At 38.5% G+C, this 72,089-nt stretch overlaps 3 protein-coding genes across 3 annotated transcripts; 1 reads left to right on the top strand and 2 right to left on the bottom strand.

The window, feature by feature from the left end:
• The first annotated feature begins 18,254 nt into the window (after positions 1 to 18,254).
• Positions 18,255 to 40,938, top strand: LOC110713313 (DNA mismatch repair protein Msh3-like). The gene is made up of 6 exons (XM_021891772.1): positions 18,255 to 18,395; positions 37,569 to 37,649; positions 38,812 to 39,001; positions 39,243 to 39,317; positions 39,787 to 40,071; positions 40,310 to 40,938. The coding sequence occupies exons 1-6, from the start codon at positions 18,255 to 18,257 to the stop codon at positions 40,936 to 40,938; spliced, it is 1,401 nt and encodes a 466-aa protein (XP_021747464.1).
• Positions 40,939 to 47,715: 6,777 nt separating this feature from the next.
• Positions 47,716 to 48,918, bottom strand: LOC110713312 (protein FAR1-RELATED SEQUENCE 5-like). The gene has a single exon (XM_021891771.1). It carries the CDS (start codon positions 48,916 to 48,918, stop codon positions 47,716 to 47,718), a length of 1,203 nt encoding a protein of 400 aa, XP_021747463.1.
• Positions 48,919 to 48,927: 9 nt separating this feature from the next.
• On the bottom strand, positions 48,928 to 49,989 carry LOC110713311 (protein FAR1-RELATED SEQUENCE 5-like). Its single transcript, XM_021891770.1, has one exon. The coding sequence runs from the start codon at positions 49,987 to 49,989 to the stop codon at positions 48,928 to 48,930; it is 1,062 nt and encodes a 353-aa protein (XP_021747462.1).
• Positions 49,990 to 72,089: the final 22,100 nt, after the last annotated feature.

Here is a 72,089-nt window from a genome sequence, read left to right as displayed (position 1 = left end):
GACGAGCCGAACTCGTACGTCCTACCACCTCCTAAAGGAGTCAATGGCATGCCTCCCTAGCCTGCTGACCTAGTCTGTGCACTATCAGATGAAGATCCCGAACCATACGGTCTCTGAAGAGGAGTCGTCTCTGACCGGCCACCCTCACCCCTAGACAAGGTACGACGACACCTCGTGCCGGACCTCTCTTTCCTATCCTTAAGTCTCGACCGAGTATGAGAAGGAATGGGTTGCCTCTACAAAAGTAAGTCATGTCAGATGCAAAATGAATAAATGAAATCATAAACTAAGAGTAAAAAAGATAACTCTGTAGTGTCGTCACAACGATAAGAAGCCCAATCCCTCAATATCACCAGCTGCTGACAAAAGGCGTCTAAGCCCCTAGCCATCATCGTCACCACCTCCCAAGAGAACTGTTAAAAGACAAGTCAATAGCTATCAACAATATATATGTAGATAAAAAAAGGCAAATAAATCACTCACCCAAGTCTGGCGTCGTGGTATCGATTGCTCAATAAAGTGACGATCTGGAGGAGCTAGAGGAATCATCTCCTCAACAGGGTCATACACCCCTTGATAGGTGATGGACATAGGTGGAGCGACAAACTCCGCGTGCGCATCCTACAAGATAAATTGAGTAGTTAGCATTTACTTGGGGGCTACACAAAACACAAATGCGCAAAATAAGCAATACCTCCTCTCCTCCCTCTGGAAAAACAGGTGGTGGAGCTAAAAGAGGCAGCAAGGCCTCCATATAGCACAACTCTAGATTAGCGTGCGTCCGCCAAGGCGTTCCCTCTAATGCCCTACTCACCAAAGTCCTCAACCTCACCTTATCAAATATATGTCGAGGTGGGCGAATTGGAACAACAAAGGCCTCCGAGGAGTGATGAATAGCCACTCTCTCGGCAAGATACACCGTAGCCTCATACGTCCCCTGGAAATAGCAACGCTGGGCGGTGTATTGCGCAGCAAGCGATAGGATTTCAAAATCGGCCTATGGCCAAAACTCTACGGCCGGCTCCTACAAAATGCATACTCATGAGACAAGATCCTATTAAAGGTATAAAAGGGCAAGCATCTAAAAAAAGAAAAACATACCGAGAAAATCAACTCTCGAATGCGCCTAGAAGTGACCTCTGCACTGTGACGACCTCCCTAACTAGCAGTATTAGGGAGCTCGCGAGGTGATGGTCTCGCCGGCACAAGAGATGGAAAGTACTCGTAGAACAAGACCTACGAAAGCAAAAGATGTGTCAACAGATGCTAAAATAAGGCTATAGCTAACTTTAGAAGGATTAAAATGTACCTCTACACTCTCCAAATTCTGGAAAATCCAATATCTCCCTAAAAGGATCTGTGACAGCTAGAAAGCCGCAGTCCAACCAGGAAGTCAGCATAGGCCAAGCTGGCCCAATCATACGACCCGACTAAAGCGAGGTCACGAACAACAGGTAGGTAGTAGAGCAGCACTCGACCACCTGTGTCAGGAGAAAAAGTCCCTGACAAAAGGATCAGAGCAAAAATGCGCACCCGCTGCTCTAGGGTGGTCGTAAGATCTTGAAAAGCAATAGCAAGCGTGCTCCGGCGGATGCGTCTAGTGTTGAGCTGCGTCAGGGTCAGCCTTAGCACGAGCCCGAATAGTAATAGGGCCCAACAGCTCCAGCACCTCCGGAGAGAAGACGGTGATATCGCTATCAAAAGGGAGAGGGACAAAAGTGAACTCCAATCCCGTAATAAGACTGAAGTCGGTAAAGGTTACACTCAGCTCACCCCATGGAAAGTGAAAAGTGTTGGTGGTTTCCTAAAAAAACTCCACCAAAGCTCAGACTACAAGGTTGCCATGTCTGAAAGAGTACATAGCCCGGGTGGCTCGCAGCAAAGGAGTCAGGCCACATGACTCCCATAGATGACGTAGACTGACATTGTCACAAAAATAGGTATCGTACAGAGAGTCGATGGTCGTGTTTCCTGAGCCATGGCTATGGACCCTCCCGCTGAGAATCCCTCGACGAACACGCTCTGAGATGTGGAATAACGGCGCGAAATATAGAGTGTGCTCATCCCACTCTGGAAACTCCCTTAGAGAAGAGGAGGTGCCTACGGGGTCAACCTCCCAACGAGTCTCCCTAGAAAGAGAACGAGAACCCGAGCCTCGTTGTCTAGCCAAGCTATATTATGCAAAATACCAAAAAATTAAAGTACTATAGTATCTAAGGTTCGCCTAGCCGCATGATACTATGTTGGAAAAAACAGAGCACAATTTCAATTCGAGCATAAATAGCAAATTTCAGCAATCAAACAATTTCTTGCAATATTATGATAAATATTGTGACAAACTTTGATAAAAATAGCGAGCCAAAATGCAAATAACAGGCCACATTGTTCTCACGAACTCAAGAGGGTCAACAATGGAAAATTGCTCGTTTCTTCACCAAATTGAGTGAAACAAGTCTCAAAACACTCTAAACATGATATACAAACATAATCTAGCAATTTCAAGGCATAAAATTTGATAAACAAAGCAAATTAAGCAAAAATGGGTTTGAAATTTTTTAATACCCGCGCAAGAAACACATCCGAATTCAGCCAAAATTGGATTAAATTTGAGAAAAAACTTACATGGATCCGGAAAATAGATAAAAACAAGCTTTGATTTGCAACAAGTTTGAGTGAATTTGGTGCACAAACGCGAGGACGAGTGATTTGAAGTTCCAAGCGAAAACGAATAGCAACAACAACGTTCACGACAAATGGGGAAGAAAGGGGTTTTATTGTGAAAACCCGACTCTATCGCCAGGCGCTGGTCTTCGTTGCTAGGCGACGGAGCGAAAATGCGACGACGATGCTTTCCAGCGTGCGCTGGTGTGGTGACTAAACACGTGGACCTCATAAATGATTATGTGGACCTTTTGTGGCAATTTTTGGGTTCCTTGGTACGCTAGTTATCTCATATAAGCAATTTGACATGATTAAGTAATCGGTTCGATTATAATCATATTACATAAATGACCTAATGAAAGATAGTCTCACTTAGCTTAAAGAAGCTAAACATTGGCTCATCGGGGAGGCACCGACATAATGGTTCATAAAAAGAAAAGGCACCGACATAATGGTTCACAAGAAGCAAAAGCGCCGACATACTGGCACTGCGAAAAATCCAACAAATATCACGGCAGCAAAGTTCAAGCAAGCTTTAAGGATCGACAGGCGTTGATCTACAATTATTTTCTTCGGAATATTATTGCAACAACTAAGGATGGCTTCGGGCGAAGCAATCTTTGATCATGTTCCCAGGCTTGCAGAATATGGTCACAAGGCGGCAGAAGATCATTTCGGGCGAAGAAATCTTTGATCATATTCCCTGGTTTGCGGAAGATGGTCATAAGGCAGTAGAAGATCGTTTCGGGCAAAACATTCTTCGATAGTGTTCTCTGTCTTGTAGAAAACTATCACAGCGGAACATGGAGGCAGTTACGGGTGCAGCAGCCTTCCGGCGGTATTCCCTAACTTGAGGAAGATCGTCAAACAAAAAAGAAGCTCTTTGTTTAGAGACGCGTGGACGTAACAAAAATCTCTTTTGTTTTGAGACGAGTGAACACCAACAACGGCAAAACAGGAAGATGGCGTTCCCTAGCTTCTGGAAGGTTGTCACAACAACAACCGCAAAAAATGTGTTACTATAAAGACGTGTGCTCGACGGTGCAAGATACGCGTTTCTTAACTCTCTTGTCTGTTTTAACAAACGCTAGTTTGCAGAAATCAGCGTTACAAGAATTATTTATGATCGCAGAACGTTCTGAATCATTCTCTGTCCCTATCGTTACTTTGACTTTTGTTTTTGAAACTTGCGTTTCTCCAAACTCAGTCAAAGTGAGGGCATCTGTAGACACCTAAATGTGTATCCCCAAAACCGAACCCGGTGATGAATACCTTTCGCGTCATTTGATTATCAAACGAGGTGAAAGTGTTGAAAGTCTAATGATGAGGATGTGATGTGTTTATTTTATATAGTATTTTACCCCCGTCCCTTAGTCATAATTAGTAGTGTTTTTGGCTCTTTAGAGCCACTTTTATTACTAATTGGTGTTTTCTAGTGTTTTCGTAGATTTAGTTGACTTTTGCAGGGATTTATGCTTTTGGAGTATTTTCCCGAGATACTTTGGTGCAATCACGAACATTGGAGAAGCACGACAAAATTCTATAGCCCAGGGCTGGTTAGAGCCATCGAACAGGTGATTAAGGGCTCGGTATAAGTGATACTAGGGCATTTGGACTGAGTATTCAAGACCAGAAGAGGAAACCCAGATTGGCCCAAAGAATTGGAGCCTAATCGTAGTCCAAATAGTGGCCCAAGTGAGCCGCCCGGCTAAAGAGGCTGGCGCCCGGAGGCGCGCCCGGTCGGGCGGGAGAAGTTAAGGCTGGCGCCCGGTGACGCGCCCTGCCGGCCGCGAGATTGGTATTAGAGAGCAAAAAGGCGCGCCCGATCGGGCGCGTGTATTTAGTAGGAGACGATTAGCGTCGTTTTAGTTGGTTTTAATTTAGGATTTGTACGGAGTATAAATACTCCTCCGTAATAAGATTTTAGCTCCCTCCCTTCTTCCTTTTTACTTTTTCTTTACTCTCTTAATTGTTTTCTTAGATTTCTCTCTCTTAAACCTTTGTTCTTAATCCATTCTTAATTCCATATTTGTTTGGTAACTATTTATCTTCTCTTTATCTTAGTTATTTATTTTATCCCTTTAATTATGTCTTACTTTATTGCTTTTATTAGTTTAGTTTCTATTATGTGTGAGTAGTTTTATTTCTAGGGTTTATGGGGATCCTTAAATAATATGAAGGGGTAATTTATGGTTGTTAATTATCAATGCTAGATTAATTTCCTATTGGTTGATTTAATGCTCTGTGACTAGATTAGGCCTGATCTTTTATAAATGAGTTTTATTTCTAGAGAGATGAGAATCGATGTTTAGGTCTAGTTTCAATAGGCAGGTTAATTTATAAATGGTTAAGTCGTGATTCGAGAGATGAGATTTAATATCGGTAAATTAATTGTGTGATTGTAGAGAAAGCCCTTTATAATCTGATTGATGTATGCATTGATGAATGATTATTATATTCTACCCTGGAATATTATTTACTGGTGAACCTATGCCCTAGATCCTTTTATATATTATTTTCTCCTTATTCTTGATCTCCGTAGCTTAGTTTATCATTCAATTATAAATATTGGTTACTTCATAATCTAGATTATATTAGTTAATTAGGAATAGAAATATCCGTTTCTCTGTGGATTCGACCCTACTTCCCTATCTACTTTAGTTAGAGGATTTAGGAATTACTTTTGATTTGGGAATCCTACAGGATTTGCTAACAAGGGGAAGCATAGTGTTGACTCTGTATCCTTTTTGCAAGCTCAGCTGACCTCTATTAGCAAAAAATTAGATAATCTGAGCACTGCTAATGTAGCTAATGTTTCTGCGATTAATAATAATTCTAATGAGGCTATCTGTGAAAATTGTGGTATTATAGGTCATTAGGAACAAGATTGTAGGAGTTCCGTGGAGCAAGTTAATGCCTTTTAAGCCTATAGGCAAAATAACCCATACTCCAACACCTACAATCCTGGGTATCGGAACCATCCGTGCCTTTCCTAGAGGAGTACTAATGTTCAAAATCCACCACCACAAGAACCACATGCGCCACAACAACAGCAACAGATATATTACCATCCCAATGCTGGCCAGTAGAACCAACCACAACAAACCTCCTCATCTTTCGACCCTTCTTTGGTGGAAATTAGAGTAATGTTGGTTAATATGCAAAAGCACATGGAGAGTAGAGATGCGACAATTGATCAAATTCTAGCACATAATAAAATTATAGATAACCAAATTGCGCAACTTTTCGCTACTCTACAAGCCCGCCAACAGGGAGCTTTGCCGACACAACCCACCAGACCTACAGATCAAGCATATGAAATTACTCTAAGGAAAGGTTCAAATTATGAAGGGCCCCCTATGCCTAGAGTTGATGAACCCGATTTATTAAATAATGCTAAGCTTGATTCCGTTAAAACCAAACAATGTAGTTAATAGCCCTGTAGGGCTAAAGAATAATGCTAACATATCTAATTCTACATTGTAGGGTACGACTCCAGAGAAGGTGGCTACTCCAGACAAGAGCAATAATGCTCCAAAGCCAATTATCAAACTTCCATTCCCCAATCGTCAATTGAAGGCAAACTTGGATAAGCAGTTTGGTAAGTTCCTGGAGATGGTAAAAGATTTGAAGGTAATAGTTCCCTTCACTAAGCTAACAAATTCTTTCATATGCAAAATTTATGAAAGAAATATTGACAAGGAAAAGGTCTATTAGTGAGGTAGAGACAGTAGCTTTCACTACAGAGTGTAGTGCCATACTTTAAAATAAGTCTCCTCCTAAATTAAAAGATCCGGGTAGTTTTTCTATCCCTTGTCATATAGGAAATCTAATGATTGATAATGCATTGTGTGATTTGGGTGCTAGCGTTAGTGTCATGCCATTATCTGTGTGTTCCAAACTGAATATGGGTAAACTAAAAGCTACCAATATTACTCTACAAATGGCCAACCGTTCTTTTAAATACCCCTTAGGTGTTTTAGAGGATGTCCCCGTTAGAGTAGGTAAATTTTATATACCTGTTGATTTTGTTGATCTTGAAATGGCTGAGGATGTGCAAACCCCAATTATTTTGGGTAGACCATTCCTCAACACTGCAGGAGCAATCATAGATGTGAGAAGTGCTAAGTTAACACTATCAGTAGGGGATGATAAAGTTATTTTTAATCTTAATAATACCCTTAAAAGCTCCTAGACCGAGGAGAAATGTTTTAGTGTTAATGTGGTTGAGAATTATTCTAACAAGCCCCAAGCTCTTGAAAAAGATCCCTTGGAGGCGGTATCTTGTGTTGCATCCCTTTCAGATGAGATAGACAAATGGCAGAAGGAAATCAATGCAATACAAAGAGCACTCTATACTGTTGGTCTTGGTTTTGAGGATGAAAAGGTGGAACCGATAAAGCAAGTTGTGCGATTAAAACCTACGGTAAGTGTTCCGCTAGATCGAGTTGCAAGTGTTGAATGCAATGACAATTTGATTTGGTACATAGCTTTGAAGAATACCTTACCCAAGTCAAGGAGGATCCACCCGATAAGGTGAATTGGCGTCCCACAGGGTATGTCAGGAAGTCGCGTTGTAGCCTAAACACCGTTAGACCGGGTGAGAAACCACCCGATCAAGCGTTAGGCCAAGGGTCCTAGTTATTATACTGTGGTAAGAGGGTCGTGCGGGACCTAGATAAACAGGCGCTTTGCGGGAGGCAACCCGTATATTTAATGCTTTTTAGACTAGTTTTTATTTCCTTTTTCTTATGAGAGGAGAGATGAGGGAATTTAACGAGTTTTATGATTGTTTGTACAGGTTTGAAGGAAAAGAGTTAGCCAAATTTTGGAAGAAGGAAGAAAATAATAATTCGACGATTTAGCCTCGGGCGAAGCTCGCCCGACCGGGCGCGAGAGCAAGGCTTCAAAGTAAAGTAATTTCGCCCAGCCGGGCGATGGGCGCCCGACCGGGCGCGAAACTCGTCGTATACGGACTAAATTGTCCGCCCGATCGGGCAAGCCTCGCCCAATCGGGCGCGAGAAGGGGCGAAATTTGGAGCGATAGATCGCCCGATCGAGCGAAAGGCACCCGACCGGGCGCGAGAGTTGGAGAAAATCGGGCATTTAGATCGCCCGACCGGGCGCAAGAGCACAACAGAAATACTCATTTAGATTGCCCGACCGGGCGAGCCCCTGCCCGACCGGGCGCGACGCCCCGACCCTTTCTTCTTCTTCTTTCTTCGTCTCTTTTTCTCATTCTTTCTTCTTTCTCCATTACTTTCTCTCTCTAAAACTCTAATTCTCTCTACCTTCTCTCTAAGATTTCTCCTCCATCTCTCACCCAAATTCAAAAAATTTTACGTATTTGTAATCCCCTCTTCATTTTCTACATTTCCATGTAAAAATTTTCAGATTTTATTCAAAAAAATTTCATACCCATTTTCTACCATGGCTTCAAAGAGGGCTAGGTCTATTTTCGGTAGGAGCTCCAGTTCGAGGGAGGAATACGACCCGTATTTGCAACTTCCGTACTGGCCGACGATCCGTATTGCTAGCCGAGAGCAAAAAGAGAGGCTAGAACACTTAATCGGTCGTGAGGTAATTCCTTCTCGGTGGTTACACCGCCCTACGTTGGAATCATTTGGTTTGTATGATTTTGTAAAACGATTTTTAAATGACATTGGCATGAGAAAATTTGATGATATGCACTATCCTACATTCCGAGAACTTACTTGTGAATTCTTGTCTTCTTTACATGTTGTTAGTAGTAGAAATGGGCCAATTTTATTTTTTAGATTGAACAATAGAAATATTAGTTTAACTATTATAGAATTTTGTAAATTATTTGAATTAAATTCTGAACTAACTCACCAATGGCATGCGGACTATAAAATGGGTGACATATATCATGCTTTGAATGGTTTGCCTACTTCCGACCCCCAACATGCTAGTACCAAACCTATTCACCATCCTGTCCCAAAAATCTGGCAAAGATTTGTGGGTTTGTGTTTTTTAGGTAGGAACGAGCCCCAAAATGCCTAATCTAACGAACTAGCTGTCATAGGACACTATGTGTATGGGTTCGGGAAATTTAACATAGGTACGTTTATTGTTCACCATTTGATTAGGCATGCCAAGGCCAGCACCACATCAAAAACCCCCATCCGTTTAGGAGGCCTTATCACTCGGATAGTAGTGAAAAAGGTCGGTTTTGTAGTGGACGGACCCCACCAGCTGACCAACTATGGACCAGATACCTATATGACTTCTAAGTATTTTGAGGAGTTGGGGTGGGTTCGACCGGATAGTGAGCAGACACCCTTTTGGTGTATTAGGACTGGGAGCGAGCAACCTTTGCCCATCTTTCCCCTACCCAGTCCTGACTTGACCGCCTTTCCCCCAGGGCAACCATCATACACTTATGATGTTTTAGTTGCCAACGCTAGGGGGAAGGCACCACCACCACCAGTTCCACCACCTCAGCCTCAGCCCGAGGTGGCATTCTCTCCACCTCGTATGTCTCACTCCGTTCCTCATGTTGACTCTCACCTAGTTTGGGACCTTCAGAGTATAGGTCAGGCCTTAGGACGTATTGAGCATTCCCATACTGACCTTAGGAGGATGTTTGGCTCCATAAACCATAGGTTAGGGTACCTGGAGAGGAACCAAGGTAGAGCTCTCTACCTTATGTATGATGATTATGCTCGTCGGGGCAACATTCCCGACGACGCTATTCACCGTGACTGGTTTCAACCTCCACCCCAGGGATACGATAGGGATCCTACTACCCATGGTATTTACACGGACTATTCTTCCTTTTATGGGTACGGCCAGGACATTCCTTTTAGGGTACCGGCGAGGGGGAGTTTTCATGCTGATTATTTTAGTGGTAGCTCTTCTGGTGCAGGTGGTGCAGGTGGCAGTGGAGGTGCGGGCTTCGGCTCGATGGATGAGGATGATCAGGACTAGCTATGCTAGGCTAGTTCCCGAGCCAATGAGGACATTGTCTGATTTTGGCTTGGGGGAGATTTTGGTTTGGTATATTTCTTTTCCTCTTTTCTTTTATTTTTGGTGTGTTTTCTTAGGTTAGATTTCTTGCTTTTTAGGTTAGTTTTATTGCTTTCTTATAGATGAAAAAAAATATTAAAAAAAAATCCAAAAGTACGTTCCAATGAATTGTAAATTATGCTTCCCTGTGCCCCTCACTTGAGAAAATTGTTTTGATTCTTGGTATTTGATGATAAGCATTGTGGATTAGTTGATCATGATTTGATGTTTGATTGCCTTGAAACCTTAACATGCGTCAATTTTGTCCAACTACTTGTGAATATAGTGCTTGACTAGTTGATTTGGTTAGGAATGTGTGATAGTTCCATAGTTCTTGGTATGTCAAAGAATTTGAGTATTTGTTTGCAACTATTAGTAATATTTATATGATTCATTATTATGCACATTGTGGAGGACGAAGGCATTTGTTCTTTTAGGTAGCCTCCAGATATTATATATACATTTGTTCCCTTCTTGCTACCCATGTTGTTGCCTTGACTTTTTGTTGTTTTATTAGCCATATTACAAGCCAATTTTTCCCCATTGGTTACTAGTCCCAAGATTGGCTTGGGGGAGCTATTAGTGAGTGAGGTGAGGGAGTTTCTAGTGTGCTTATTATTTGCACAGCTTGGGTGGGCTTTTGAGAAGTTGTTTGGTTGTTGATCATGTTTATTTTTGATGAGTTTGAGAGTTATATTTGATTGAAAAAAAAAATAAAGCATGATGTTATGAAAAAAAAATATGTTGAAAAAACTAAGTGAACTTAAAAAGAAAAAAAAGTGTTCAATGTTCAATTGTTTTAGTTGGAGTTGATCAAAGGAAAAATAATAGAGCTTCAATGAAAATTCAAGTTTGGAAAATAAAGTTTTTTTATTCACTCCACTTCTTCATTATTATGTTTTTATGAGTGATGTGTAAGAGTTAGGATTGTTTATTATGATTGGAGTATATTTGGTTGATGTTAGAGTTGGTTATGTAGGAGATGTTGATCATTATTTATTTTGATCATGGGTTTTGATAAGATTTGCTCCCTTAAGCATAGCTTTTCTCTCACTTGTTCCAAAATGATTCCTGCCCTTTACCCTAGCCTTACACTACAAGCTTTAAAGACCTTCCGACCTTTGTGCATAGAATTGTATGAATGTGAAAGTGTTGTTTATCAATGCAAGTTATGATTTGACATATTTCGAGTCGACTAGTAGGATTGAGCGTTCATTGTTTTATACACACGAGAGTGTGAGTTGGGAGGGCATTGTTCACATAAAGGGGTTGGATGGAGAGCGATCGAGTACATCTTTTACTCGCCACAAAAATGAGAGTTGATTGCGTGAGCACTAGTCTTAAATTCTATATGCTCTTGTGGTTTGCTCTGTTTGACAATTGTTAGGGAAGATTGGTAATTAGATGGATTTGATTTGTTGATTTTGAAGCATGTATATTTGATTTACCCTGGATCGTTTGTGCTTTATTTTTACTTTTTGGGGTGAAGCATATTTATTGATTCATTGATGAGATCTTTGCTTAGGGACAAGCAAAGGTTTGGCTTGGGGGAGTTTGATGTGTCTATTTTATATAGTATTTTACCCCCGTCCCTTGGTCATAATTAGTAGTGTTTTTGGCTCTTTAGAGCCACTTTTATCACTAATTGGTGTTTTCTAGTGTTTTCGTAGATTTGGTTGACTTTTGCAGGGATTTATGCTTTTGGAGTATTTGCCCGAGATATTTTGGAGCAATCACGAACATTGGAGAAGCACGACCAGATTCTATAGCCCAAGGCCGGTTAGAGCCATCGAGCAGGTGATTAAGGGCTCGGTATAGATGACACCGGGGCATTTGGACCGAGTATTCAAGACCGGAAGAGGAAACCCTGATTGGCCCGAAGAATTGGAGCCCAATCGTTGTCCAAATAGTGGCCCAAGTGAGCCGCCCGGCTAAAGAGGCTGGCGCCTAGAGGCGTGCCCGGCCGGGCGGGAGAAGTTAAGGCTGGCGCCCGCTGACGCGCCTGGCCAGGAGCGAGATTGGTATTATAGAGCAAAAAGGCACGCCCGATCGGGCGGTGCCTCGCCCGATCGGGCGCGTGTATTTATTAGGAGACGGTTAGCGTCATTTTAGTTGGTTTTAATTTAGGATTTGTACGGAGTATAAATACTCCTCCGTAATAAGATTTTAGCTCCCTCCCTTCTTCCTTTTTACTTTTTCTTTACTCTCTTAATTGTTTTCTTAGATTTCTCTCTCTTAAACCTGTGTTCTTAATCCATTCTTAATTCCAGATTTGTTTGGTAACTATTTCTCTTCTCTTAATCTTAGTTATTTATTCTATCCCTTTAATTATGTCTTAATTTATTGCTTTTATTAGTTTAGTTTCTATTACGTGTGAGTTGTTTTATTTCTAGGGCTTATAGGGATCCTTAAATAATATGAAAGGGTAATTTATGGTTGTTAATTATCAATGCTAGATTAATTTCCTATTGATTTATTTAATGCTCTGTGACTAGATTAGGCCTGATCTTTTATGCATGAGTTTGACAATATTGATTCGAGATTCGAGAGATGATAATTGATGTTTAGGTCTAGTTTCAATAGGCAGGTTAATTTATAAATGGTTAAGTTGTGATTCGAGAGATGAGATTTAGTACCGGTAAATTAATTGTGTGATTGTAGCGAAAGCCCTTTATAATCTGATTGATGTATGCATTGATGAATGATTATTATATTCTACCCTAGAATGTTATTTATTGGTTAACCTATGCCCTAGATCCTTTTATATATTATTTTCTCCTTATTCTTGATCTCCGTAGCTTAGTTTATCATTCAATTATAAATATTGGTTACTTCATAATCTAGATTATATTAGTTAATTAGGAATAGAAAGATTCGTTTCTCTGTGGATTCGACCTTACTTCCCTATCCACTTTAGTTAGAGGATTTAGGAATTACTTTTGATTTTGGGATACGACTTTTCCTTGTCAGGATGTTTTTATTAAATATTTCACTTTCTTTTTTCTAAATATATTTCTTTTCTTACTCTTGTTTATGAAAAATAGCCAGTCCAATTTGATTTGATCCATAATAAAGGTCCAATAGTAGTGTAGTTAAATTGGGCTCGAAAAGGGCTTTACAATGATATGTTATAGGCCCAATTCCAATGACTTATGCGGAAGTTATGGATTTAAATTAGATTAGGCCCAATGATTTTCAAAGGTGGCCCGATGATCTAAAGGGGGGCCTATTAATTATTATTTTAAAAATAATGTTTTATTTAGAACAAAATATATTAAATCTGATTTCGATAACTGCTCGGACACATAATTACTACAACCGGTGTTGAAGGTGATTACACGTGGAAAATAGCGTTGAGTTTTGGACCATCACAAGACGACGGAGTCGTCGCTAGGCGCTGACCTTCGTCACCTTGCGACGAGCTCGTCATTTGGCGCTGGCTCCTGTCATTGCGACAGGAGGATTTTTATTCAGAATATGAATTTCTTTGATCCCGTGCTATTTTTCTTATAAATAGGGGTCGTTTCTCCCTATTTTCAAATCATCAACACCTAGAATTATTCTCTCTCTCTAAAAGCTAGAAGCTTTCTCTCTCTCTTTTCTTTTTCTAAACCTTCCCTCTCACAAAATTCCTCATACATTAGCTTTAGAAACACCTAGCGAAGTTCGAAGTTGCCTTCGCCCTAGACGTGAAAGGTTTGATATTTCTGAGGGTTTGGTCCCTGTAGACACCCATTTGTATCTCTTCAAAACAAACAAAACGCAGTGATGAATACCTTTCACATCATTTGATTATCGATTAAAGCGAAAGTGTGGAAGGTCTAGTGTTGCGGATACTTTTTATTTCTTTTCTTTCTCTCTGTTTTTGAAAACCTATTTTAAGAAAACAACCAATCCAGTTTGGTTTGATCCATGATAAGGGTCCAATAATAGTGTAGTTGAAAAGAGCTTTCCAACGATATATTATAAGCCCAATTTTGATGAATAATGAGGAAGTTATGGCCAAATTACTAAACTGGGCCCGGTTTGATCTTTACATGCGGCCCAATGATCGAGAGGAGGGCCTAATATTGATTTATCATTCCTAATGCAATTAGAATTGATTTTAGTCTTCTAGATTCTTCTAGATGGTTCTTTTCATTCCTAATTCAATAAGCATTGATAAATTGAATTTGGTTGACTTTTTAAAGTTTTAATCAGAATAAAAGAGTGTTTTTAAGGAAAAAACGATTTTGTCCTTCTATACGGCTAAATTTTATCAGAACTAAGAAAACGCGTAAAATAATTACTAGCGCCTAACGACAGGGATTAGCACCTGGCGCTAATGCTTGGCGCCTGGCGCTAGCCTTAGCGCCTAACGCTAATGTCCAGTGTCTGGCGCTAACCTGTTTTATTCTCGTCGAAACTCTGATTTGTTTTTCTATCCGTCCGGCTGACTTTCTCTATAAATAGCCTCCTAAAACCTCCATTTTTAATCATCAACTCTCTAGTTTACTAATTCTCTTCTCTCTCTAAGCTAAAACTTATTCTCTCTCTCTTTTCTAAACCAACCCTTTTGCATACAAAATTCCGCATTCACAAGACTTTGAAGCACCTAGCCAAGTTCGAAGTTGCCTTCGCCCTAGACGCGAAAGGTTTTAATTTTTGAGGGTTTGGTCCCAAATCTCTATTTCAATTATTTAATTTAATTGTTTATATTATATTTTCCTTGAAGTTACTAACGTGTGTATTTTGTTATTAAAAAGAGGTACGAGGCATCCAAGTAAGTGCTTTATTTGATAATTGTTATTATGATATAGAAATCATGTCTAGGTTGTTATTATGATTCCTAGTATCATGTTAGGGCGTTTTGATCTTCCTAGTATCATATTTAGGGTAATAACTATATTTTCTAATATCAAATATGACAATCGTTGTTCCTGCGATGCTTCCTATTTTCTTCCTAATATCATGTTAGGGTTAAAGCTTTGATTTTTATTGCTTAGTGACATGCTAGGGTTTATTATTAATCTTGTTAGTATCATGCCTAAGATCTTGCTATAATTTTGCTTTAACATGATTATGATGATGATTATTTTTGTGATTTATGATTATCATTTATTTATTATTATGTTGCTTGTTATTTATTCGTTATTGCTTGATCACGCCTTTTATGCATTTTTAAAGGGAATTGGTACTTGTAATCACGCTTAATAAGATATTTAATAATCTTGTTTAGGGTTAATTTGATTAGAATTCAAGTGATTGCCAATATTAGATTTATTTGTGCATTAATATTCAACCAACATAGATAAACAGGTTTAGGGTTAATCCTATTGATTGAATGTTAGTCAGAAAGCGCACATGAATACGAGAAGAATAAAGTAGAGGCCTATTATTAGGGCAAGTTCAATCTCTTTTAGGTTGGATTTGTACCTTCATCCCCGAACTACCAGTCATGGTTCAAGACATATTGGAGTTGATGATCTCCTGGATCGTTAAGGGGTGTAACCTTCACCCTATGAACGGTTTATAAGTTCCTAAAACTTGTTGGCGACTCTTTTTCTCTATCTTCCTTCCCTTTGGACGCCACCGTACTTTAGTGCATGATCACAATGGGGTACAAGCTAGGTATAATGCTTGAAATATTCCCTACTATTTTTGGAGACTCCATTGGGGAGGATTTCTATTTTAATTCCTGAAATTTATTTCGGCAATAGTTTAGAATGAGTGGATTAGACTCGAAAAGTTCTAAGTATTTCATGTGCGTAATTTTAATTAACATTGTTGTCATATGCATAAAAAATATCTCATTGGAAAGACCATCCGTAATGAGTTAAAATATAGGATTTTTACATGTTGGAAATTTGAGGAATATCTTTCACAACTAGAATCGAAATAATGTTGCGCGAAACTGGAAAATTTTATCGAGCACAGAAAGCTGCTGAGGCATGTAGGAACTAACGTTAGAAAACAGAGTTTAGCGCCACTGATTTGACTCTGGCTCCAGGCGACAGCTTCTGTCGCCAGGCGCTAAAGCCAAATTGTGGCGCCGGCCTCTGTTTGCTGGCGCCAAGTTCTTCCAATACCGAGCCAGAAATATGCGTTGTAATTTTGACCAATTTTTAGCACTGTTTGCTCGATCCTACTTCCTGATTGAGTTTTTCTCACTTTTCTGAAACCCATATATGTTCTACATATGGACATAACCCTCTGGGAATTCATGCTCCATGTACCTGATTGAACGCTTTGTGCAACAAACGGTACATCCAAGAATGTTGAATTCACCAAACCATGGAAGCGAGTTTTTTAACTTGCGTAGTCCCATCCACTCGCACCAACCCTTCACGGTTAGGCTTTCGCGCGGTGCATCTGGACAATTAACCATGGACCCTCTTTGACTAACCCATATCCCGAACTTTAGAGAACTAGAGCCATGGTTAAGTTGCAAACTCATTGCATCATGTTGTGCCTACTTGACTAATTGTGCATTATTTGTTATGCATACTCTATGTGTTTTTCCTAACTGTTTGTTTGACTTGTGTTAAGACTAAATAAACTGATTAATGAGAAAAAGAACTTTTCCTAATTAATTAATTAATTAATTAATATGAGTAATTAAAGTCTAATAATTTAATCAGAGTTGACTTAGTACGACTTTAGGCATACCTTGTAGAGTAATAATACCGAAAGCAATTCTAGATCGACGTTTCAGCAATGGCGCCAAGATTTAAACTGCAGCGCCACTGTGTGGAGCGTAGCACCAGGCGACAGTCCTGTCGTCTGGCGCTACACTACAAAGAAAGGCGTCAGTTTTGTCGTTTTGGCGACAGTTCGGTTTATTGCTCGAGTCATCACCTTGTGTCTAATTGAACAACTTTCTAATCAATTCGGTTAATTTTTATTAATAATAATACCGTGTCAAGTCCTTAATCGAGTCTAGGCACTAAGTCCCATGGTATTACACAAGAGTCAAAGCATGTCACTTGCACTCACTATATAAAGCACACACTAATATGTATGCACACTTTGACCATATCTAAGATAGTCTTATGTGGGCGTATTTTCCGTCATTTTTTTAGGAGGGTAAGTCAGATATTAATCCTCCAATTAAACCACTTGTTTGAACCCTATACTTAATTCCCAAAAATATACACCTTATTTTTGCCAAAATATATGCACCTATTTTTGCTTTTTTTCTTTTTACAAACCCGTAAAGTCAAAGTCAATTTGAGTCAAGTCATTAAAACAAAAATGGTTTAATTTACAGCGCGTGGTCAAGAAAGGAAGGGTGTTTGATCAAAGACAACCTTTTTATTCAAGTTCAACTTTTCGACAAACCAATCACTTGAAAAAGGAAAGCTAAGAAGATAATGGCAACTCAAGAGGAAGTTAATGAGCTCAGGAACCAATTGATTACTGTGACTGAGACGTTGAAGGTTTTAACCCTCAAAATCGATGATCTTGTGAAGCAACAACAGATGGACCTCATGCAAGAAAGTTTAAGCAAGTTGTCTAGTGACTACAAGTTTCAAGGAATTAGCTCACAAGGGGTCTCGGTGGACAAGGATCTTCTTCCGCAGAAGTTCAATGCCAACGGCATCCCGAAATTCAAAGCGACTGACAACCCTTACTTTCATCTAAGAGCTTTCGAAACGATAATGAGTATTAAGTTTATTGACAAGAAGGTGTTTCCCTCTTTGTTTTCTCTATCTCTTGAAACCATTTGCCAACAATGGTTCTTCTCTCTTGAAAAAGAAAGAACCTCTACTTGGGAGTCAATAGTAAACGCTTTCATTGCAAATATTCAAGTTGAAACTGACTATAGGGAACTTGAAATTCTCAAGCAGAAGGAGAATGAAGGTTTCACTTCTTTCTTCAACAAATGGAGAGAAACCTCTGCTAAGATGATTGAAGTACCAAGCGAGAAAGAGTTTGTGAGGTTGTTCATCAAGAACCTTCAAGAGAAGTACTACAAGCATCACAAGTACCAAAATAATCTGAGTGAAGTCGAAGACGACCTGGCTAAGCTGGCTAAGCTGAAAGCTGCTAACAGTAACTCCAACAGTGGCTGGAAAGGCCAGAAGAATGACAATCCTTCTTCTTCCAAAACCACCCACTCAAACAATGTTAGCACTTTTAATTTGAGTGAAATCCTTTCTATGAATAACCAAGGGCAAAAGAAATCATTTAGGAGGAACTTTACTCCTATAGGTATGAGTTTTGACACCGCATTTGAGCGACTTAATGCAAAAGGTCTTATAACTCCTATTGGACCATTTGGGGACCCACTAGTTAAGAAGAAGACAGCTAACTAGAACCCCAATGCACATTGCAAATATAACCAAGGTAGGGGCCATCTTACTGAAAACTGTTGGAAGCTTAAGGAAGCTATCCAAGATTTAATTGATAACAACAAACTGCCATTGCCTCCTGCCAGTAAGTAGCCAAGCATTGACAATGCACCTCTCGCTCATTCCTTGGCTATCTCTGATGAAGAAAATGAGGTTGATCCCTCATCTCTCATCAAACCTATTGAAGAAATTCATGCTATCGATGAAGAGGAGGAGTTCTTTTTCGATGCCATGGATGACTTTCCTGAACCAGCAAGCCAAGAGGATGTACGGGTGCTTATATGGTCCATGTGGGAAGGATCAAGCTTGCTACGTGAAGCTCTTAAAGTCGCAAAGAAACAATTAGAGGAGCTTCAGAAAAAGTGTGACAAGGTCCCACCTTTTTGGGGGTAAAAATATCCCCTATATATGTGGACCAATGCCACCTCGACACGTGTCCGCAAGCTCAGCGCTCAATGAGCCAATTAGAGCATGACACGTGTCACTCAATGATAGAAGGGTGAAAATGGGCTCTAAGTCCACAACCCTAGAAATCGTAAAACGGTGGGAAGCCATTCTACTTAGGTTAAATAACCTAAGAGGCACATATCCCAATGCTCTATAAATACTGATCATTACATCAGCTTTAAGGGATCCAATTCTCTCTCCAAGGGCAATGCCCCCCACATTTACTCTCCCTTCTCTCTACTTTCTCTCTCTAAAATACATTATTTCGGTCACTGACTTGATCGTCGGAGGCGGACCTCCGGCCCCCCCAGGGTCCGTTGTTTTGCAGGTGATCGGGCCGTTCGAGTGTTGCATTGCAGATCTGTCTCCCGAGGGACGTACACACCCTCCATTCGGGTACGTACAAATAACCCCAAAACATTTGGCGCCGTCTGTGGGGAGACACATCTGTAATGGCACAACGGTTGTGGATCACGGACTCAAGAGAGGAGCCACCTTTGGGAGGCAGCAGGCATCATGAGGCCGGATGTCAAGTACAGCAGGCGTCATGAGGCTGAATGTCGAGAGTCAGGCGGCCAAAAAGGAGTGCCAGACTAAGTCATGCATATTTGAAGGTTAAAGGGCAATGTCGTTTAATCTTAATTTTATTAGGGGAGAGACGGCTAAATTGGCCAACTCCAATACTTTAATCCGACTCATTTAATGAGCGGCCGCATGCTATGGCCACCCAGCCGGATCATACAGCCGGCCTTAATGCTATCTTTGATTGTTAGTTTGATACTATCAACATCAAATCAATTGTATTATTATATACATAATATTATACAATTGATTTTCAAGAGTAAACTCTTGTAATTAGTGGGGTATATGCATGCGGCAAGTGTACTCATGCATTTCCACACTTCCAAAATTGTAATACAAGAGATACGGCCAAGCTTGCAAGCTATATATCCTTATTATCAAATCGTTATTATGATTGTATAAATAAGAAGCTAGGCGGCAAGCGGTCTATTAAATTATTTAATGAATTAATTGCTTGTTGCTAATGAAATAACATGAGCCTACAATTAAATGTTTTGCATAATTGACAGTATCATGCGGCATTTACATACGGTAAGTGAGATACATTTCCATACTTCAAGTTTTTGACAACTATCAAAGTCTAATTTATTAAACTCCACATTCTACTCTTGAGTGGACTCAAGAGAATAATATAGGCGCTCATGAGAATAATTGATAGTATCAATATGCTTTTTGATAAGCTTGTATGTATGAACTCGTGTGTGTTAGCAAGCGTGAGGTGGCCGAATCTCAATGAAACCAAAGCAAGAGAACCACCAAGCGGCCAAGCTTCTTTCTTGTGTTAGCACACACAAGCGGCCAGGCTTTTTCTTGTGGTAGCATATACAAGTGGCAACCATATGCAGGCGGCATGGGGAAGCTTTGCTCCAATGGTGTCAGCCAGTGATTGCTAGCAATGGTGGCAGCCGGTAAGAGCCATGATGATAAACGGCTGCCATGGCTGCATTGCGCTTCAATTTTTCCCGGCTATAAGGGCAGCCTTACTCCCTAATTAAGCCCGCCTGCAGGGGTGCTTTGTTCATTCCCAAGCCCAGCCATGAGGGTTTCTCTATGCTTCAATCAGACCCAGCCGTAGGGTCTGCTTCTTGATTGCCTCATTTATGCCCGGTTGCCGTGGTTGCTTTGTTCAACCTCAAAGCCGGTTGCAATGGCTGCTATATTATTCATCGTTATTATTATATAGCTACTCCATTTCTTCTTCTTGCCTTAACAAGTCAGACTCGGCAATTATAGCTAACTAGCAGAGGTGGTTAGCAAGGATGGAGCCGGTCAGCATCATCAAACATAGTGTTCGATTTAAACCTTGTACAAGCGGCAAGAAGCGTTTGGTGTGTGCTTGGCCCCAAACTACTGTGAGTATCAATAGGGTCAGCCGGTTACAATCATCAAGTTATTAACCCGGGTGCAGCACACTCCATACCGCCTGGGTTGTAGCCAATTAAACCCGGCTATGGGGGTTGCTTTGAACAACCTCAAAAACGGCTGTGAAGTGAGCTAGCAAGAGCATTGTAAAATTTTTCAAGCGGCAGCCAACCTAAGCAAGGGTCAGACGGCATAGAAAGCCGCATGTGTGATCAGAGCAAACCTATTTCTCGAGCTAAAAACTTTTTGACATCTCATGCTCGCTTGTCATCATTTGAAGAGCTCATTCTCATGAATCAAGCAAAGGGCAGTTTTCTCCATCAAATTTAATCCGGCTGTAGTTGCAACTCTCTTGGCCAATTTACCCTGGTTGCCAAGGCTCAAGTGCTCGTCAAATATACCCAGCCGTGGGATGCTTTGTTCATTCTCAAGACCAGCCGAAGGGGCTGCTTGGTTGTTCATTAAGAGCGGTTGTGTCTTTGATTCTTTGAGCTCCATGACAGGGGCTGCGTTGTTCATCAACACATCCCCCTGTTTTGATTAAAAAATCATCAAGCATTGTCTCTTCTTCGGCTGTAGTGGCAGCTTTGCTCATCACAAAAGCTGGCTGTATGGGCATCCATGCTCAATAATTTACCCCGGTTGTATGGGCACCCAGGCTCATCAACTAATTCCGGATGTAGGAGTTGTTTCCGGCCTCAAAAAAACCGGCTATGAGGCTTCTTTATGCCTCAACTAAGCCCGGCTGAAGGGGCTGCTGCATTCAACCTCAAGAACGGCTGCAATGTCATGAAGAATTAACGGGTGTATCACACCTTATGCAGCGTTTGTGCGTGAAGCCTAGTTGGGCTACCATGCAAAATTGCAAATCATTATTATGATTTCAAAAAAAAAAATAAAAAAATAAAAAATAAAAAAAAATAATAATCAACCTGATCATTCAGGTGGGAAAGGCCGTCTGTCTACATGATCATTTTGGAGGAAGAAAAGAGTTTGACAAGCCACATACGACACTTTGACAACAAACTTGCTGTTACATGATGAGAATAAATACAACTCACTCAAAAACAAAAAAAGCTTGCTTGGAGTTTTCTTGAGACGGACAAACAACATCAATGTCGGGCTGCCTTGTGCATCCTCAAGCCTGCCTGCAGTGGCATTGTTGCTCATCAAGTAAGCTGGTTGTGGGGGCTGCTGTTCTCCTTTGTTCACCAATAAAATCTGGCTGCCATGGCTGTTTTGTTCAACCTCAAAGCCGGCTGCCATGGCTGCTTTGTTCATTAACCAAGGCCGGCTGTATGTGCTGCTAGGGGCTGTTAAAGTTTGCCCGACTGTAGGGGCTGCTTGGATCAAGCGCCTGACACTACCCATTACCCAAAGCAGCTACAAACAAGAGAGTTCTATTGTAAGCTTAGTCTATTCAAGCAAAAGCCGCAAGACACTACAGCAAAGAGCTTGTAATATCTCCGGCTGTGATTGCATATGCTCGTGAGGCATTTAAAGAGCCAGAAGCTTAAGCATGCCAAGCGGCATATATAGGTTTAAGCCTAGCTGAATGTATATGGACTTAAGCTTGTAAATTTTGGCATTGAAATTCCATCTAAGACCAAGAGGAATTAATTTATGCGGCACCCTCACCGACACTAAGAAAGCCGCCTCTCAAGTTCATGGCAGTCAAGTATGGAATGCTATTAATTGTTGCCCCATGCTGCCAAGTTAGGCGTGTTATGAACAAATGTGGCATGCAAAATACAAGTATATGTCAAGGTGCTTTGTAACTATTGAGCTGGTACCATCAAGCCCTAACGAGGTAACTTTTTATTATTGTTAGTATTGACATTATTGAATATTAATTAATTGAATAAATTAAGTTATAAACTTAGTAGCGAAATTAACGTTCAAGTGACGTGAGGCCAATGGCCGGATAATAAACTAAGTTTGAAACTTAGTAGCTAAACAAACGTCCAAGTGACGTGAGGCCAATGGCCGAATAATAAACTAAGTTTGAAACTTAGTAGCGAATTCAACGTCCGAGTGACATGCGGCCAGTGGCCAGATAACTAAATTAGGCACAAAACCGCTTAGTGGCTATACAGCCGGTCTCAACCTAGACCAGAGGCCAATGGCCGGATGGTTGCTTTTTTCATAAAATCGTCTGTCCCAACATGGACAATGGCGTCCGGCGACACCCCTCCGGGTTCAATCGTCGTAGAAAGCACTCTATCGTTTGCTTTACGTACGCATGCAGGCGGCAAAAATTGAACGACCTCATTGGTCAACTCATAGCCGCCTGACCTAGGTAATCTAAAGAACGACCAAGTCTTCGGGAACCGGATGTCCAAAAGACATCAGCCGGTGATCGACCAAAGTTCTAACCTAGATTACCTTCCGAAATTATACAAGTCCTCCCAATGGGGTAGAAGGACATTGAGAGTATAATTGGATTACAAACACCCCAGGCGGCCACTTGCCTCCTGCCCTATGAATAGTCAGGCGGCCATTTGCCTCCTGCCCCCAGGCGGCCATTTTCCTCCTGCCCTGTGAATAGTCAGGCGGCCATTTGCCTCCTGCCCTATGAAGAGTCAGACGGCCATTTGCCTCCTGCCCCCAGGCGGCATTTTCTTCCTGCCCTGTGAAGAGTCAGGCGGCCATTTGCCTCCTGCCCTATGAATAGTCAGGCGGCCATTTGCCTCCTGCCCTATGAAGAGTCAGACGGCCATTTGCCTCCTGCCCCTAGGCGGCATTTGCTTCCTGCCTTGTGAAGAGTCAGGCGGCCATTTGCCTCCTGCCCTATGAATAGTCAGGCGGCCATTTGCCTCCTGCCCCCTGGCATCCATTTGCCTCCTGCCCTGTGAATAGTCACGCGGCCATTTGCCTCCTGCCCTGTGAATGGTCAGGCGGCCATTTGCCTCCTACCCTATGAATAGTCAGGCGGTCATTTTCCTCCTGCCCCCAGGCGGCCATTTGCCTCCTGCCCTGTGAATAGTCAGGCGGCCATTTGCCTCCTGCCCTCAGGCGGCATTTGCCTCCTTCCCTATGAAGAGTCATGCGGCCATTTGCCTACTGCCCCCAGGCGGCCATTTGCCTCCTGCCCACCAGGCAGCCATTCGCCTCCTGCCTTATGGGATGTCAAACGTCTCAAAAATATTCTAAGTCTCTCAAAGGTCATATGACCACCATAGTGGGGCTAAAAGAAATAAAAGTCGTCATCTATCTAGTTCAGGCGGCAATCATTATTATGATTGATTAACTTAGAAAATATCATACCATTTAAGGTATCAGATTTTCCAAGTTAATCAAATCCCTCTTTTATTGAACTAGACATATGCCGCCCATAGAGCTTTTGAACAAGCGGAAAATAAAGCCTTGATTTCGAAAGGAGTAATTCCTCTTGAAAGAGAAATTACCCCTTCCGAGGGGCTAATGTTTGGGGGTAAAAATACCCCCTATATATGTGGACCAATGCCACCTCGACACGTGTCCGCAAGCTCAGCGCTCAATGAGCCAATTAGAGCATGACACGTGTCACTCAATGATAGAAGGGTGAAAATGGGCTCTAAGTCCACAACCCTAGAAATCGTAAAACGGTGGGAAGCCAATCTACTTAGGTTAAATAACCTAAGAGGCACATATCCTAATGCTCTATAAATACTGATCATTACATCAACTTTAAGGGATCTAATTCTCTCTCCAAGGGCAATGCCCCCACATTTACTCTCCCTTCTCTCTACTTTCTCTCTCTAAAATACATTATTTCGGTCACTGACTTGATCGTCGGAGGCGGACCTCCGCCCCCCCCCCCTCCCCCGGGGTCCGTTCGAGTGTTGCATTGCAGGTTTGTCTCCCGAGCGACGTACACACCCTCCATTCGGGTACGTACAAAAAACCCCAAAACACCACCCACAAAGAAGAAACCCTTCTCTCTACAAGTAACTGGAAGAACAATAATAAACTCTATACTCCAATTAGTTCTTCATACGCTAAAATGTTCAACATGCTCTCCGAGAGTGGCAAGGTCAAACCTCTCGAACCGAGACCATTTGAATCACTAAAGAGGACAGATAGGTTCTACTGTCAATATCATTAATCAGGGGGTCACACTATTGAAAATTGTTTTAAATTTAAAGATTTAATTCAGAAAATGATTGATGATAAAAAGCTAGTCCAAATTCCACAAGAAGAAGACATTAGTATCAATGGGGTTTGGGACAGCAACGATGAAGACATCTATCTTAAGGATATAGAAGAACCTCTACTTTAATTTATATACCCAATAAGCGATTTTTGGGAGGAAGAGGATTCATCTATAGACGTCCTCACAAGGTCAAGGAGAATGCAACCTCCCATCTCAACGCAACCTATACCGACTACGCAGCAAGTTCCCATACCTATCATAGAAGACAATGATATTGTCAAACAGTTCAAGAAAACCAAGGATTTTAATGTGCTATTGGCTGAAGACCGAACCTGGAAATGACAGACTACACAGCAAGAAAACCAAACAGTTTAAGACTATCATCAAGAAAATGACAGAAAATTACAAGGATTGGCCTAACAAACTCCATTTCGCACTATGGGGTTATCGCACGTCAATTCGCAAATCAACAGGAAATACGCCATTTTCCTTGGTTTATGGAATGCATGTCATACAACCTGTAGAGCTAGAGATACCATCTCTACGTATTGCATTAGAAAGCAAACTCGATGAAGTTGAATGAACTAGGGCGAGATATGAGGAGCTAATTCTACTTGATGAAAAACGACTAGAAGCTCTACATCATACTCAATGCTATCAAACTCGTATGACTAGGCATTTTAATAAGAAGGTTAAGACAAGAAACATCAAAGTAGGACACTTGGTGTTAAAAGCATTAAGGAAGAATGTTTTAGATCCAAGGGGTAAATTTAGGCCTAATTGGTCTGCACCCTATATTGTTAAAACAATCCTATCAGGAGGTGCAGCAAAATTAACTGATATGGATGGCAATAAGTTCTCGAACATGAAAAATCTTGACCAACTTAAAAAGTACTACCCATAACTACTTGAGTAGGACACTCAAGAGAGCTACGTTTAGACTGATTCCTTAAGAAAGGATACGTAGGCAACCCTTTACGGGTGCGGCCACTTAACTTTTTGCAAACCTCGCATCCCAGATTTAAAAATGAATTCGAAAGAAATTCGACGAAGCATCGGCGTCACGGAAAAAGTTCCGTCGCCAGCCAATTAACCTTAGTGTCAGACGACAGTGTCCGTCGTCTGACGCCAGACTGCCGCAGCGCCATTTTTATGGGAGCACTTGGGAATATTTCGGTGATTTTCGAAAAAATTTCGATTTCCATACTCGAAAAATTTTATGTGAAATGAAGTTTTCTGTTTTCATTGCTTTAATAAATTAAATTTAAAGGAGATTATTTAATTAAAAAACTGAAATTTCATTAATAAAACAAACTAACAAATTACATTATTGATGGAATTTAAATAAAGCTTAATAAAACAAATTAACTTTAAATTTAAACCTAAGTCTAATAATTGAAAGTTAAGCAATGCTTCAATCTTCCTTCTCTTTCTTTGCTCTCTTCTAATTTTTGTCTGCATCCTCTTCATCTTCCATGACTTTAGCTAGTAGGCATCCTTTAGTGGACCTACATTCAATTTTGGAGTAAATAGTTCTCCCTTAGCTAGACTCCATGCTTCTTCTCTACCCAAGCCTTCTTCTTTGAAGTATCAGCTTTTCTTTTCCCTTTATCTTTTGTAGAGCTCTTCTTCTTAGGCATCGTAGGTGTTTTGAATTCAACCTTTTTCACCCAAACGTTCCTTAACGGGAATCACTTTGTCACCTAGATGACTCTTCACATCAGTATTACTCTGATTTTTCTTCAAGTCTTTTGAAGGTTTCTTGAGAAGCCACCTCTTCACATCATTGGGCAAGGAAGGAGGAACCTTTTGGGTAATCACTTCCCATAAAGGTCTAGCGCTCCAATAAGCATCAAATTTTTCTATTTCTTGAGAAACAGGGAATTCATAGGGACGACAAAGATCCCCAGAAAGAATTGTTTGAAGTAGGTCGTATTATCTTTTTACCCTGCAGGGATAATAAAAAGTCATCTTGGTTAAGCTTGGAAGACGACAGAAGGGTTGCTTGTTGACACCAACCATCTTCTCTATTTTCCACCAAGGGATGGAGGCAAAGACTTTCTTCCATCATGGCGCCCCATCTTAGAGAAGCGTTTCTTTCTTCTCACATTAGCGTTTCTTGGAGTGTATTTTTCAACATTGTCAGGAGGACTAATTAATTCTAGTCTCTCCATTAGCCACATCTGCAAATAAATTCAATGCAAATAAATTAATATTACTATATACAGAAATATGTTTTTTGATTTCTGTAATTAAAAATATTATTTTTCTACCTGTTATAAAGTTGGAGAGCCCCAAAAAGGTGCTTTTGGATTCCTCTTCAATTCATCAAGACTAAGCATAGTCTCTCCAACAATTAATGGCATTGGATTTCTCCCAGATTCAATTTGCTCCAAAAAAGTTGATATAATTGCTTGACCCTCATTAGTCTACCACTAGTGAGAAGATATTGGTTAAGAATGCAAAAGAGAAAAGCCCTTCTTCTATAAACATGAAAAGATTCAGAATAAGGTCTATCAAAATAACGGCGTGCAAATTCTTTCATGTTAACTATGCTACCATCTACTATATTTGTTAGATCTTTGTCTTTTAATTAAAGAAGCGCTCAAAATCCTTATAATATTATTCATTTATTCTAGGGATTACTGCAAGATCTAATGCAGGGAAGCCTAAAATAGAACCGAACTCCTCCGGTAAAGGGCTAATTTCATCACACCCTAGCCTAAAACAATGAGTATCCACATCCCAATATTCTTAGGCGGTATGAATGAAGTCTATATCAAGATCTACCCCCTTGACACTATAAATACCCCCCATATGAAAAAAGTCCAATTCTTTTCTTTCCTTGGCAGTTACAGACCGACACCATTCATGAGTGAAGTTGGTAAAACTTTTAGTGATTAAAGACATGATTATTTATTTTTTTCAAAAGCTAAGACTATATTTAGTCTGCTGAAATTATGAAGAAAATCGGCAGACCAGGGGGCTATTTATACACAACATCGACACAGTTTCAATCCGGAAAGGATTCGAAGTCAGCGCTCATCAGCGCTAGACGACAAAGTCTGGCGCCTAACGCCAGGCGTCCAGCGCCAAGCAGTAGCGTCTGGCGCTAACTCAATATGCGTGGCGCCAGGTGGCACTGACATGTCTTATCGAGCGAGTTTTCAAAAATCGCGTTTTTCTGGCTGATTCGAGTCTGAACAATGGCTTTATGATTTTTTTATCCTTTTTATACCCTTTTTCTTAATTAAATATATTGATTATATTAATTATATTTTTTTGGGTTTTATTTGTAAGTCCAATATTTTTATTTTTTATTTTTCATTTTCTTTTTTTGGGCGAGAAAGTTGGATACCCTCCTTCAATAATAAAAATGACAAAAATTTTGCGCAAAATTATTAATTATCACAATTCTTTGCACACACAAATATGCACAAAAAAATGAAAAATAAATGCTAAATAGATAAACTCATAATAACATGTATATACAAATATGTCTAATAAGTGAGTCAATTAGGCAAAGTTCTATACAAGTCAAAAATAAAATAAAACACAGGCATAAACTACGACGCAGGAGGACGCAGATGACGAGAGACGCCCATCATGTCATAAAATTGCGTTGTACGAGGAGTAACCTCTCCACCAGCTCTAGCTTTAGTCTCCTCGGGAGGTGGAAAACTCAACTCAGGACCCGTCCACCCAAGATCGCCCTGAGGCTGAGGCTGAGGAGGCTGCAGCGATGACGAGCCGACCTCGTACATCCCACCACCTCCAAGAGCCGAGGTAGCCTCTCCCTAGCCTACTGGCTCAACACGTGCACCCTCAGATGAAGTGCCCGAGCCCTCCACCGCCTCGGTCCGAGCGGCCTCAGAGCAACCACCCCGACCGCCAGAACCAGTACGGCGACGTCTCGAGATAGACCTCGCCGGGTCTCTCCGGACCTCAGGTCTCATCCGGGTACGAGAAGGAATGGGCTAACCCTGCAAGAAGAAACTAAGTCAGAAACAATTAAAATAGACATAACAATGTAGAAATAAGAAAGAAGGCTACCTCCTGAACGGCGTCGTCGCGACGACACGTAGCCATATTCCTCATCCGAACGAGCTGGCTACGGAAGGCATCTATACACCATGCCATCGTCGTGACCACCTCGCGTGAGACCTGCCAAGGAAATAAAGTCAATAACAATGCATAACACACATGAACAAAATTGCAAATAAATAAAGCTTACCCGAGTCTGGTGGCGAGGAATCGACCGCTCCAGAAAGCGCTCGTCCTCAGGAGCCGGAAGAATCATCTCCTCGATCGGCCCGTATGCCCCCTGGTAATGGATAGACATACGAGGTGGCACAAACTCAATAGGCCGAGCCTGACGAAAGCAAATCAAAGTCAGTAAAATATCACTTGGGGGCTACTTAACGAAAAATAAAAGAAGAAAATCATACCGCCACCTCCTCAGCCAGAACAGGGTCTGGAGCTAACAGCGGCAGCAGCTCCTCCTCATAGCACCACCCAGGGATCGTATAAGATCGCCAAGGGGTGCCAGCCTCTCTGACATGCTCACCAGCCTCGCGCCATTGAACATATGACACGGCGGGGGAGCAGGAACGACAAAAGTGACTGAGGAATGCTGAATAGCAATCCTCTCTCCAAGATATGCAATCGCTCCATATTTCCCTAAGAAGTAGCGACGCTTAGCGGTGTACTGCGCAGCTAATCCAAGGACAACCAAGTCGATCCACGGCCGGTACTACACGTCATGCTCCTACGAAGAATGCCTATGAGATAAGAATCTACTAAAGGTAATACGAAAGCGTTCCACTATGCAAAGAATCATATCGAGATGATCTAATTTCGGACATAAGTAGTAGACATCCCAACGCGGCGGCCTCCCCAACAGGCGCTCACCAGAAACCCGCGTGGCGACGGTCTTGCCGGCGCAACTAAAGGAAAGAACTCGTAGAACCAGATCTACAAAAGGCAAAAAAATATCAGCAAATGCTAACCAAAGCTTAGAGCTAAACTTTATGGGATATAAAGTATACCTTTACTACTCTCCAAAAGCCGGACAAAGCGACGTTTCCCGTGAAGGACCAGTGTCGACACGAGTCTCGCAACGCTCGGACAAAGTCTGAATAAGCCAAGCTGGCCTAGTCATAAGTCCCGATCAAGTGAAGATCACGGACCGCAGGTAGGTAGTAAAGCAGTACTCTACTACCCTTGTTAAGGGAAAACGTCCCTGACAGTAAGATAAGCACAAAGATGTGCACCCGTTGCTCTTAGGTGGTCGCATCATCCTCGAAAGCCGCCACCAGAGTCGATCGGCGAATGCCCATAGCAGTAAACCAAGTTGACTCTGCCTCAGCACGAGCCCAAACAGCAATCAGACCCAACAGCTCCTTTACCTGAGGAGAGAAGACACTGATCTCGCTACCGAACGGCAGCGTAGTAGAACTAAACTCTAATCCTGTAATGAGACCGAAGTCGGCCAGGGTGACCATCATCTCGCCCCAAGGGAAGTGGAAAGTGTTGGTGGTGTCCCAGAAGAACTCCACCAGGGCGCGAGCCATGTGGTGACCCCCGTTAGAGGCAATCATGGCCTCCGAGATCTAGAATAGCGCAATCAACCCGCAAGACTCCCAGAGAAGTAACACCTCTCCATCGACGCCGATGTGCATCTTGTACAGGTCGCCCAGGGTATCGCAACCCGAGCCATGGTAACGTGTCCTACCAACCGTGATCCCATGTCGCACCCTCTTAGAAATGTAGTGGTCGGGGGAGAAGTACAGAGTCCGCTCATCCCACTCAAGGAGGGGACCAAGAGAAGTGGACGGGTCAGCGTCCTCCTCTACGGGATCATGCTCCCGTCACTTGTCTTGGGACCGTGAACCCGAACCTCGCTATCTAGTCATGCTACATTGTGCAGAATCATCAAGAATTAAGGTTCTATATTATCTAAGGTTCGCCTAGCCGCACGATACTATGTTCGCGAAAAAAACAAAGTACGTAGTACTAAAACAGAGCACAATTTCAAATTGAGCATACACGAAATTTTTCAAGCATCCAAACAATTTCTTGCAATACTATGGTAATTATTGTGACAAATTGGATAAGAATTGCTAGCAAAAACATCAAGAACAAACTACAATGTATTCCCGACCTTAAGAGGTCCAACAATGGTGATTTGTTCTTTTCTTCACCAAATTGAGTTAAATAAGTCTCAAATTACTTCCAAGGCAATATATAAACATAATCAATAAATTTCATGGCATAAAATTTGACAAACAAAGCGAATTTAGCAATTTAAATTTCGAATTTTTAAAACATTCGTGGACAAAACTTAGATAGATCGAGAAAGTAGATGAAAGAAGCTTTGATTTGAAACAAACTTGAGCGAATTCAGTTGAGAAACGAGCAAGAATGAGTGAATTGAAGCTCAGCGGCGATTATCGAACAAAAATGAGCAGCAGCAGCGGAAATGACGAAGATGAGGGGTATATATAGAAAACCCAACTCTAGCGCCAAGCGACAGGCCTTGGCGCCAGACGAAAAGGTCTAGCGCTTAGCGCTAGTTTCAGCGTCTGGTGCTAGAGCCAAATTTGTGGCGCCAGTAGAATTTAAGCGGCGACAGCACGCTCAGCCACTCAGAAGCGGTTACTTCGACCTTTTACAGCAATTTTGGGTTCCTTGGTACGCCAGTTAGCCCCTCTAAGCAATTTCACATGATTTAGTAATCGGCTTGATTACAATTACAAAAATTGATCGACGTGGTGAATGATCGTCTCACTTAGCTTAAAGCGCCTAAGCATTGTCTCATTGCAAAAAGCACCGACATAATGGTTCATACAGCAAAGGCACCGACATATTGGTTCACAATTTAGAAGGCACAGACATATAGGTTCAAAAGAAGCAAAAGCATCAACGTACTAGCATAGCGGAAGCAAAGTTTAAGCGAGCTTTAAAGCTCGACAAGCGTGGGTCTTCGATAATTTTTCCTCGGAATATTATCGCAACAAATGAGGATAGCTTCCGGCGAGGATATCTTCGACAACGTTCCCTAGCCTGCGGAGAGTTGTCACAAACAACTGGAGGTGATTTCAAGAGAAGTTATCTTCGATTGTGTTCCCTGGCTTGCGGAAGATGATCACAAAGCGCTAGAAGGTCATTTCAAGCGAAGCAATCTTCGATGGGGTTCTCTAGCTTGCAGAAGTCTATCACGGCGGAATTGGAGGCAGTTACGAGCGTAGCAATATTCAGGAAGCATTCTCTAGCTTGCAGAAGATCGTCAAAACAAACAGCAGGATGGCGTTCCCTAGCTTGCGAAAGGTTATCACAACAATAGCAAATGCAGCAACAAATCGGTTACCTCAGAGACGTGTGCTCGATGTTGCAAGATACGCATTTCTTGAATCTCTTATATGTTTCAAACTAATGCTAGTTTTGCAGGTATCGGCGCTACAAGAGAGATTTAGGAACGCAGAACGTTCTGAATTATTCTCCGTCCCTATCGATACTTTGACTTTTGTATTCGAAACTTGGGTTTCTCCAAATTCAGTTGAAGTGGGGGCTTCTGTAGACACTCATTTGTGTCTCCCTAAAACCAAACCCGGTGATGAATACCTTTCACTTCATTTGATTATCGATTAAAGCGAAAGTGTGGAAGGTCTAGTGTTGGGGATAGTTTTTATTTCTTTTCTTTCTCACTGTTTTTGAAAACCTATTTTAAGAAAACAGCCAATCCAGTTTGGTTTAGTCCATGATAAGGATCCAATAACAGTGTAGTTGGGTCGGGTTTGAAAAGAGCTTTCCAGCAATATATTATAAGCCCAATTCCGATGAATAATGAGGAAGTTATGGCCAAATTACTAAACTGGGCCCGGTTTGATCTTTACATGATGCCCAATGATCTAGAGGAGGGCCTAAATATTGATTTATCATCCCTAATGAAATTAAAATTGATTTTAGTCTTCTAGATTCTTCTAGAAGGTTCTTTTCATTCCTAATTCAATTAGCATTGATAAATTGACTTTGGTTGACTTTTTAGAGTTTTAATCAGAATAAAAGAGTGTTTTTCAAGAAAATACGATTTTGTCCTTCTGTACGGCTAAATTTTATCAGAACTAAGAAAACGGATGAAAATAATTACTAGCGCCTGACGACAGGGATTGGCGCCTGGCGCTAATGTCCAGCGTCTGGCGCTAACCTGTTTTATTCTCGTCGAAACTCTGATTTGTTTTTCTATCCGTCCGACTGATTTTCTTTATAAATAGCCTCCTAAAACCTCCGTTTTTAATCATCAACTCTCTAGTTTTCTAATTCTCTTCTCTCTCTAAGCTAAATCTTATTCTCTCTCTCTTTTCTAAACCAACCCTTTTGCATACAAAATTCCACATTCACTAGACTTAGAAGTACCTAGCTAAGTTCGGAGTTGCCTTTGCCCTAGACGTGAAAGGTTTTAATTTCTGAGGGTTTGGTCCCAAATCTCTATTTCAATTATTTAATTTAATTGTTTATTTTATATTTTCCTTGAAGTTACTAACGCGTGTATTTTATTATTAGAAAAAGGTACGAGACCATCCAAGTAAGTGCTTTATTTGATTTATTGTTATTATGATATAAAAATCATGTATGGGTTGTTATTATGACTCTTAGTATCATGTTAGGGAGTTTTGATCTTCCTAGTATCATATTTAGGGTAATAACTATACTTTCTAATATCAAATATGACAATCATGATACCTGCGATGCTTCCTATTTTCTTCCTAATATCATGTTAGTATCATGTTAGGGTTAAAGCTTTGATTTTTATTGCTTTGTGACATGCTAGGGTTTGTTATTAATCTTGTTAGTATCATGCCTAGGATCTTGCTATTATTATGCTTTAACATGATTATGATTATGATTATTTTTGTGATTTATGATTATTATTGATTTATTATTATGTTGCTTGTTATTGATTTGTTATTGCTGGATCACGCCTTTTATGCATGTTTAAAGGGAATAGATACTTGTAATCACGCTTAATAAGATATTTAATAATCTTGTTTAAGGTTAATTTGATTATAATTCAAGTGATCGCCAATAATAGATTTATTTGTGCATTAATATTCAACCAACATAGATAAACAGGTTTAGGGTTAATCCTATTGATTGCATGTTATTCAGAAAGCACACATGAATACGAGAATAATAAAGTAGAGGCCTATTATTAGGGCAAGTTCAATCTCTTTTAGACTGGATTTGTACCTTCATCCTCGAACTACCAGTCATGGTTCCAGACCTATTGGAGTTGACGATCTCCTAGATCGTTAAGGGGTTGTAACCTTCACCCTGTGAACGGTATACAAGTTCCTAAAACTTGTTGGCGAATCTTTTGCTCTATCTTCCTTCCCTTTGGACGCCACCGTACTTTAGTGTATGATCACAGCGGGGTTCAAGTTAGGGATAATGCTTGAAATATTCCCTACAATCCCAAATCTCTATTTCAATTATTTAATTTAATTGTATTGTTTATTTTTTTTCTTGAAGTTACTAACGTGTGTATTTTGTTATTAGAAAGAGGTAGGAGGCATAAAAGTAAGTACTTTAATTGTATAACTATTCCTTTTATATAGAAAACATGCTTAGATTGTTTTATTGATTCCTAGTATCATGTTAGGATGTTTTATTTCTTCCTAGTATCATGTTTAGGGTAATAATTAATATTTCTAATATCGAGTATGATTAAAAGAATGCTTCCTACATAATATCATGTTAGTATCATGTTAGGGTTAAAGCTTTGATCTTTGATGTTTAGTGACATGTTAGGGTTTGTTATTAATCTTGTTAGTATCATGCCTAGGATCTTGCTAATAATATTATGTTTTAACATGATTATTTTAATTATGATTATGATGATGATTATGATTTATGTTGCTTGATATATTATTGTTATTACTTGATCACACCTTTTATGCATGTTTAAAGGGGACTTGTACTTGTAATCACGCTTAATAAGATAATTAATAATCTTGTTTAGGGTTAATATGATTATAATTCAATTTATCGCCGATAATAGATTTATTTGTGCATTAATATTCAACCAACATAGATAAATAGGTTTAGGGTAAACCTATTGATTGTATGTTAGTCAGAAAGCGCACATGAATACGAGAAAAATAAAGTAGAGGCCTATTTTTAGGGCAAGTTCAATCTCTTTTAGGTTGGATTTGTACCTTCATCCCCGAACTTCCAGTCATGGTTCCAAATCTATTGGAGTTAACGATCTCCTGGATCGTTAAGGGGTGTAACCTTCACCCTGTGAACGGTTTACAAGTTCCTAAAACTTGTTCGCGACTCTTTTACTCTAGCTTCCTTCCCTTTGGACGCCACCATGCTTAAGTATATGATCATGTACGGAGGGTGATCCCATCGTAGGGGATCCTTCCTTAGATGCCCATGGCCGCTTAAAAGCCTAGGACATTACACTTGTTAGGGTGTATTAGGATTTGAATTCCTGACTGTTTGGGAGACCTTGAATTAGAAATGATACTCTCATCACGCTTTTTTGTAAGAAACAAGTAGGAGTCGCCAATGAGTTTTAGGATAACTCAAAACCTCGTTCTTGCCTTTCTCCCAGGTAGAGTTCAAGGGATAATTAGCACGAATCATAAGTTTACCCATGGCCAAATTGGTCTACATAAACCAAAAATGATTTCGGGAGCGAGGGTACTAAAATAATGTTCCTGTTAGGGAGGAATCGCTATTCTGGCCCTATTACGGCCTCTACTAGCTCTTCCTTTTTCACAATTTCATTACCAAACAATATATGCAACGTGATATCTAAAGACTAAGTTAGTTGATTTTATTTACAAGCATTAATCACGTAAGAATTACATTGCAAAAGTCGTTATTCTTATTTAATAATATTCGTGAAAGAACAATAAATAAACAAGATTCGCCTTGTCTTAAGTGATAAAACAACAATTAATTATTCCAATTCTAGTCTCCGTTTAATGTGAATTAATTAATTAAAATTTTGTTTAAAGTGATAAAATAACACAAATTAATCAATTAAAGTTATTTAAACAATAAAGAAAAGTGATTTATCTAAGTGCTTAGGAAACTAACCGTCGTTCTTTTATGTTAAATCTCGGTTTAATGTGTTTATGGACTTTCTTTCTTCTTTGTACCTCCAAGGACTTCAATGGATTCAATTAGGGTTGGAAAGTATTTGGGAAGAGAGAAGAAAAAGTAGTATGATAGTAAGAGAAGTTGAGAGATTAGGGTTTTGAGAATACTAGGGTTTTTTCTGATTTTTTTCCGGTCCTAGTAATGCTGAACGAAGACCCCTATTTATAGGGGTAGGGATCTTGGTTTAGGGTTTTAGAGTCGCACCGTCAGGTCGCAACTCTTTGAGTCGTGCTGGGTGTCGCGCGCATCTCAATGAGTCGCGCGCGCCAGGCGCTCGCAACTGATTGAGTTGCGCTGGTTTGCGGTTTACGAAAACACATTTTTTAAACTTCCATAACTTTTGATTGCAAAGTCGGATTAAGGCGTGTGAGATATCACTGGAAAGCTCTGAATGTCTAATTTCCAATTCCATTAAAATTAGGTTAAAATATATTGTTTATAAAAAGTTATGGCAATTGGAGTGCAAGGGTGTCGGTTTTAGGGCTTGGTTTAGTGTTTTGATCATAACTTCTTTGTTTTGGCTCGGAATTGGGCTTATAATATACCGTTGGAAATCTCTTTCAAAGGTTTATCCATCTTTATAGGCATTTCATGGGAAATTTATAGTTTGTTCAATTGTTTGTCTCGGTTTTTCAACAATGTAGGTTCCATTTGATCCAATCATTGCACTTGACACATTTGGGTCCGTTATTAATCAAGTTTAAACATGTATGAATACGTTTTAGGCCTAATTAGTAATCGGACAAGGCTCTAAGATAACTTGGTCTCAAATATGGGTTTTAACTTACTTCATCCATAAACATTTCAACTTTGATCTAACATGAAGAACGGATTTTTGTAAGATCATCATACTTCCTTTCGGGACAAGAGGCCAAAAGTAGGTGTCTACAGATCATAGTGGGGATCAAGTGTGGGATGGATTGAAATATTCCCTACAGAGCTGAGGTTTCAAAAGAGGAGGGAATTCAACTACAGTGAAATGAAAAAAGAAAGGGGAAAGTGAAGGAAAAAGTAAGGGGCGGTTTTTTTTGTTTAATTGCCACCGGTTTGAACCGGTGGCCTTTAATACGTATGGAATCGGTTTGGGTTGAACCGGTGCCAATTACTCGGTGCCCATTTTTGCCCCACAGGTTTTTAAAAACCAATGGTCATTACTCAGTGCCAAATTGACTTTTTCTACTAGTGCTACTTTTATATGTATGGGTCAAATACATATATGTAGACAAATACATGACATTATAGGTTTCTATATGTGTCAAATTAACAAACTAATCTAGTAATTAAAATATTATTTTCTTTAAATCAGAATTCTACAAAGTTTTAATCTACTGTAATGATTTGATTAATGCACATATCTATCGAAGTTTATCAAAACTTTGATTTCTAATATTTTTTTTCTTTTTTAGCTCCAAAATGTCGAAATCAAGAGGAAAGACTCTTTCAAATTAAAGAAGATTACATAACTGAAAATGAGTATGAATTACAAAGACTCAAGATAATTGAAGCTAACAAGACGAGGATGAAACGTTGGGCATAAAGCGCATTGCTGCTTCTTTAACAAGCGTAGTAGATAGCTCAAAAGTTAAGAAAAGTAAACAAAGGTGTAATGCATCTCTTGAGAAAGAGATTGATTTACCCGATGAGAATGAGGAAGTTGAGTATAAGAATGAAACTCAAAATTCTTGGACACTATCTAATAAGTAATAATTATACATTATCTTTTATTTGGGTACCTACTCTTTGTTATAAAAAATTTCAAGTTCAAATTAATCAGATCAAAGAAAGGGGTCGAAGGAACAATCTCATTCCACCAATGTCATTGCATACTAATTGTGAAATTGAAGGTTAATGATAACGCCGATGACGATAAGGATGATGATGAGAATGACATTGAGAATGACGATGAAGAGGATGATCAAATGCAAGTAGATGAAGAGGATCTAGGAGAAGAGGGGCGCAATATGACGGCTCATATTCTTTCAGACAAATTAAATGCAAAAATTCATTTCAGCGCCTTTTCTCTCTCCTCTCTCTCTCTCTCTCTCTCTCTCTCTCTCTCTTTCTTTCCGCATTTTTCTCTCGATTTCCACCATTTTCTCACTCTTCCACGCCATTTTCAACTGCAAAAACCTTCGAAAACTGCCATAACCGTAAAAATCAACTGCTTAATTTTGCTATAAAGTAACAATTTCACGTTCAACTGTCTTCATTTTCAATTTTGGAACAAAAATTTTCGAAAATTGGCGAAAATTGACGAAAATAAGGTATTTTATCACAACTTCGAAGTTCATACTATTTTGTTTATTTTTGTTGCAATTTTTTACTTATATTTGTGTTTTTTGCTTGATTATGTTGAAATTGAAGTAGCAGAACTTGAATCGGAGAAATTCGAAGTTCAATTTTGGTGTTTTTAATTCGATTTCTTCATAATCAGGTATTATTGCAAATTAGTTCATTTTTATTCAAATTATGATTAATATACTTATCATTTTTTGCAAAATTTATTGTAATTTAGGTTAAAATCGACATGCATGAGAAAATTATTCAAATTTTTACTTATATTTGCATTTTTTTTTTTTTTTGCTTGATTATGTTGGAATTGAAGTAGCTGAACTTGAATCGGAGTATTTGAAGTTTAATTTTAGTGTTTTCTTTTCGATTTCTTCATAATCAGATATTATCGCAAATTCGTTCATTATTGTTCAAATTATGATTAATTTTATTTAAGCTCATACTAATTTATAATAATTTTGTTTAATTTATGAGCAATTTTTTACTGCATTATTGTTGCTATAATATTTGTGTTCTACTTGAGTGTCAGAAATTTGCTAAGAGTAAATAAAAAATTATTAAAAGTAAGTAAAAATTAACTAAAAGTAAATTATAAGTAGTTGTTTGAGTTTATATAGTTTTGAGAGTATAATTTTTTAAAAGTAGTTAGAAATTTGTAAAAAGTAGATAGAAATGTGTTAAAAGTATACAGAAATTGAGTAAATGTGTATATCAAAAATGATGTTAATCTTTGCTCATTGCATTAACCTATACATAATTCTTGATCATATTATATTTGTTTTGAATTGCCCACAGATTAAAATGGCCAAAAGAACAAAGAAAAAACAAGATCCACCAAAGGATATTGCTTCACCAAAGAAGGCTGCTGCAAATAAAAAAGTTACTGCAGCAAAGAAAACTCTTGCACCCAAGAAATCTCCTGCAGCCAAAAAGAGTCCTACATCCAAGAAAGTTCCTGCAAATACAAAGCAATCTCCAATTAAAGGTATATAATATAAAGTAAATGGAGACTGTTATAAAGTGAATAGAAACAGCTATAAAGTAAATCATTTATCTGTATAAATCTGTGTTACAAATAATGCATACTATTACATTATTGAATATAAAAAGTAAATGGTTAGTGTAGTAAAGTAAATAAAAAAAGCTTATAAAGTAAATGAATATGTTTTAAAAGTTTATTAATATGTCTATACTTATAAACTGATTGTGTAAACTAAATGTAATAGGTGCTAAGCTTCAAAGGATTTCAAAAAAGCAAATATTGATAAAGAGAAGAATTAAGGAACTAGAAGCATCAAAAGGTTCATAAAAGTTTATAAAATTAAATTCATATGTTATGTATTACAGCAATGTATTAATCTATTATAAAGTAAATAGAGACTGTTATAAAGTAAATAGAAACTGTTATAAAGTAATTAGAAACTGTTATAAAGTAAATATTGAAGTAAATAGAGACTATTATAAAGTAAATATATAGATACTGTTATAAAGTAAATAGAAACTGTTATAAAGTAATTAGAAACTGTTATAAAGTAAATATTGAAGTAAATAGAGACTGTTATAAAGTAAATATATAGATACTGTTATAAAGTAAATAGAAACTGTTATAAAGTAATTAGAAACTCTTCTAAAGTAAATAGAAACTTTTATAAAATAAATTGTTATATAGTGAGCTATTTACTGTTATATGTCTATGATGTTTGTTGATATCTTTAATAAAGTAAATATAAATGTTATCAAAGTTGGTTAACATGTTTTAAAAAATTATAGGAACAAAGAAAAGGGTAAAATCTGAATTGAAAGATAGCAATTATGAACCAGAAGAAGATCAGAATGAGAACTCTGATGGTTCATCAGAAGAAGACAGAAAAAAGGGACAAGGTCATTTAAAGAAGAAATTGAAGCTTGACAATTCTGAACATGATGTAGATGAATTTATTGATATTAATGATGATAATGATGGTAATCTAGAAATCAAGAAAACACACTACAGACCCAATGCAGTTGTTGATTTGATCAAGGATTTTAGTGAGCAGCACAAAAAAGATGTCAAAAGTATTGGTTTTGGAGGGCAGCTTCAGCTAAAATTAACAAGAATTTCAACAAAAATGCTTCCATGGATTTGTCACCATTTTCAATGAAACCAGCTGCATGTTCAAGATTGACATGCTGAAGGAATTTCAAGTTAGATCTTTTGATGTTGAAGATATATTCTTGCTTCCACATGTAACTGAGAAAAAGGTGAATTTTTAGTTAAGGAAGCAACCTCTATCTAACTTGCTGATTCAAAAAGAGTGGAAGAAGAAGCTAGGAATTCTAGAAGATGATGAGATAATTGTGAATAATTTGGAGACCAAATTAAAGACACTAAAGGAAGGAGGGGAGGATTTTAAAAGATTTTTTGTGATGTATGTTTGCAGCACATTCTTAGCCCATGTTGCAAACAGAGTGATTGATTACAAGATAATCAATTATGTAGACAATGTGAAAGAAATACATAACCTAGATTGGTGTGGTTATGTGATGAATAATCTGTGCAAATCAGTGAGGAGCTTCAAGAACAACAAAAACAAAGATTCAAGATCAGGAATCAGTGGATGTGTCTTGATTATTCAACTTGTCTACTTTTATCATTTAGCATTCAGAGGTCAGCCTGAACCTATAACACTACCATTGATCCAACATTGGACAGATGAAAAAGTCAAAGAAAGAATTGCAAAAAAGGCAAAGGCATCTTTTGGACAAGGAGAACTTCAAAAAAATGACTATCTAGTTTGTAGAAAAAAGGGAAAGGAAGCATTCTTGGGAGATGTAATTGAGAATGCTTATAGAAATTTTTCTGATAGAGAGAAAAGATTGGTGTCATTCAACCTACCAGAAGATGTGATGACAAATAGTGACATGAAGCTGCAAAAGATGTGAGTACTTATTTTTTTTAGTTACAATGATTTACTTTAAAATAAAATGCAGTTACTTTTATCTCATATTTGTTTACTTTTATTGTATTGAATTGCTCTGTTAATGATAAACATAAAGTAAATAATGTTGACTTAAAAGTAAACAAATTAACTTTAAAAGGAAATTGAAGAAGAACTGCATTTGTTGACAAGAGATTCACAACTCTTTGCAGTGATACATGCTGAGTGTATAGCTGCCATAGGAGAAAAGATGAAAAGGCAAAAAATGAATGTGAATGCATCTAATTCTCAACAAGTTTCTGAAACCCAAAGGCTGATGGAAGATCCTAGAGTACAAAGGGCTATGGATGAAATAGTTAGGCTTTATGATGATATAAGAGATGTATCTGGTGTGATTCTGTCAACATGGAAGGAGCAACATAAAAAGAAACAGATCCTATTGAAGAAGATGCAGTTGATCCTAAAACTGTCCATTTGGATGTTGATGATGAAGATTTTGATATAGAGGACCTGGATGATGGAAAAAAAGTGAAGGATGACAAAAAAGAAGATGATGAAAACAAAAAGGAGGAGGAAGAATAGGATGAGGAGGAAGAAGAAGAAAAACTGAAAAAGAAGGAAGAGGAAGAAAAGAATAAAAAGAAAGATGATGAAAACAAAAAGAAGGAAGAGGAAGAACAGGATGAGGAGGAAGATGATGAGGAGGAGGAGGAAGAAAAACAGAAAAAGAAGGAAGAGGAAGAAAAGAAAGATGACAACAAAGAAGAACAAAAAGAAGATGAGGACAAAAAATAAAAGTAGGAAGAAAATAAGCAAGACAAAGAACTATAGGAGGGTTAGAAAAAAGGAGAGAAAGATTCTGATAATGAAGAGAAAGGAGAGAAAGATTCTGAAAATCAAGAAGATGATGCTAATAATCAAGGTGTTGATCTTAATATTTCTAATGTTGTACACTCAATCACTGAGAGTATACTAAATCAGGCAACACTTACAAAGGAAGCAACACAAAAACCAATTGAAGGTAAGTTGTTAACTTTACTAAATATTTAATCAATACATAGTCAATAGTGTATCATAATTTTGTAACTATATGTGCTATTTTATTACAGTTGTTGCTGAAAAACAACTTCAGGAAGAAACAACTACAATTGAGTATAAGGACATTCACAAGGAGATAGTTTCAAAAGTTAAAATCAGATTGGATTGTGGAGAGAAAGATGTTGACATTGTTTTGTTTGTAAGACAATGAAAGCAAACAAATCAAGAATGAATGAAATGCCAGAGCTTTATCAAGTAGTGGCTGATTACTGCTTTGTGAAGTATAGCCCATTCAAGCAGTAAGTAATAAATTATTTAATTCTAAACATATTTTATCTACTTTAAATTATATGTAGTTTACTTTAAATAATATTTTAATTACTATAAATGTTTAATTTTGCACAGTGAAGAGATTGTGAAATTTGAAGGTCCTCTCATGATAACAAGAGATGACACAACATCCATATCTCCTATAGCCCCTGCTCAAACGATAAAATCTAATATTGTTCAATGTTGGTCATTTTTAATGAATAATTCTCGATTGATAGAAGATCATTCATGCTTTATCTTTGGCATTGATCACAGTGTAAGGTTTTTAAAATACTGTTAAGTTTAATCATAATTAAATATTTATGATCTCATAAAGTAATGTGTTTTATGTTCTCATTAAAACACAGAGACCTCTAGAGCTGTCTCTCAGGTCACAAGATGCTTCCTAGCCAACAGATAAAACAGAGGTGAAGTCTCCTTCAGTACACTCACAAGAATTGAATCAGGCATGGTACGATTGGATGTGCCCATGTGATGCAAAGGAGAAAATTATAACAACTCAGTTGGTATGTTTTATTATTCATGTTTATTAAAATACATTGTATGGAATTATGATTTTGAATTTGTAGACTAATAACTGTAATTTTAATGACAGATTTTTATTCCAATCTGTATGAGTCACCACTATAGTTTGATAGTGGTTAACTTTATGAATCAGACCATTCAATACTTGGATAACAGGGAGTATGATGATAGGCACAAGTCTTTCTACAAAATTCTTGGATCCATTGTGGTAAGATTTTTTTTTGGTTTATAAAAAGTAAATTATTAAAGTAAATAAGAATACTATAAAAGTAAATGAATATGTATTAAAAGTATAGATTATAATGACAGTTAAAACATAAGATAATATATAAAGTAAAGGATGTTCTGATTTAAGTAGATAATATTGTTATTAAAGTTAAAGAATAGCTATTAAAAGTACACATTGTATTTCTTATAAATATATAATATAAAATATAAAGTAACAGATGTTTTATTTAAAGTAAATCATATGTTTATTAAATTAATTATACTATAAATTTTTTTTACTTATATATTGCTTTACAAATGTTAAAGGTGGAGGAAATGTCAAACTTTCTGAAGAGAATTAATCGTGAAAAAGCTGATGAAATTCTTGAATATGAGTTTGATGAATTTAACTTCAAGTTGAAGACACCAAGATATACTCTTGATTGTGGTGTTTTTGCAATGATCCATATGTTGTGTTTCTCCGGAGAGACTTTTGATTCTGACCTTGATTTAGCAAATAGGAAAAAGGTGTATCGTGCAAAAATATGTGCTGCTCTTGCTTTGGCAGACATAAACACAAAAAGAAAATAACTTGAGAAAAAAATTTCAAGGTTCAGGGTAGTTAGAAAACTAGAGAAGGAGAAAGGAGTGGAAGATATGATTTGTGTTTCTGATTTCTTGAAGAAACACAAGGAAGTAATGCATAACATGAGTTTGCAATGTCACCAAGTGATTGACTACTTAGCAATCAATGACGGTGAAAACTTTCCAAACAAGAGGTATGTTTTAAGTAATGTGATCACTGCTTGGTCAAACCACCTGAGTAACATTGAAATGGAAAGAGACAGGTCTGAAAATGACTTGGTCAGATACTTTTTTGGATTTGACTTCATGGTAAGTTTTTCAAATTAACTTTTATAATTTAAAATTCTACATTAAATAAATATTAGAAATAATAATTGGTTTTTTATTTTTGAAAGGATGCTTTAACAATGTGTTTGAATGCTCATGGAAAAAAGGGAGTAACAAGTCTGCAAAAGCTATGGATTGATTTGAACAGTTCACAATCATTGGACAGGGATGCAGCTCAATGTGTAAGACAGAATTAATATTAAAGTAGAACAATATATGTTTAAAGTAATTAAAAACAGGTTTAAAGTAACTATATATAAAACAAATCTATATGCAGGTATATTTGCCTTTGAGGTTAGAAGAGCATTATTTTCTTGTTGTGATAAACTTCAAAGATGTAACAATTGATCATCTAGACAGCACTTTGTATGAGACAAATGAAGAATATGAGCCTATACAGAGTTTTATCTTAGAAACGGTAAAGAATCAGTAGATAAATTATTTTTAAATTCATTTTTCAATATGCTTTATTATACTAATATTCATTGCATTGCAGGTGATACAAGTGCAAAAGTTGTTTAAAAAAAGGAAGCATCCACAAGCAAATGATACACTGACCTACAAGATGAGAATAATTGAACTTCCATTCCAAAAAGAAAGAGAGGAAAACTTCTCAGCAAGCTATCTACTGCTGCATATGAAGATTTATGATGGTGCAAATGGTATAGGATTAGGAACAATAACAGAGGTAATTAACATACTTATTTTTGAAGTCGTTATACTTTAGAACTAATCTATACTTAGTGTATAATTTATTTATAATTTATATTTTTCACAGGAATTTGCAAGACTGAATCACCATCATGTAAGAACAGTGCTTGACCTACTTCATAGTGAAAAAAATCAAATGAAACAGAAACTGTTAACAAATGTTGAGGATTGGGAAGAAAAGAAAGAATCTGAAGAAATGCTACAGTAGCTACTACTATGTCTCTGTAGTTTTAGTTCTTTTTTTGTGATGGATGAAATAACTTTTGGGTTAGTGCAGGTTTAGGGAAATGAATTTCAAGGACTGTTGTATTGCAATCTGGTATATATTTTGGGCCTTATTTTGGTTAGCATCAATTATATATGTAAAAAATATATGATGCTATTTGTAATTAAAACTATGGCTTTAGCCACTTAATATAATATTTGCAGTATGTGTTAAAAAAAGAATACATATATATATATGTTAATTAAATTACTAGGATTGTTCTTTCACAAAAATGTTAACACAAATAAAAAAAAAAGCTTTCAGAAATATGGTGTTCGGTTTTAAAGTAAAGATCAATACTTTTAAAGTAATAAAAAAATGAATCAAAAGTAGAAGTGGAGATTGGAAAAAGTATTAAAGTCAAAAACATGTTATAAGTAAATGAAAATACTATTAAAGTAAATAATACAATGTTCAAAGTAAAAGGAAAAAACTTTTAAAAAATTTTAAAGTACAAAAAAATACTGTTAATTTAATAGAAAATGGATATAATTAAATAAAGGGAGAAATGAGAAAAAGTATTCAAATCAAAATAATTGACACAAACCGAATAACTCAAATTTGACCCAAAATCATTGACCGAAAAAAGACCCAAAACCCAAAATTAACCCAACCCATACTTGACCCAAAAATTGAGTTAACCTAATCCTAACCACACACTCGAAATCACCCAACCCGAAGTTGAACAATCAAATTGGACACAAAGAGTTTGACTCGAAGTCTTTAACCAACCTAAATATGATCCGAAGCGTTTGACCTGAAATGTTTAACCAACTTGAATGTGATAATACACCAATCTAGGGATGGATAAAATCTTGTACTTCATTTGCCTCACTTATATCCATAGTTGAAGGTGGTTAATCAAATTAATACAATAACCTATGTTGATATTAGGTCTAGTATAATGTTAGGCCTTATTTTGGTTAGCATCAATTATAAATGTGAAAATTATGTGATGCTATTTGTAATTAAAACTATGGGTTTAGCCACTTAATATAATATTTCCAGTTTGTGTTAAAAAAATAATACATATTATACATCTAAGTTAAATTACTAGGATTGTTCTTTCTCAAAAATTATGGAAGATATAAAAGTAAATGTAAATACTGTTAAAGTAAATAACAATGTGTTTAAAATAAATACAACAGTTTTTATAATTTTTTTTTTCTGAAATGTGGTGTTCGATTTTAAAGTAGAGACAAATACATTTAAAGTAATAAAAAAAATGAATTAAAAGTAGAGGTGGAGATAGGAAAAAGTATTAAAGTCAAAAAAATGTAATTCGATTATAAGTAAATGCAAAAAATGTTAAAGTAAATAATACTATGTTTAAAGTAAAAGTAAAAAAGTTTTAAAAAAATGTTTATGAAATAAGGTGTTCAATTTTAAGTACAAAAAAATGTTGTTAAATTAATATAAAATGGGATATAAAAGTATTCAAGTAATAATAGTTGACCTAACTCAAATGACCCGACGCATGACCCAAAATTGACCCAAAATCATTAACCCAAAAAATTACAAAAAACCCAAAATTAACTCAACACAACCTATAATCAAGACAAAAATGGAGTTGACCTAATGTTGACCATATACCCGAACTCACCTAACCCGAAGTTGACCAACTTGAATTTGACTTGAAGAGTTTGACCCGAAGTGTTTAACCAATTTGAACATGATCCGAAGTGTTTGACTTGAAGTGTTTAACCAACTCAAATGTTATCATACAACAAACTGAAGATGGGTCAAGTCTTCTACTTCATTTGCCTCGCTAACATCCGACCTATGTTAATCGAATTACAACCGGCCTTACATCTTATTAGATTTGGTACAAGTTTAGGTGAGTTTAATAAATGGTCAAATTACATTCAATTAAAGTCAAATTTTAGTCAAATTTGGTTCAAGTCAATAATTTTACGGGTTATAATCAACGTAAAATCACCAAGTCAATAATATATGAGTTACATTTGGGTCGGCTCATTTACACATCAATTCATGTTCAAAATCGGTATCTGATTTACTACAAGTTTAGGTGATTTTGATAACCGGTCAAATTACATTCAAGTAAAGTCAATAATTAATGGTTAGAAAATAAACTCATTCTAGAATTTTAGTGAAATTGGTTCAAGTCAATAATTTTACGAAATCAAGTTGAAATCAACAAGTCAATAATACATGGGTTACATTTGGGTCGGGTCATTTACACGTTAATTCATGTTCAAAATCGGTATCAAATACTCTTGTCAACTCGGGTTATGGTAACAAGTATTCTAGAAGAAAGGGAATAATACAAGCAATTATCTTTAATTTTGTAAGTAAGAACATTATATAAATCAAATAATTCATATGATATAAAATATGATAAAAGTAAATGAAATATTTGATAAAGTTAAAGTATAATAGCTAAAAGTAAACAAACTAAACATAAGTTCTGCAGTACAATTACTTATAGTAAATGTAAAAATATTACATTAATAAAAATAATAGAAAAAATTTGTTCATTAAATCTTCATCTTGATCTTCCAAAAAATCTTATAATTTCCAAGTATTAAAATAACTGCAAAAAAAATAAACATCAGTTATTTGTCACAAATTAAAGTAAATAAATTAAAATGTAAAGTAAATAAATTAAAACCTAAAGTTAATAAAAAGGTAAAGAGGTAAAATACCAAATAAAAAAAATACCAAGTATAATAACACCTGCACAAAATAAAAAGTAAATGAAGTTATTGTTAAAGTAAATAAATAGAAGTTTAAAGTAAATAGAACACACTTAAGAGTAAAATACCTGAAAGACTACTTGTTTGGACTGTTTCTACTGTCATGGGAAACACCAGATTGCCCACAAGCTCTACAAGTTCTGCCTTTTTTAGATTTTTCTTCAGTAGCTATTTCTTTTGCACTCTTTAACCTCTTTGAACTTCTGGCAGAACCCTTATTAATACACTGATTTGGAGGCAAGACATTTACATCAACTTCATTTGACCCAACCAAAACCTGAATATCAGCATCTTCCACCTCTTTTGAACTAGGTGCATTTTCAGGAATATTCTTTGATATCACTTGCTCCTCAAATAAAGATAATGTCTTAATAAGCTCAGATAAATCATCCTCAGATTGGTCAGTTAAACTGACACAACTGAAAATATTGGACCATAAAATACTGACCAATTGCTTCTTCTTATCATACTTAGAAGCATCATCTAGAGCAACATCTATGACAGAAGCTTTCTTCAAAACATCTTTTCTCCAACGATTCAAGATGTAAGCATCAGGAATTTCACGTACACACTTGACTTTCATAACAAACAAAATGTGTCTACATAAAACACCTTGACTCTCAAACATTCTACAAGTACAACTTGACTCATATGTTGCCAAATCAAAATTAACATCAAAATTTTTCCTTTTCTCATGATCAACAATAACAGAAAACTCCACACCGTCTCCATACAAAGAACTACAACTTTCAACTCCACATGAAAAACAGGGTCCCTGACATTCTTCTTGAAAATCATAAAATATGGCACGAGTATAAATATCAGCAGCATGCTTTTCCAAGTGTAAATTAGTAACCAATTGAGGCCTTTGAGCATCAAGCGCAGTTTCATAACGGACAAAGAATTCAACACAGGTCACATGAGGGTTTGTAAAGTTACAAAAGAAACTATTTTCACCTTCAGACCTAGATGTAGAACGCAGTAACCCACCCATAAATAAGTCCCTAAAATATGCAGGAATCCAAAGATGTTTAATCTTGAACATGTATGTAAACCACTCATGATCAACAAGGTTAAACTCCTCCATAACACTATTCCAGCCATCAACAAATACATGAGGATCAATCTCTTTATCCCAAACTACTGCACTTAGCTTTTTCAGGAAATCAGTTTCTTTACAAAAATCAGTTCCAACCTTTTCAGGTACCTTCCTCATTATGTGCCACATACACAACCTATGTTTAGTCTTGGTAAAAACCTTTTCTATGGCAATACCCATTGCAGGATCTTAATCAGTGATAATACAAGAAGGTTCTCTTCCCATACACTTCAAAAAAGTTTGAAATAGCCACACAAAGGAATCTATGTCTTCTTTAGATAATAGAGCAGCACAAAATGTAACACATCTCTTGTGATTATCAACACCAGTAAAAGGACAGAAAACCAATGAATATTTATTTGTATCATTGGTGGAATCAAAAGATAAAGAGTCCCTAAATAATTGATAATCTTTTCTACCAATAGCATTAGCCCAAAAGACACGGGTCAAATGCCTACTTTCATCAACACAGTAATTAAAAAAATAACCCCTTTTACTGGTTTTCACTTTTTGTTCAAGGTTCTGAACAAACATCGCACCATCAGCATTAGAGATATAAACATTCAAGTCCCTAGAAAAATTTTTGAAATCATTTTTACTGCCCCTGACATTTTGAAACCCACCACAAAGTTCTTTCATAATCCTATAAGACATAACAACCCCTATATTTAACTTTGAATTGTCAAAAATGAACTTCTTATGAGCAAAATTTAAACCAACTTCATGTTTAGTAACCTGCCTAGTAATAGGTGTAGAAAAAGGATGAGAATGAGATTCATAAAAACAATACACCATATACTTCCCATCATTACAAAACCTAAATTTTATCTTAGCAGGACAACAAACTCTCTTCACAGTCTTTCTCTTTAAACAAGCACCTTCAACTTGTTTACCAGATTTCTTGTTATTTGTCACATACCCTTCTTTGCTACATAATAAATATTTTATTAAAGTAACTCCTTTACCAGTAGGATCATCCTTATTCTTTTGTGATTTAGTAGTACCAGAACGGACTTTAAATCCACACTCATTAGCATATTTGTAATAAAAGGCAATACCATCTTGAAGAGAATCAAATATCATACCAAGAAAAGGTTTGTTTTCAGAAGAACAACATGGCATATACTCTTTATCACCTCCAAAATTATAATATATTTTAGAAAGCAAAGGCTGAGTGGGTGTTTTGAAAATTCTTACATTGCTATCTTCAGTAGTGACAGAAGAAGAACAATGCTCTACACTTTCAGACATGTTCCTGAAAAAGTAAATGAATAGAAGAAAAAAGTAAATAAACAATATATAAAAGTAAATAAACTATAACTAAAAGTAAACAATATTTTTTAAAAATATGCTCTATGCTTTCAGACATATTCCTGAAAAGTAAATGAATAGAAGTAAAAAGTAAATAAACAATAATTAAAAGTAAATAAACTATAACTAAAAGGAAACAATATTTTTAAAAAATATACTAATAAAAACTTAAGAATTAAATAAAAACATGAAGGTATAAGAATTAAGTAGATCACTCAAAGCATAAAGTAAATAAAAAAAATTAAAAAACTTGAAGAAACTAAAAAACATGAAGTTATAAGAATTAAGTAAAACTAATCATGAAAACTTAATGACTGAATGCAAAAGGTAAATTTAAAACAACAACAAATTATACTACTAGATTAATAACAGCATGCAATATAACAACTGTTTTGGGTGTTTTTGTCCCTTGGGAGAGTTACGTCACGAAGTCTGATCCGGCTGAGCTGTACCTGCAAAATAACGGAGACTCCGGGTGGTTGGAGCTCCGCCTCCGACGATCAAGTTAGTAACTTGCAACGGAATAAAGAGAACGGAAATTTAGGTGGGTATCTGCTCGGATTCCAAGCTCAGGTCTTTCTCTGATATAAGAGAATAAAGGTGTAATATATGATTGAATGTGTCCCCAAAATGGGGGAATATCTCCCTATTTATAGGGTCGTTGGAGTATGTGCCCCTATCTAGGTCATTTGACCTAGATTTTGGTGCGCTGCGCCGTTTTACGGCGTTCCTAGGGATTTGGGCCCTTGAAGGCCGCCATTTCAGAGGCATATCTGGGGGCGCCAAGTGTCAAGAGGATGTTGAGCCACATGGGCCATCCTGAGCTCGACACGTGGCGACCTCTCATTGGTCCACGTGTCTAGGGTAAAAATACCCTAAACATTTGCCCCTCACAGGTCGCATGTGCATATCACGTGGGGCCTGTGACACGTGTCCACCTTTCATTGGTAAACAGTAACGGGTAAAATTTTTGAATTTCAAATAAAAAATTTTCCCCCCACTTTTACTTTCTATAAATAGAAAGTTACCCCCCCTCCTTTTCACACCTCACGTTCACATTGACTTTTTAGAGAGAGAAAAAGAGAGATTCTAGAGAGAGATTTCTCTGCTCCCGCCTGCATCACAGCAAGTTTCAAGCTTCCGAGTGCTAGCAATACATCACCTGGTTCACCAGCTGTAGCGGTTTTCAGATTTCCAGAGTAAAAGCAAGGTAACCGCCTGTACCATTTTAGCTTTTCTCCCTTTCAATTTGTATACCATTTTTCCGCCTGTATACCCGGCTTTTTTAAGAGAATATAAATGAGTTCCCAATCCACTCACTCGGCACTGCCTAGGACACTCAGCCGATCCCCCGGAACGGCTGAGTCTAGAACAGGGGGTGCCTCTTCTTGACTGTCAGAACCAAAATGCTCATCTCCAAATTCCTCCCTCTCTGTGTCTGTGCAGGACACAATGGCCAGAACGAAACAGACGGCCAGGCGGTCTAAAAGCCGGTGCACTATGAGAGTGCCAGCCGATGAGGTTTTCCCGGAAAGGGAACAGAGGGATTGGGAGGAGAGCGGATCTGACGAAGAGGTTCCCTCTACCTCCGGGAGCTCTGGAATAAGAGAGGTAGACGGCGAGGGAGCCGCCTCCTCTAATGAAGTCGGCGCTGCTGAGGCCGGCCAAGGATCAATAGCCGAATCTTCCGGCTCCGACCAGGGTGATTTTGCGGCTGACTATCAGCAGCCGCCCAAGGTTGCTGACAATCCCAACCCCAAAAAGACTCGGATGCTGCCGAGTAACATTGCCCTTCTTAATAGCGGGTTCAGGGCCTTTAAAGAGAAACATCCCTTTGGAAGGGTTGGGACGTTATTGTCCCTCCGGCTGATGCTGTGATGGCCTGGAGTGACGACATTGACCATGCAGATGATTACTTCATCTGCTACGAGGTGGTTATCGAAGCCGGCCTCCGGTTCCCCCTCCACCCCGGGATTAGGAAAATCCTCAAGGGGTATGATCTGGGGGTTTGGCAGCTCACCCCTAACTTGTGGGTGAATATCTTAAGTTACATCGCCGGCTGCGAGTTTCAGAACTTAAACCCCAGTTTCTCTGCCTTTGCTCACATGCACTATTTGAGCAAGGCTCCAAGCGGCCATGGGGCATGGTATATTCTGACTACCTTGCCCCAATACTTAATGACTTTGGACAAAGTATCCAAATGATCTGGGTGGAAGGACAAGTTTTATTTGATTTCCTCCCCCACCCTAAGACACAACCGGACACTGCGCCGGTACAATATTGAACCGGCTCTCCTTGGACGTAAATGCCCTCTCCCGACACTATCTACTAAGGCCCGGGAGCAAATCATGGAGCCGGGATGCTTTGAAACAACAACTAAGCCCATGGGGGATGGGACTCATATTATTGTACCCAAAAACTGGATCCCCCATCCGGACTTCTTCAAGGACGAGTGCTTTTTGTCCGCCTGCGGGCTAAGTACCATGTTTCCAAGGGGTAGAATTCTCTTCATCCGGAATGATTGTTATTTTATTTTAATTACGTACTTGCCTTAAATTCTTGTTTTTGCAGACGAAGCCTTGAGGATGGTTGACCAGGATAAAACTCCGGCTAAGTCTGCGGCGCTGCTGCGCAAGGAGGCGGCACTCGCCAAAAAGGCAGCCGTCGAGGCTAAGGATTCTAAGAAAGGCAGGGTAAGACCGCCTGACTTTTTTTTTACCGGTTGGGTATACTTACCCTTTGTTTGTCTCTCAGGAGTCCGTCAAGAGAATTCCACGATCATTCTCCAAGATGCTCAAAAGGCAAGGAGATGATCTGGAAAAGACTCCGGCTGCGAAAGCCGCCAGGAAGGATCCCCCCAGAAACAAACATCTGCCCAATCCGGTCTTCCATTGACTGGGGGCAAATCCCCTGCTGTTCTGAAAAAACTGAGCGAAAGCTCAGAACACCAGAGAGTGCCGGATGTCTCTACGGCATCAAAGGGTGGCGAGCCACCTGAGGTTGCAGGCGGTGCGGCAACCACTGGGGAGGAGAGTAAGCCGGAGACCCATCCGGAAGCTCAAGGTAAGGAACGAACTAAAATACCCTGGCTACTTGATTTTATGAGAGTCAAGACCAAGGTTGATACTTCAAAGGGGTCAGTCAGCAGCCGGCAACGGATGAATGCCGACTCCGGTGCTTCTATCTCACAAAGCACTACTTTTGATGCAGATCTGACTTCTGACCAGCCAGATGTTGCAAGCTTCGCAAAGCAGATGGTGAGGACCCTCACCCGGTCTGAGAAGAACTCCATACCTGATCTGCAGGTCGTGGACTTCGACCGGGTAATGGGTTCTCTGGCTGAGGTAAAAAATCCCTTTACCCTGATATCTTTTATCTTTAATTTGGCTAAGTAACTCACAAACCGGCTGCTATTGTCTCAGGCTATAGTGAGAGTGGACAGTCTTCGGGGCCCCTTCAGGCGGAAGCAAGAAGAGGTAAATGACGCCAAACGGAGGGCCCTAGAAAACCTCAACTTTGCTGAACATTCTGATTATATGTGTAATTTAAAGATTAAAGCAGTAGAGTTGAAACAAAAGGAGCTGATCCGGAGTTTGACGGCTGCAAACGATGAAGCTAACAGCCGGGTTGATGACCTTGACAAGAAGCTGAAAGATGCCAAATCAGATCTCAAGGCATTGGAAAATGCTGACAAGGAGAATTCCCAACTCCGGATAGACAATGAACGCCTGAAGGTCGAGCTCATGAATCTGCGCAACAAGCAGTCGGATGAGCTGGCCTAGGAGCAGACCCGGCTGACTAAGGAGAATGAACGGGATAACTTGGCCCAACTGAAGATCACCTGGGGCCTCCTTTACCCAGAAATAGACTTTGAGGTCTATAAGTTGAGGTATGATTACGCCACTGCGGTGTATGATGCCCAGCAACTGGGTGATGCTCCACCGCCTCGCTTCAAAGACTGGGCTGCTGAGCAGGGATATGCAGTCTCTAATGATGAGGAGCCGGCGGCGGATGATCATCAATAGGGCCAAGCCAGCCAGACTCGGCCGGAGAAGACTCCACCTTAGCCTTAGGCGGGCCTCCCCAATCTCTGCGGCAGTATGCCAACCATGTTCTTTACCGGCTTGTATGCCGTGTATTGTTGTATCTTTACCAACTAAGGAGTTGGGTTAACATTTTATCTCTTTCTTTCTTCACCGGATGTGTTCGGTTAACACTTATTCTGGCCTTTGTGCCATTTTGAATATTAATGAAGTATTCCGACTCAGTCGGTGTTTATATATGCTTGTGTTTTGAGTTTTTCAATTTGAATTTTGCATCTGTTTGTAATTCTTTAATATTTTGCCTAACTTAAAAAAGCATGCGGCAATTTGCAATCCGGGTGCTCTTGCCCCTTGGCGGCTGTGTGGTTGGTTTTATTTCAAGCTGATTGATTGGCTTGAAAACACTTGATACTAGGAGAAGTATGAATTGTTTTTAGGCCAATCAATCGCAATGGTGATTGCCCCAAACCAAGTGCACAGCCGGCCATAAAAGCGGGTGCTTTGAGCTTCCTACCCAGGCGGTTATATTCCGTCTGGGTTTAACGCGTAGCCATTACACAATCTTTTGCCCCAATAGGGGAAGTGGGTGCAACTTTGGAATAAATAACCCAAGTAAGAATTTCAACCGATGACCGACTGATGCCTTAGGGAATCCGGTACTTGGTTACTTAATTGTTCTTCATAGAATATTCTGGTCAGACAACTATGAGTTGACCAATTTGGTCGTTCAATTTTTTCCATCTGCATCTGTACCTAGAACCGACGAATAGTCTGTTCTCTGCGACAATTGCACCCGAAGGGGTGTCGCCGGACGCCTTTGTCCATATTGGGACAGGCGGTTTTATGAAATAAGCAACCATCCGGCCGTATTGGCCTTTGGTCTTGTTTGAGACCGGTTGTATAGCCACTAAGCGTTTTTGTGCTTAGTTTTTAATCGGATCATTGGCCGAGCATAATTACAACATTGGATTTACACTAAATATCGAACTTAGCTTGTTGAACGAATAGTCCGTCTGAGTATTACCCAGGCGATCTAGCAATTATTAAATTACACTATCAAATGTAATTTAAATAAATAAAGAGTCCGTCTGGGTTTTACCCAGGCGGACAGGCAGTTATAATGTTGAACAAAACTAAGTATCAAACTTAATAAGTTAAACACAGAGTCCGTCTGGGTATTGCCCCGGCGGACAAACAATAAAAATGGCAAAAATAATTCTGCAAACAAAGCCTGAATTTTCATTAATTGACTTAGTGTTTACAAAAATTATACATTCTCAGAAGTAGTACTTTTTTAGATTGTCTACATCAAGTTCTAGGCAGGCGGCGACCGTCCTGAGTTTCCAGACAGTAGGTGTCGTTCTTGACTTCTTCATAAATCCGGTAAGGGCCTTCCCAATTAGGGGTTAGCTTCCCAGCCTCATTGGCCCTACCGGTTGCCTCCATTTTTTGTAACACGAAGTCATCCACTTTTAGGGGACGCTTGTGCACTCTTTTGTTATAAGCTCTGGTCATTCTCAGAAGGTATATCTCATGACGCAGGGCAGCGTTGCCCCTGCATTCCGGGAGGGAGTCCAATGCCAGCCGCATGGCCTCCCAATTTGCCTCTTCATCATAGAGCATAACTCTGAGAGTAGGCTCATAATGCTCAATGGGCAAGACGGCTTCAGCACCGTATACCATAAGAAATGGGGTTTCTCCGGTTGCCCCTTTAGCAGTAGTCCGGATGGCCCACAGGACATGAATTAATTCCGCTGCCCATAAACCACCGGCTCTTTCAATTTTCTTTTTTATGCCGTCCAAGATGAGTTTGTTGAAGGCTTCAACTTGACCGTTTGCTTGGGGTCAGCCGACTAATGCAAAACAATGTGAGATACCCTGATCTTCCAACCAAGTCTTGAGCTGGGGGGTCTCAAACTAAGGACCATTATCAAACACCATAGACATAGGTACCCCAACCCGGGTGATGATGTTCTTCCAGATGAAAGAGATGACATCCTTTGTCTTGATGTTCATAACCGGCTCAGCTTCTACCCATTTGGTGAAATAATCCACAGCCACCAAAATGTAGCGCTTTCCGCCTGGTGCAGGCGTATATGGGCCCAAGATATCCATGCCCCCTTTGGCAAATGGGACTGGGCTGTGGATTGCCGTCAGATCAGTAGCCGGGCGGCGAATCAGTGGGCCAAACATTTGGCACTTGTCGCATTTTTTGACTAACTCTTTGGCGTCTGCTTCAAGAGTAGGCCAAAAGTAATGCCGCCTGGCCCTGACGGCTAAAGACCTGCCGCCTATATGAGAGGCGCAGTATCCAGCATGCAATTCTTCGAGAATTTCTTTCCCCTTTTCTAGGGTAACACACTTCAATAAAGGTTTGAGGAAACCTGCCTTGAAGAGTTCTCCATTTCTCAACTCAAAGTTTGTTGCTCGCTTTTTCAGGACGGCTGCCTCCTGTGATGAATCAGGAAGCGTGCCGTCTTCTAAATATGCCCGGATGCCATCCATACAGGTAGGGCTTCGGTCTAAGGTTCCAATGGGCTCTTCATGTATGCTTCTCTTTTCAAGAACATCCCAAAAGACCGATCGAGGAGTATCACAGCAGGCGGAAGAAGCCAATTTAGACAATGCATCCACCTGGTTGTTATCTCACCTAGGCACTTGATTCAGACAGAATTCCTCAAGTGCCCTAGTCTCTTCTTTGACTTCCTGTAGATATTTTATCATAGCCGGATGAGTTGCCTCATATGCTCCCTCATACTAGCTAACGACCAATTGTGAATCAGAATAGGCGTCAATTTTAGTTGCCCCTGCTGCCTTACACATGCGGATTCCGGCTAGCAGGGCTTCATATTCCGCCTCGTTATTTGAGGCTTGAAACTTAAACCGCAGTGCATATTCAAATTTGTCCCCCTCAGGGGACACATATATAATTCCTGCACCGCAGCCGTTCTTTGTTGAGCTTCCGTCTACATACACTTTCCAAACCTGGTCAACATTATCCGGTTGCACCGGTCGTGTCATTTCAACAATGAAGTCGGCAAATGCCTGACCTTTCACTGCCTTTCTCGGTTCAAAAGTGATTTCAAGACTTTGTATTTCAATAGCCCATTTCAACATTCTGCTGGATGACTCCAAAGTAGACATTGGCCGCTTGAGGGGCTGGTCGGTATAAATTACCACCGGATGAGCCAGGAAGTATGGTTTCAATTTCTTGAAAGCCATATACAGGGCAAGGCCGAATTTTTCTACCATGGGGTACCGGAGCTTAGCATTTTTTAAGACATGGCTAATTAAATAGACCGGAAGCTAAACACCTTCTCTCTCAGTAAGGAGAACGGCACTGAGGGCATGATCTGAGACGGCTAAGTACATGTATAACACCTCCCTAGGCAGTGGACTAACAAGTCTTTGCAAAGAGTGGAGGTGTTCTTTCAGTCGTTGAAAGGTCGCCTCAGCCTCATCCCCCCATTCAAATATGGTCTTCTTCCTGATTGCTTGGAAGAAGTAAAGGCATTCATCACCTGACCGACTAAGGAATCTCCCCAGGGCAGCCAGGCAACCGGTTAGTCTCTGTGCTTCCTTGACAGTGCGGGGTGACTTCATGTCAATCACCGCCTGTATCTTCTCAAGGTTAGCCTCTATCCCCCTTTGATCAATCAGGAATCCAAAAAACTTCCCAGACTCAACACCAAAGACGCATTTCTTAGGATTCAACATGACCTTATGCCGCTTGAGTGTGGTGAAGGTTTCTCGGAGATCAGCAAGGTGATCCGCCTGCTATTTGGATTTGACTATCATGTCATCAATGTATGCCTCTACATTCCTCCCAATTTAATTAATAAAGATAGTATTAATCATCCGTTGGAACGTAGTCGGCGCATTTTTCAAACCAAACGGCATCACCGTGTAACAGAATAGCCCTTGATCAGTGACGAAAGCCATCTTTTCTTGATCTTTTTTCCACAGGGGTATAAGATGGAAGCCGGAATAGGCATCCATAAAACTCATCAAGGCATGCCCGACTGTTGAATCAACCAGACTGTCGATCTTAGGAAGCGGATAACTGTCCTTGGGACATGCCTTCTTGAGATCTGGGTAATCAACACACATTCGCCAGGTACCATTCGGCTTTTTTACAAGCACAACATTCGCCACCCAGTCGGGGAAATTACATGGCCGAATGAATCCAGCATTCAACAGCTTTTTTACTTTGGCAGCTGCCGCCTGACTTCTTTCCTTGCCGTAATTTCTTTTATTTTGCCGGATGAGCTTCTTTTTAGGGTCCACAGCGAGTTTGTGGACAGCAGGATCCGGGCTGACGCCTGACATCTCTTCCACTTCAAAGGCAAAAATGACTTTGAATTCTTTCAGCATAAAGTGCAAGTCTGCACCTAACTTAGCTAAGGCAATCGTCCCAACCTTCACGGTACGCTCCGGACAGCTGTCGTCCAGAGGTATGTCAATATGTTCACCAGCCGGTTGGGGACGGAGCTCATCTGACCGCTCACCGGTCAGTGATTGCTATTTTTTCTCCTTCTTCACCTCCACCAGCATAGGTGCCTTTCTTTGCTTTCCGGCTGCTGGTAGGGCTGGTGATGGATCGGCCTCCTTGACATTGTCAAGGTCTATTGGCTCCTGGCCGCCAGGGGCCACGGTATCTTTGACGGCAGAGAGATAGCACTCCCGGGTCGTCTTCTGATCCCCATTCAGGGAACCAACAGTGCCGTCATCCCTCTCATACTTGATGAGCATGAGAGATGGGATGATGACTGCCTTGGCTACGTTGAGGGTTTGCCGGCCAAGGATAATGTTGTAGGCAGTCAGCTCCTCAACGACCAAGAATCTGACGACAATATGTCGTCCTTGGCCCTTATCTCCCAGCCGGATGGGTAAGTCGATTCTTCCGGCTGGGTAGACCATCCAACCCCCAAAACCAACCAAGGGGTGGGTGACCGGATGCATGCTGCTGACATTGTATTTCAGCTTTTGCAAGCACCGGAGGCTGATGATGTATGGATAAGCTGCCGGTTTCAATAAGGATTCTTCCAACCAGTTGGTTGGCAACCTTACATTCAATGACGACCGGGTCATCATGCGGACGGCGGACGCTGCCCCTGTCCTTCTCAGTGATCAAGACATCTGGGAAGGAGGTGCTTGCAGACGCCTGCTCATCATCATCCTTGTCCATCTTTCGAAGATGGCTTTTGGTGCCCCGGATGGTAGGGCCACCACAGGAGAACCCGCCTGTTATTGTGTAGACCGGCTCCTTGTCGGTATCCGAGCTACTAGCAGGCTGGGGGGTAGTCTTAGAGGACTGACCCTTATTCTTCTTCTTTGCCCCGGCTGGGGACTTAGAAATATAGGACTTCAGCATTCCTTTGTCAGTCAGACGGTCCAACGCCCTTTGAAGGCTGTAACAGTCGTTGGTGTCATGGCCAACTTCCTCATGGTATTGGCAAAATTTATTTTTGTTCCTTGATTGAATGGAACTTTTCATTGGATTCAGCTTCTCTAGGGACAGCTGGTCCTTAATTTCCATGAGGATGGAATTGCAGTCCTTGTTAAACTCGTACTTGGGGACGTACGGTTTAAACTCTTTCTTCTTCTTCTGGGACGGCTGGTCAGAATCACTAACCGCCCAGATTTCTTTTCTCTTTTTTCTCTATTCTTTTTTTTTTAGCCGGCTGAGCAGGCCGGTTGTCTTTCTGCTTGTCGGACTTCTTAGAGTCCGACTGGCTACCAGGCGAGCAGAGGTCGGTACCTTGAATGTAGCTCTCCGCCTCCCTCAGGGCCGCCTGTAAGGTGAAAGCCCCTTTTCTGATTAAGTCGAACTTAAAGGTCGACCCGTCTCTCAGACCTTTGAAAAATTCTGTAAAAGCTACCTCATTAGACAGTCCCTGAATCTGAATTCTGATCAGATTGAATCGCCTGACATATGAGCGCAACCCTTCTCTCTCTCCCTGCTTAACAGTGCTCAAATCAAGGCTTGTTTTCTTAGCAGGGATGTTCATTGAGAAGTTGGAAGCAAACAGGAAGGCTAGCTTCCTGAAGCTATCGATGGACCCGGCTAGCAGATTACCAAACCATTGTTAGGCAATGCCCTTCAATGTAGCCGGGAAACACCGACACCAAGTGGCATCATCCAACCCCTACAGATACATGAGGTTGGTGTAAGCCATGAGGTGGTCTTCCGGATTGGTGGTACCATCATAGGTACCAACCAATACATTCTTAACCTTGGCCGGCTGGGCCGCCTCGGTTATCTCCTGGGTGAACGCAGAAGGCTGTTCACCTAGGCGCAGCAGACGAAGCTGCCAGTCCAATGGCTGGACATTTGGATATGCCGCCTGACCTCCAAAGAGAGCCGGCTGCCTGAAGTGAGGAGGATACCGGCAGTAAACCTGAGTAGGCACATACGGTACAACTCCAATCATGTGGGGGCCATAATGAACGGTATTACCGCCTGTCTGGCTCTCATGCAAGGAGGGTGCACTCCCTGCAAAAATGTTGTTAAAGCTGTCTGGAAAGTTCGACGTTGAAGCCGACTTAGACAACGATTGGTTTCTCTTCCGGTTGATGATCTACCGGGCATCAAGAGTTGATTTTTTGCTTCCCACCGGCTGTTGAGTCTGGTGGGTGTTGTTGTTGTTCCTCGTAGGAAGGAGAATTTTTGACTAATCAATGGTCCCGGATGCCTTCTCCTTTGAATGAGGAGTGGGCTGCCGGTCTCTGACTGACTTCCCCTTCTCTGGAGGAGTCTTCTTCGCCGACTGACCTTTACTTGGGCCAGCGCGACTTTTGGTGATCAGCTCTTTAATTTCACCCTTGACACTTGTCATGAATCTCATAAGTTCGTCTCGGGTGACAGGGGCTGATCCAGCGGCCGTTTGGGTTTCCCCTTCCGCCTGCCCAGTCGGTCGGCTTGGACCCGCCTGGGAGGCACCCCGCTCCAGAGTGTCTCTGGGCCGGATGCGCTTGATTCTGAGTGAGCCGTCTTCGGCTGGAAAGGTTTCGACCTGAGGATCTTCATCCTCATGGTCTGTAAAGACTTCTGGGTCTTCGCCTAGACGGTTAGGGGGTGACACAGACTCTTGAACCATCTTCGAGGTACTCTCCCCACAGACGGCGCCAAATGTTTTGGGTGTTTTTGTCCCTTGGGAGAGTTACGTCACGAAGTCTGAACCGACTGAGCTGTACCAACGGAGACTCCGGGTGGTTAGAGCTTCGGCTCCGACGATCAAGTTAGTAACTTGAAACGGAATAAAGAGAACGGAAATTTAGGTGGGTATCTGCTCGGATTCCAAGCTCAGGTCTTTCTCTGATGTAAGAGAATAAAGGTGTAATAAATGATTGAATGTGTCCCCAAAATGGGGGAATATCTCCCTATTTATAGGGTCGTTGGAGAATTGCCCCTATCTAGGTCATTTGACCTAGATTTTGGTGGCCTGCGCCGTTTTACGGCGCTCCTAGGGATTTGGGCCCTTGAAGGCCGCCATTTCAAAGGCATATCTGGGGGCGCCAAGTATCAAGAGGATGTTGAGCCACATGGGCCATCCTGAGCTCGACACGTGGCGACCTCTCATTGGTCCACGTGTCTAGGGTAAAAATACCCTAAACAGCAACTATATGCAGAAAACAACTACATTGAATCCGTAAGTGTAAAACCATAAAATAGGATTAAAAACCAAAAATCAAACACTAAATTGTATAGAATAATTCAAAGAAAAAAAAAGTAAAAATTTAGAAAAATTACAATAAAAAACCCTAAATCGAAAAACTCAGCTCAAGATAAACAATGAAAGAAAAATAAACAAAGAAAATAAAAATATAATTAGAAAATTACCTTAATGAATGAAAATAATCGAAGAATATGATGTAATCGAAGATCAAAATCGAAAAATCTAGGCAAAAAATTCGGTAAAATGAAGAACTCAGATCGCGGCGGAGAGCTCGAAATTAGAGAGGGAAAATGAGGACGTGTAGAGAGAGAAATTGAAAGGAAGAGAGAGAGAAAGAAAGGAGGTCATTCAAAGTGGAGAAATTACCAAAATGCCATTACTGAAATGAAAAAGACGGGTGAAGCATGGACCATTGGATTAAGCACGATCAACGGTACAGATGAGTTCCTAGTTCCTATTTTAGACATAGGTTCTCACATGATCCCATTTCTATATATATATATATATATATATATATATATATATATATATATATATATATATATATATATAGAGAAATTTATGAATTAGTGATTTATAATTGTTTTAATTTAGTTTTTTTGTCATTATGAAAAATATTAATTTCATACTTTTTAATGATAGGAAATTATATAATGAAGATGGCTAGAGATCGAATTAGAAGAAATTGAAGAAAATAATATTGTTTTCAAGCTTATAGTTTTAGATGAAAACTCCTTCTTATTCACATTAATACATTATTAAAAAAAATTATTATTATTTTTTATTTATTTATTTATTCATATGCATGCATGTTTTGAAGTTAAGTAGTTTAGTAACTCCATTAAATTTTTTGGGATCAATTATGTAATAACTATTAAATTATTAATAATATCATCGTTGTTTGATTCAATGAAATCAACTTGCTTTATAATGCTATGCTGACATGGTTATTCTTTAAAATGATTTTGTCTATTAATTGTACAAACATTATATCATAAAATGAAATATTGTTGTAATATAAATGTCTATACATTTAGAATCAATACATTAGAGGCATATATATCATGCATTTTGCCTATAAGAGCCTTTCATGTCAAATTTTTGATTTGCATCTAAATATCATTTTTCTGATTTGCATCTAAATATCATTAGCATTAATATACAAGATTGCATATAATTATATTTTGAGACAAAATTACATGATTGCCTCTAAATGTATATGATACATAGAAGAAAATAGGTATGCTGCCTCTAATTATATTTTGATGGCTACCCCTAAATATATATGGTATTTAGAAGAAAATTTATATAATGCCTCTAAATATATTTAGGGGCAAGATTATACGGTTGCCTCTGATTATATTTATGGGCAAGGTTATATGGATGCCTCTAAATATATGGGTTTTTAGAAGCAATGCATTGTATTGCCTCTAAAAGAGGTTTTAGAGGCAAGTATCAATTAGCGACGAAATTTTTAGAGGCACTTGATTAATTATCTCTAAAAGGTATTATAGGCATCATCATTATTACTAGAGGCATATTTTACTTGCTTCTATAAGTAATTTTTTGTAGTGAGTATATACTCCTCAAACATGCAGATCATTGCACCCTTATGTATCATTGTTTTGAATATTCATTTAAATGTAAACAGTGGAATCCCTCCTCCATCAGACATCCATGCATTTACACAAATGTTTTACTTAATTATAATGATACTTACGCCTAATTTGTCAACTATGTTACACTTTCTTGGATCACCTGAAAGTTTTAATATATTGGTAAAAACCCCATAACGTTGAAAAAAAATTATATCATCTCAGCAAATTAGTTACAAATCTTAAATTTGTTTTTATCACACATGAAACCATGTTTTAATTCTCACTCTATAAATGGGATCTTTAAATGGGATGCTAATAGACATAATAAATATATTTATCATACACTATTATTACTTCTAAAGCAAAGAACACAAAAGTTTGCTTAAATATTTAGGTAATGAGCACTAACCGGAAAACTGTTTGTTGAACGCCTTTAAATCTGCTTCGAATTATTCACAAACATCGTCTCTTCTTCATCGGATCAAAATCCAGCCATTTGTATGAGGACACTCGGTCTTTTACACTTTTATACCTTCTTGTGCAAGAAATGATGAACAAGAGGTATCCTTTGAAGTCCCTAAACTAATAACTACCTAAATTAAATGAACTGTTATAAATACCAAGCTTCAGATTCAAGCAACTTGCACAAACAGGCACTCTATCGTCGTGTGCTCAAAGTAAGGTGTGGCGTTCCTATTTCGCTTGCCTATTTGTCCATTTCGACTGCTGACTCATCAGGGTCTAACTCCAACTGCTGAGTTGGTGAAATAGATTGACAAACTAAAGTAATAAAAGAGATTAACTAGGCAACCCCAACTCAAACAACAACTCATATAAACGCATCTAATTTCATATCTCCTTAACCTAACCATGGTTTCTAAAGTCATGGAATAATACCTTGATTGGAGGCAAGAAAAACCAAATATAGAAGAAAGAAAAGATCGGAATTTGGATCACTCGGAGTTGCTCTAAAGTCACGCCTCTTGTTAGCCTTGGTTGATGATGTTCAAGGGTGCTTAAGTGCTTGAATAAGAGGGTAAAGTATGACAGCAATGACCCACGAAAATCTGTTGATGAATACACAAAAATTTGAGAAAGTTGGAGAGGAGAAAGTTGATGATAAAATGCAGTAACAATACATACCCAATGGTCAAGGTTTATATATACGTGATTGAGAGGGGAAGAAGAGTTTTAGGGCTTGATTAAGGTGTAATAAAGGGGGTTACTAGGCTAAATTTGTGAAATAACTTACCTGCTGGTAAAGCTATGAGTAAGAGAAGAATATGGGCTCAAGAAAATCCTGTGATTACCAAGCAAAACCCTAAATTAAGGATGCTAATTGGACTTCTTTAGAAAGATTGAATAAGGACTATCATGAGCTTAAGGAGAGCAAAAAAACAAGGTTATACAAGCCTAAGATTTTTGAAGATTTGACAACAACTATATTTTGGCAACAAAAATGTTGTAGCAAAGAATAATTTTTGGCAACAAAAGTAAGTCGTTGTAGATACCTTTGGTAACAACATCATGGATAACAAGCAAAAGTCGTTGCAATAAATGCAAACTTTTGCCGAAGATAATTTTAGCAACAATATATTTAGTTGCCAAAAAAACATATTTCTTGTAGTGATATATTATTAATTAATTAATCGAAAATCAAGTGTAATTTTCATTTTTCAAAGCTAGTTTTTCAACTTCACCTAAGCCAACAGTTAAGTTGCAATTCATCGAAAATCAAGTGGGATTTTCATTTTTGAAAGCTAGTTTTTCAACTACATCGAAACCGACGTTTAAGTTTCAATTAATTAAAAATCTAACAGAATTTTCATTAAACTTTGTTTATATCTTTAAGGCTATTAAATTAATTGTATTTCATAAATCAAACTTTTGTGTTTTTTCTTAAACATTGATTATCGTTTTATTCAAAGTCAATCAATAAGAGGCATTATGTAGTAATGTAGATACTAAATTTTGATCCTATATTATTATTATTATTATTACTCCGTACTATTTTAAGGTGAATGAGAGCATACTTAATACGGAGTACAAGAGAGTGTACAAAGGACTTGTTCTGATTTACTGAACTGAGCTGAATCGAAGTGATCTGATTGAAACTGAACTGATTGGAGCTGAACTGAAATGAACTAAACCGAACTGAACTAAACTGAATATTTTATGAGAGAAGCAAAATGAATTGAACTGAACTGATTAGAGCATAACTAAACTAAACTTATTGGAGCTGAACTAAACTAAACGTAATCGAACGGAACTGAACTTAATCGAAATAAACTGAACTAAAATTTTTATGAAAGAAGAAAATTAGAAACTGAATTGAAAATAAGCCGAGGAGACCAGGCCCAAAGTTACAAACTATACATAAACTTGGATTGATTGCTTTGGTAAATGGTAAGTAATTAAATACAAGAAGCGAACCTAACCACGTTTAGCAGAGAGCAAAAGGGAAGAGCTTAGGATGATAAGCACATCAGACTCCATCAACCATGGCTATTCTCTCTCCTCTTCCGCCGTTACAACAACCACCTTCTCCTCTTCCAGACTCCATCTTTTGAAAGCTTACAATTCCATCCAAATTAACAACAATTCCAACTACCATCAAGGCCAACAACACACTCGCAATTCGACAAATTCAACCACTTTACCTTCAATTCCGCGCAATTCCACTGGTGGGTTTTTCTTCTTGTCCCTCTCTCATTTTTAATTTTTTTTTCTTTTATAGTCTCTCTTCTCAATTCAATTTTACTGATTTTTTAATTTTTTTATTTATTTTGTTTTTTTTTTCCTTCTGTGATGCAGGTGCTAGTGATTCTGAGTTGAGGGCAGTTCTTGAGCTTGCTACAAATTATGAACTTTTGGAGATTGAAAAAATCCTCTTTGGACCCAGGTATTATATTTCGGCTTTACTGCATTTTTCAGGGATTTAGTAGTATATGAAGTTTTGATTTAAAAATGTTATTATTCAAGTTCTGGGCATTATAAGCAGTGTGTGATTCAAATTTGCATTGGCATAAAATTATGTGTGTTGCATATAAGGAGCCAGTCATGGTAACATATAGTGAAAATCAAGCATTAACTACACTTGCTTTTGTCTTGCATTTCAAAGTTAATATTGACTTTTGAAATATATTCAGTGCTTAATGCTAAGGGATTTACTATGTCAAATACGAAGTATGTATAAATCATATACTCCGTTTGACTTTAATATGTCACATTTGGTTAGAGATCATTCATAACAAGACTTCTAATGATACTTTGGAAATTTGCTTATTCGAATGTCCTAACAAGAATCTTATAATGATACTTTGGAAATTTGCTTACTCGAATGGGTGGGCATTGAAGATGTTCTTGATATAATAATTAGAATGGAGGGAGCATTTTCTTATAATAAGGCTCTTAGAAATTTTCTTATGTGAGAATTTTTCTTATGTGAGAACACTCTTTATGTTCTAAATGTTCTAAATTTTTACTCGTATGTACTAAATTTTAAATGTGATGTTCTAAACTTTTCTTTAAGTGTTCTAAATTAAATAAAATATTCTAATTTAGTACTCACATGTTCTAAACCATAAATTAATTAAGTTTGATGTCATAAATTTTAAATAACTTGTTCCAAAATTTTAACTTATAGTTCTAAATTTTAAAACGTGTGTTTTAAGATTTTCAATTATATCTTCCAGATTTTAAAGCGTGTGTTCTATTTTTTTACTCGTATGTTCTAAATTCTTTACTCACACTTTCTATATTCTATATCAATTTGTTCTAAATTTTTATTCACATGTTCATAATCTTAAATCAGATGTCTAAATTTTACTCATATGTTTAAAATTTCATAAAGTAAATTTTATAAATTTTTAATCACTTGTTCTAATTCTTAAATTAGATGTTCTAAACATATTACTCACATAAATGTTCTAAATTATTATTCATATGTTCAAAATTTTAATTTAAGTCACATGTTCTAAATTTTAGCTCGCATGTTCTAAAATTTTACTCACATGTTCTAAATTTTAAACCAGTTTTCATATAAGTATGAATTCCCACATATGGACATATTCTCACCGGATCCCTCCCCTATATATATATATATATATATATATATATATATATATATATATATATATATATATATTATATATATATATATATATTTTTTGTAGGAATTTCATGATAATTTAGGTATGCAATTCACTAATTTTTTTCCAAAAAATAATTTCCCCTTTGCTGTGGTGTCACAACTACCTTAGTCCCCTGCTAAAATCATTAAGTAATGGCATTGAATTGGATCGATTAATGATTGAGGAGTACTTTGAACAGCGAGAACTTTTCATTGAAGTTCTTGAGTCTCGATTTTTATATCTTGCGGCTGACGCTCGTTCTACATTGAGGTTAGTCCTCTTTAGAACTGATCATTTTTTTCGTTCTTGTGCTACTTTGTTTCTCTGAGTGTTTGCTCTTAAATAACTTTATTGGTGCCTTTCATTTTGTCTGTTGTGGTTTATGTCAAACTTTGAATAGAGACCTTACAAGCTTACTTTTTTCAGTAGTAGTTGCACCCCTATACTTTGTGTTGCGTGTGTGTGTGAGATTTCTTCTATTACAAATTTCAAAACTTCTATTTCCCTTTAAAAAACAACCGTTCCATTTCCCTTTATTCTAAATTTGATTTCAAGAAATCTTCATAAATGTATTTTTGCACTAATATTTTGTTCAAGTATGTTTTACAAAATAATCAAGCATGCATATTATTCTTAATTCTGCATTGACTGAAAGATCTATGTCTATGGAGAGTTAGTTTTGTTTGTAGACACTTTGTGGTTAATTGCTCAAAGCTTGATGTGTTGATGATAAAGGAAATTTTGTGCCGTTATACATACCTCCTAAGATCAAACAACATGCAAGTACCAACTGAAATAAACTCTCGCCATCTAATGTCCTTTGATAAGTAGAGTCTTTAAAACCCTCGTTTATTCGTTAGATTCTTCATATTCCTAGCATTATTGTGAGAATAACTACTTTTTTTTCTCTAAACCTCAGCTATTCTCTCTCTAAAGGGCTATAACAAACCCTACAAAAATACACTCCTAAACTAGCCTAATCTATTCTAATGTTTTCTCGCTAAAACTAAAAATGAAAATCTGAAAAATGAATTTAAAGTCTCTTAATATCCCAATTGGGTATTTACAGTAAGCTATAAAAGGAATTAGACTAAGTAATATAATGATTAATGAAATTAGACTAAGTACTATTATACCCTTTCTAGTGCCTTCTACTATCTTCCTCTCCAAGCTAGCACATGAATCATCAAGGCATCTCTCATTAACTTCTCTTTGTGGGTACTTTTGGAAACCACCGTGAAGCCACCTCCATTGAAACTTCCCACCATCAGTTTCACCGCCGGTAAAAAAGCCCAGTCCACCTCCGACCATTATCCCACCACTAGTAAAACCACTAGAAAAATCACCATCCCGTCCTTCACGAAGACACCTTCCCTATTCAGGCCACCACCAGCGGTGGTCTTACCCCCCTGCTTAACTGTTCCACCCATTTTAATTGGATTTTCCTGCTGACTCCCTTCTTTGTTAGCTGAACGAGACCCCGACAGAAGAGCTGTCATCTTATTATTACTACCCTTGGCAACATGTTGTTCATTTTCTATGCTGCCCTTACTAGCATCTTCTAGGATTGTCTTCTTTCCCAAGTCATTGTAGCTTCTCCCATACTCACCCTCTTCTGGCAGCAAGTCATACTAAAAGTCTCCACCACCAGCATGCTCGATGTTACCACCGCCACCGGATTTGCCGTCGCCGGAATTATCAAATCTACACCCACTCACCATTTTTAACGGCCCCTGATTTGAGCTCTTCTTCGGCCTGAAACCAAACATCCCACCACCACTACAATTTTGGACACAACCTCCTAGACCACCACCCAAGTCACAGCATCCGGCACCACCTCTCTCAAATATCCCACCATCAAAACCACCTATCTTATTTCTCAACCTTCTGCTCAAAATCACCGCTAACGCCACTCGCAAAAGGCACACCACCAGTTTTGCCGGTGCGATCATCTTGACCTCCGCGAGTAAATCCACCTGCAAACTCACCACGGCTTCCACCAAAACCTCCATGAGATCCTCCACCAAATTTCTCCACCATCGCGCCACCGGAAAAGCTGCTAATGATGGAGCAAAAGTTTTGCTCACATCTGGAAAATTCCTCACCTATGGAAATGGTGGCTGGCTGCAACTCCTCACCGGCGTGGATGTCTGCTGCCACTTCCTCCTCCTCCATTAAATCTGCCTGGTTCTCTTCTTCCTCAAGCCCGTCTTCCATTTCCTTCCACTCAAATTTCATGGAAGAGAAAATCAGAGAAAAAACATCATCAATATATTTTTCTAGATTTCTTTGAAGGTTATCAACCATTCTCTTCGTGGATTCCTCCATCCTTTCGGAAAATTGCTCAAGTGATTGTGACCAAATCGGAGCTCTGGCGACCTCCATTTTTTTTTTTGAAAACAGAAATGCAGTGGCTTAATCTACCAAGACATACTGCTCTGATGCCATTTGCTAGGAATTAGTACCCAAAATAGTAAATAAGCAAGCTAATTAGATATAAAAGAGTAGCTAAGGGGGATAATTTGTAATATCAAATGATTGTTCAACAATACAGTGCCTTCTTTCGAGAGGAAGGTGCTCTCCAATAACAAAACTTCTCAACAATATTCAACTTTATGATTATTCCTCCTAATGAGGCCTTATATAGAAAAACTCTCATAACAAACTCTAACTTATTCCCCAAGCTATTATTAATAGGCTATGACTAACATACCCTTCCCATAACTTTGATTCCTTGCACAATGGTCATCCCCCATTATTATTAATCAATAAACAAGACCATATGATCTCTTTGAATGAAATCCAGCCCAAAATAGGGAATCAATTATGGGAAAGAGGGTATAAGTTGCGGGCGCGGAAGCAGATATTCAAGGCACAAAGCTAGTCAAAACTAACAAACTATGAGCGCAACTTGTTGCTGCTGCATGCTGGAGCTGCAGTTGAGGGCGCTGTGGGCCAGTTGCTGCAAGGACAAGATGGGATGTGTGATGATTTGGTGGGATTGGTGTTGGTTGTTGATTGGCTGCCGCGGTGGTGAGGTGAAGTGAGGTGATGCTATTGTGGTATTGCTTAAGTGAGCAAGAGCTAGTAATATGGGTGAACTGTAGCATATGTGAATTGCTAGGAGTATGGAATTTTGTACATGGAATGCGGGGGGTGTGGCAAGAAAGTGAAGGTTTCGAGTTGATGTTGTTAGGCAAGGCTATGAGGACTTGAGAGCTTGAGGTTGGTTTTAGATGGTGGAAAGTCCTACTTGCTTTGCTATTTGTTTGTGTGGAAGTATAGAGATGTTAGTATTGTTGTGAGTGTAGGTTATGTGAGTGTTGGTTATTTTGATATAAAGAGAAAGATAAGAAAATATATTTCATTAATTACATCCATCCTCAAACAAACCTCACTGCCTTGCCTTATGTAACACCATAAAAATTCATTTCTTTTAAAATACCTGTTTGCTCCGTTTAAAATTCAAAATAGGAAAATCTAAGACATTACCACTATCATGAAAACGGCTAAGGCAACTATCAAAGACACACAGCGGAAGACTATCTTATAAAACATTCAAAACGGCTCAACTTAAAAAGTCAACCAACAAAAGTAAAGTCAAACCAAAATAAAACAAAGTCAACCTATAACATGGGTATAAAATTGCGGTCGCATTGTAACGTATCGGCCGAGATGATGCGGTTTTGAATTTTACCGAACCAAGATTATCCGATGTGTAGCACCTTTATGAATTAGAGGCAACGTATAACCTTGCCCTTAAAAAAAATTACCTTTTAATATTCCAAACCAAATTAATCATTTAGTTTAATCAAACATGCTCTCTATCATGCCAATACTAAAAGTGTGGTTCGTATATAACATGTCAAAATAATTATTTCCATTCAATAATACATCACAAATTATTCATGCTTCATAATTCAATCACCAACATCAACTAAATAATAAATTCCAACCAAAACTTTCACAATACTATTTGGAATCAAGTATTCAAAGCCTAGCATGTTCCTAAATTACCAAATAAATACCAAGTACGCGAACGTACCTTGTACAATCTAAAAATTCCCACGTTTAATATAAATCACTCACTTTGAAGTCTCCTAGAATCCAAAATCATAGTATGGCATTAAAATCTACTCCACACGAATTTTCAGCAATATATACTCTTATTAAATCACTCCCAATTTAATTAAAACAAGCTAAAAATTACTTTAAAACCTCTTACTTTTATCCCAATTAATGGGTAATTAAAATATCTTCAAGAAACTTAATTTTTAGCTTACTAAAAAAATTTCTAGCAATATTAATTCATGATAACTTGCTGTAATTATGGTTTAAAACCCTCAAATTAAAGGTTTAAACCACCCTAAATCATATTCCTTCAATAATCAATTATTTGTAAATCTAGGGTTTCAAATTTGGGGCTTTTTAATTAAAATTAAAATCTGAAAATTAATTTGCACTATACTGAAAATCAATCATCATAAAACTCATAATCAATAATTAGATCTAGGATTAAAAAAGAGAAAATAAAAAAAAGAATAATTTTTTTTTCGAAAGGGTAGCCGCACAGCAGCCACGACACCA

The sequence above is a fragment of the Chenopodium quinoa genome, unplaced genomic scaffold (genome assembly GCF_001683475.1).
Source record: "Chenopodium quinoa cultivar QQ74 unplaced genomic scaffold, ASM168347v1, whole genome shotgun sequence".
NCBI lineage: Eukaryota > Viridiplantae > Streptophyta > Magnoliopsida > Caryophyllales > Amaranthaceae > Chenopodium > Chenopodium quinoa.
Note: the sequence above shows the minus strand (reverse complement) of the source record. Positions and strands in the feature narration are given on the sequence as shown.

Excerpts from the sequence above, each read along its gene's own strand:
- LOC110713311 (XM_021891770.1), bottom strand. The coding sequence starts at position 49,989 with ATGTCTGAAAGTGTAGAGCATTGTTCTTCTTCTGTCACTACTGAAGAT.
- LOC110713313 (XM_021891772.1), top strand. The coding sequence starts at position 18,255 with ATGGATGACTTTCCTGAACCAGCAAGCCAAGAGGATGTACGGGTGCTT. Across the intron at positions 37,650-38,811 it reads AAGAGGATGATCAAATGCAA|ATTAAAATGGCCAAAAGAAC; the intron begins GTAGATGAAGAG and ends AATTGCCCACAG. Across the intron at positions 39,002-39,242 it reads AAAGCAATCTCCAATTAAAG|GTGCTAAGCTTCAAAGGATT; the intron begins GTATATAATATA and ends TAAATGTAATAG.
- LOC110713312 (XM_021891771.1), bottom strand. The coding sequence starts at position 48,918 with ATGGGTATTGCCATAGAAAAGGTTTTTACCAAGACTAAACATAGGTTG.